Source organism: Aythya marila, assembly GCF_965140915.1.
Source record: "Aythya marila genome assembly, chromosome: 1".
Classification (NCBI taxonomy): Eukaryota; Metazoa; Chordata; class Aves; order Anseriformes; family Anatidae; genus Aythya; species Aythya marila.
The window spans coordinates 79,390,780-79,451,727 of NC_139042.1; the positions used below are offsets into that span (position 1 = coordinate 79,390,780).

At 40.4% G+C, this 60,948-nt stretch overlaps 2 protein-coding genes across 2 annotated transcripts; one reads left to right on the forward strand and one right to left on the reverse strand.

Moving 5' to 3' along the window:
- Positions 1-5,261: 5,261 nt before the first annotated feature.
- Positions 5,262-31,493, forward strand: BMX (BMX non-receptor tyrosine kinase; the record flags this gene model as incomplete). The annotated part of the gene is made up of 18 exons (XM_082784546.1): positions 5,262-5,399; positions 6,437-6,541; positions 8,713-8,794; positions 10,511-10,630; positions 12,451-12,512; positions 16,955-17,133; positions 19,189-19,251; positions 20,293-20,352; positions 20,910-20,964; positions 22,151-22,233; positions 22,721-22,848; positions 23,259-23,333; positions 24,099-24,270; positions 25,181-25,397; positions 26,967-27,031; positions 28,078-28,196; positions 29,682-29,839; positions 30,846-31,493. The coding sequence occupies 18 exons, from the start codon at positions 5,262-5,264 to the stop codon at positions 30,918-30,920; spliced, it is 1,956 nt and encodes a 651-aa protein (XP_082640672.1). The 3' UTR covers positions 30,921-31,493.
- A 3,244-nt stretch (positions 31,494-34,737) lies between these two features.
- ACE2 (angiotensin converting enzyme 2) lies at positions 34,738-59,621 on the reverse strand. Its single transcript, XM_082753604.1, has 18 exons — positions 59,323-59,621; positions 56,552-56,710; positions 54,617-54,710; positions 53,880-54,023; positions 52,713-52,825; positions 52,103-52,211; positions 51,296-51,393; positions 49,610-49,779; positions 48,356-48,582; positions 47,390-47,534; positions 45,674-45,772; positions 44,903-45,025; positions 44,277-44,449; positions 43,817-43,869; positions 39,718-39,815; positions 38,611-38,727; positions 37,176-37,370; positions 34,738-36,518 (listed from the first exon to the last, which is right to left on the reverse strand). The coding sequence occupies exons 1-18, from the start codon at positions 59,503-59,505 to the stop codon at positions 36,401-36,403; spliced, it is 2,418 nt and encodes an 805-aa protein (XP_082609730.1). The 5' UTR covers positions 59,506-59,621; the 3' UTR covers positions 34,738-36,400.
- Between the last annotated feature and the right edge of the window lie 1,327 nt (positions 59,622-60,948).

A 60,948-nucleotide genomic window follows, 5' to 3' on the forward strand; every position in this document is an offset into this window, starting at 1 on the left:
GCTTTGTTTGTATATCCTGCATACAAATTGTTCTGATCCTCAGTAATTTTCAACTACGCAGCAAAAGTATTCAGGGAACAAGAGGTCTCCTGGTTAGGGCAGATATGTTTGCTATATGTATTGAAATTAGACTGCTGCATAACATACAAAAAGTAAATATAATATTGGAAATATTTTACATGTCCTGTAACGTGAGGAAAAATACACAAGACCAAACAGTTCACTTTCACTGAAAAGTGAATGATACATGAAGGATAATAAAACTACCATATTAAATTAAATTTTAAAATTAAAAGACAAGAAAGCTTAAGACTCGGGGCTATTTTCCATATGCACTTCAGTTGTCTCCTTCACCAGTTTTCATTACACCAGGATAAGGAAACAGCTCCATCCCTTACCCTAAATATGACTTACTAAAATGAGTGCCTAGAGGATGCATCTTAAATATCTATATTTAAATAGCATCATGTGTTAATTGAATTCTGTTCTGTTTTTATGTTTACATTCTTATCTTAATAAAACTAAATTGCTTGTCTCACTATAGACAGCTTTTTATTCACTGTTTGTGTTAGACTCACCTTAATCATAAGTTGTCAACACCAAGGTAGTGTTTTTCAACCAGTTTAATTAACTAGAATGTATTTCAAGTGTGGTGGATTAGAAAAAGTTCAGTTTATCGAAATATGCAAATATAAGAACTTGATGTTTCCCTAGCAAAGCTGACACAATTCATAACTAACTAGAGATGATTGTTTTTGTATGTCTTCCCAACTCTTTAAAGTTTTAGAATTAGTAGTTTTAGTCCTTTACGTCTACTTTATTTGGAAGAAGGGAATAAATTTTGTATTATTCCAAGCCCTTGGTTGTTTACTTGCTCACTTTGAATGAACAGCTTACTGAGCTGAAGTAGTTAACTTGAAATGAAGGAAAGGACTCCCTCTGAACCTGCAGGATGGAACACCTGCAAAAGGTCCAGTATTTCTATGAAGTGGAGTCATGCTTTTCCACTTTTTGTGTAGTAAACCTGCAAAGCCTGCTGCCCCGTGGTGGGGATGAGGAGTGGCTGCACAAGAAGAGCTCATCATGTGCAGACACCAGGTTCCTTAGTGACCCAGCACTCCGTGCAGTGGCTGTTCGTGTTCACAGAATCACAGACTCACAGCAAGGCTGAGGCTGGCGAGGCCCTCTGGGATCACCTGCTCCAAGCCCTGCCCAAGCAGGGACACCCAGAGCAGGCTGCATGTCCAGGAGGCTTTTGGAGATCTCCCATGAGGAGACCCCCACAGCGTCTCTGGGCAGCCTGTGCCAGTTTTCTGTCCTATTCTGTCAGAGAAGATTGGAAACCAGAACCTGGGAAAAACACAGAATTACTTGACTATTAAGCTTTCAAGTAAGTCTGCTTACTTCATCCTGGGAAAAGGACACATTTCTACTTGGCTGGGAGTCAGGAACTCCACTTTGCCATCATTTCTGAGCCAGGAACCACACTTCCAACATGCCTGTTTCCCCAGCCAACGTAGCTTAGCCATTTTTTTCTTCAAACTTGTCCTGTCACAATTGCTATTCCTTTGCCTCTTAGTTTTGCAGCTGTTCACTCGTCTCTTCTGAAGTTAAAGAATACCAAGAAAAAGCAGCAGCAATGGATGAGCCTGAGTACTCTGTGGCTTGCATACTGCATTAAAGCCTACCATTAGAAAATGCTTGTCAGTGACCACCACTTCCAAAACACTTCACCAGGAAAGGAAACAGAAAAAAAAATGCTAGAGAACATCACTCCAGTATATCCTGGCCCCTTTTGCTTGATCGTTGCTGAGTCCAGTTCTTATAACATCTTATAATGTCTCAGGACAGCAGTCTTCTTTCTGAGAGAGTGTTGCTTCTAAGATTAAAAATACGTTGGTGAAACAAACCTGTTATGTTTGTCACCATGTAAAGCACAGAAAAGGCAAGTGCCCTCGTGCAAATGCAACTATCTTGAACTTAAACCACAAATTTCATCATGAAAAAAAAAAACAACAAAAACACACACACACACACAAGGATCCCCAAATCCATCTCTTCAAACCACAGAGAACAAAACTTTACATCTAATTCCATACAGCTTTTTTATCTTCTTCCACAGTGAAATCAGATTTCACAGTTGGAGGATATGAGCTCCATCCACCAAAGCAGGAGGATGCCACACCTTGCAGCTCTCCAGGTAAGCAGATGTTTGTACACAGCACTGACCCCTCTGGGCACTTTCTGCACTGAAGCATCCTCCTTCAGCATGACAGGGTGGTTAGTGCAAGCGAGTTCTAACTCAGCACAAAAGAGTCTGTTCACAGAGGGGGGGCAGCCTGGAAAGGGAAAAGGCAGCACAACATAAACAAATTTTATTTCTCCAGCCATACTCTTGTTTTAAAAAAAAATATATTGAATGTTTAATTTGGCATAATTTTAGCTATTGCAATTTGTCTTTGGTGAACATAAAGAAGAGCATTGTGCAGTGAATCTGGGCAAGAAGTTGTATAGCTGCCAAGACTTTCTGTTTAGAGCTTGAAATTGTTTTCTATTTCAAATTATAATGAGAAATCAGAATCTGGAAATATATATATATATATTATTATTGTTGTTATTATTATTATTATTATTTAAAAAGAGCCAATGCACTCCAATAAGGAAATGCCTTCCATATACTGCAATGTAAGGCTGAATACACACTGTTATTGTTTAGACAAACCAAGGGATATAATAACTTTATAGGCTTTTTCAGGTCTTACAAGTGTTTTGTTCAACATATACCTTTAAACTTTAATTGCATTCTTAGAACTATGTCATGGACTTGCTACAGGTCCACAGACAGCAAAGTGGAATTCATGGTATTGGATTACTAGGTGATCCATTGACTACGGGGACATATACAGAGCTACTGAATTCTTACATTTAACAGGTTGTTATTTTCAGGTAATTACTACAGAAATAAGGGTGCTTTTTCCCATATCAAGAAAACAAAAATATAACTATTGTAAATATTTTTGTTTAATCAATCTCTGTTTACTATTTATTTATTATATTTTATATATTTAATACATTATTTTTAACACTGCTTACAAATAAGTATAGCAAGGTACAGTTTACTGAACATAAATTTATAATATTTAAACCAAATTACATATGAGAAATCCTTTTGCTTCTTTTCATTTCTTGGTGTGCAGATATGGGACAGCTTTTTCAAAACCAGAGGTAGTTTTGTGTTTCATAGTAATATATTTTGTGAGGCACTGGAACAGGCTGCCCAGGGAAGTGGTGGAGTCACCATCCCTGGAAGTCTTCAAAAGACGTTTAGATGTAGAGCTTAGGGATATGGTTTAGTGGAGGGCTGTTAGCGTTAGGTTGGAGGTTGGACTCGATGACCTTGAGGTCTCTTCCAACCTAGGAAATTCTGTGATAGGTACTTAGGGTTTTTTTCTAAGCCACAGCAAGTCACTCCATGTGGCTACAGTTACCCTGTATAGTTTCAGGTGATAATCTTGGGGCTTTCAGTGGTCATAGTGTTAGAGCCAACCTGGGTTGGACTTGCCTTACATAAGCAATGTTATCAGTCCTCGTCGTTCAGGAAATTGTTCAGATTAATTCAAGTAGCAGTTACCTAAAAAATGTTGTAAAGACCACACAACAGCAATTCCAGAAAAAATAATCTGCGAATAGAGCTTTAAAAGAAAGTAGCTGAAATTGCATTTCACTGTTTTGTGGCCTCCAATATCCTGTGGCTCCCTGTGACTTCCATGAACTTCTGTGGGTCAGACTTGAATATCAGATATTTCCCAGCATAAGGAAACACGACCAACATTTCCCAGCATAAGGAAAGATGACCAACATAGTGTTACAAAAAGCAGGAGTTATTACTACTCCACAATAGGAATTACAAGATTTTTAAGTCAAACCTAATATTTTCATTGCAAAGAGCTTGTCTAAGCTATGTTGAACTAATTTCTAACTTTGAACTATTTAGTCATTCAGTCAGGATAAGTGCCTACACTTTAACACTGACAAAATCCCTAAAGTGGGGTGGATGCTCTCCCTCTCCCCTGCATCAGAGCAGACATTTCTATCAGATCTTTTCAATAGAAAGATTTCAGCCCCAACTCCTCCTTTATCTACCCCAGCTCATATCTCCTTCCGATGTCACACATCATGGCAAGATTGTCATTAAACTGACCTACCAGTAGCGCTAACATGCCCATCCAAAAGGGAATTGATGAAGGTATTTTTAGTCCTCCTCCCCACAGGGGGGTAGCCAGATATACAGAGCAATGTCTAGTGAAGCTCCCCTTTTCCTCCTCAGAACACTCCTGCTAGATATATGTTGCATTCTGGGCTCAGTTAGGATTCAGTGGAAATATGTGGGTGTGATGAATATCATGCAAATATTCTCTTTCTGCTGATCTCTCTGTGGTGAACAGGAACATAGCAAAGTGCGTAGCTTAGCAGAACACTTTCCTTTTGAGCTCCAGAACACAGAGGGCAAAGGACATTCTCTCTTTACATCTGGGTAAGATAAGCTGAATCCATACTAAACTTGTAGAAATATTGTGGACCTCATTCTTCTTAGCATTTGCTACTGTATGATCATCAGGGCTAAGAGAAAAGTACATTGATATATGTATTTATATGTGGTGCAAGAACATTTTTACTTTTTGATCTTCTATACATGCCATTGTTCCATAAATGTGTATTTGTTTCAGTTGAAAGAAAAATGGGAAATTTCCAGTTCAGGGAACACACTTGTTAACACTAGGTCTGTTTTTCTAGTCTGTAAATAGAGTTTTCTATTTTGCTGTTGTTGTTGTTCTCTTTGTTGCTGTAATGATTTCCATATTATGCTGCAGATGTGATACATTTGTGCATAAAGTAGACTGTGCTCTTTGCCAGAAAGTGTGCATGGCTTTAAAAGAAGAGATAGTCCGACAGTAAAGTCACAGAGGTGTCTTGTTTAGAACTACAGTAGATCTGTATCTTAATTTTTCTGTAATGTAATCTTTTTCCCTGAATAAGTTAATCAACCTTATTTGCTCATGCAATATTAAATGCACACTTTGTAACCATGTATTTCATAAAATTAAAAGAAAAAAAAATTAAAAAAAAAAAGCCATGAAATTTCAAAACATACAGAAGACAATGACTCAATATATTCGTGATTACAGTTTTTATAGTTGGTGTTGTTATGTTTGTTCACAATAATAATAAAAGTTATTGTGGTATTCTTTTAGGGAAACAAAATGGAGAATAAAACAATTCTAGAAGAACTTCTTCTGAAGAAGTCACAACAGAAGAAAAAAATATCACCAGTTAATTATAAGAAAAGATTGTTTGTTCTGACAAAAGCAAGCCTTTCATATTATGAATATGACAAAGAGGTAAAAACTCATTTTCTAAAGTTAACTGTTCTGAGATATTCTGGTACCACCTCATTCTTCTGGTTTTCTTCTGTGAAACTTGATTAGATGCTATGAATTAGAACAACAGGTGTACTTTGTTTTGAGTAGATAAAAAAATTACGGAGTATCAAATTTTATTTTCATTTTGGGAAAGCACTTAGCCACAGGCTTAATAGTGTATCTGTTCACAACATCTCTTACAGTCATGCTTGCCATTGAGCATCTGTTTTTGTCCTTCCAAAGACAACAAAACTTAAGCAAGTAATTAACAGTGGCATATGTTTACACATTGTCTTGAATAGGGATGTTTTCCTTGTTCAGGCCTCCCTCTGAACTGACGTAAATAACTGGCTTCAGAAATTACTTGTATGAGGCATAATTAGTTCACAATCTTATTCTTCAACTGCACAAAGCAGATGGTTAAGCCATCATTTTCTAAAGACTGACTGTGCGTCACACAAGGGTAGCTTTTCACTCAGAAGATCTCCTATTGGGAATGCAAATATAGGTCCCAGGCAACTTATTTCAAAGTTTTTGCTCCTTTGGACCCCTCCTGTGAGTTACATTCCATTAGGACCCTGCGTGGAAACTCAGTGTGAACAAGCTCCACCTCAATATGAATGCTGCAGCTGGGCTTCTGTTTTGCACTTAAGGTGTTGTTGTTTTTTCCCCTCTTAATTCCTCCTTCTTCTTTTCCTCCTCTCCCCGCCTACAGCTGCATCAGATGTTTTCTCAGATATAGGGCTGTGTCCTGTAGCTCTTGCAACTGACTTAAAAAGACATTTGATGGATAAATTGGATGTGGATAGGGCACTGGGGAGGGTTGTTGTTTTTTAATACCTTTCTTTTAAACTTTAACAAACACAAAGCAATGGCTTATAAAGCTTGAAACATGAAATTGTGCAGAATACTCAAACTGGAATAGTCCATACTGTATTAAAAATAGATTTCAATCTGCTGTGTTTTTTTTTTTGTTGTTGTTGTTTGTTTGTTTGTTTGTTTGTTTTATCTCTTAGAAAAGAGGAAGAAAAAAGGGGTCTATTGAGATTGAGAAAATCCGATGTGTTGAGACAGTGAATCTTGAGGAATTAACACCCGTTGCAAGACAATATCCTTTTCAGGTTAGTCACAAAATCAGGTTAATGCACATTTCATCAGTCATTCTAGAGTTACACTGATCATTCCTGTCTCAAGTGCTGATACCTGCTATTGCTAAGTGTTACAGATATTTGCAAAAAGTAGAAAATCAGTCCCTGTAACTGATGCTGTGACTTTGCTAAAATGTTTTTACCTGACTGGGATAAAATTTGGGTCAAGTCTTGATTCCTTTATGTTTAAATTTCTATCAGATATTTGCTTTAATAGGGTCTGAAATATATAGATTAGTATGCTTATGTGATTGTCACTTTTTAAACGCAGAATTAAACACTTAAAAATTCTTGTTTAAATTCTCAGTATTTCTTTCCACTTTTTTTCTTTTTTTTTTTTTCTTTTTTTTTCTTTTTTTTTTTTTTTTTCCTCAATACCAAGTTCAGAATTTGACCCCAGATTGCCCGATTACCATTCAAATGTGCCACAGTCAGGGAAACCAAGGCTATGCATACAGCTGCACAATGCACAACACATGTTCAGGAATTAAATGGGATGAGAGAAACATAACTTCAAATTTTCTGCCTTTCATCTTTTTCAGTTTCCCAGCTCAGGTTCCTCCCTGAGCCTCCATCAATCTCAATTCTATGAGTAGTGGGGCATGCAGGTCATAGATCCCCCTTGGAATGCCACCTCCAAACAGCATGGGCTGCTCAAGGAAGTGACTAACAGCTGCTGAACAGCGTGTTAATCCATGACCCTGTAATAATTGCCATGGCTGAGGGCAACCTTATGTTTAGTATTTCACCACCAGACTAATCCTAGGTGTCATTCCTGTCTTCCTTTCCCTTCTCCCTCCCCAGCTTTGTGGCATTGAATGGCATGTTTATGTTAAATAGTTGTGTTTATCTCAGGAGTTCATAACTCAGTTAAGTGGAAAAAAAGAATGTTTGCTGCAGTGCCATGAAGGGGGACTGTATTCTGGGAAACAGTACCTCTAAAAAGGGCTTTAGGATAATGATAGCTGATTCCCATCAATTCCAGTGTGATGCTATGGCCAAAGTTGCTAATGGCATCCTTGGACTTGGAAGCAGGCACACATTCAGTAAAATCAGGAAGGCTGTGTTTGTTTTGACACTACTGTGATCAGCAGGAGAATATTGTCTCTAGTTCTGGTGGCTATAATTCAAGAAAGATGTTGTAAACTGAAGAGAGGTCAGAGGAGAGACTTGAGAGTACCTAATAGATTGGATAACATGCCTTAAAGAGAAAAGCTCTCAGAGCTCCACCATTTGACTAAATAAAGAGATGAGAAGCAGATTGATCAGTCACGTATGCATACCAGTGGGAGTACACATTTAATAACAAGGGCTCTTCAGTGTAACAAACAAGGCAATAAAGTGATACTTGAAATTCATTGCAGATGACTGAAAAGCAATGTACACAAGGGAAACGAAACCCTGACTTAACACACACACACAGTCAGCCCAGTATTAAGCATGATCCAAAAAGCAAAGCAGATGTTAGTAATTATTAGGTAGGCATCAAATGAAGCTTGCAGAAGATTGGTTGAAAACAAGAAAAAGAAGCTTGTTCACAATGTTTAATTTAGCTAAGCTGTAGGACTACTGACTGCAGGATGTTGTAGATACTAGTTTCTTGCTTTAAAAGGCAGCTGAACTAATTTGCAGAAAAATATCTATCCAAGGTGATGAGGTAAGAATGCATCACCTTTGGATCAGGATTCCCTGGTCACAGTACAGCTCCCCTGAGCTTACACTCTGCCTCAATATTTGTTACTGAACATTGTTGTAGATGTGTTGTGGCCTGCATAACAACAGCAAAAAGCTGGAAGATGCATCTGGAAAAAAATGGAATGGAAAGAATGAGTTTACGTGTGGTCTATAAGGTCTTTTGTACCCAGAAGACAATTATATCTAGAAATATTCTATTCTGTCCTTTGTTTCTGCAACTGTTCTTTCAGACACAAACCACTGTGGTTAAGGTACTATATGCAAGGTTTGTTATAGACATCTTATATAACATGGCAGTGCTTACAGGTGACCTTGGCAAAACATTACTAAATTATAGGAGTTTGATGTCAGTAGGTCTGCAAAGCCTACTTTTTTCTAATTCCCAAGCTTTGGTATGAAACTTTTAGGCAGCACACTCTCACCATGCTGTCTTTCTCAACCTCTTCCAGATTGTGTACAAAGGTGGCCTACTTTATGTCTATGCAGATAATGAAGAGAGACGGAAGCAGTGGCTTGCAGCTTTGCATAAAGGTAACACTAGACCTTTGCCTTTCAATGTATTCAAATAACTTGAGGGGGGATAGGAAAATGCTCCTGCTCCCTCATTTTGTGCCATTCTTTGTCACTTGCTTTTAGTCTCACTCATACTTCATCTCTGACTGGTTGAAATGAATTTGAAAATGTAAAGGATGAAAAATGCGGTGAAAAATAAACCAGAATAAAACTTATTTTTCATGAGCATTTTCTAATCTTTGTCATATGTTCAGCCTTTACCAATGCAAGTTAATAGAGAACAATAATTTATGGTTCAGCTAGTGTAGCACTTACCTTCAAAAAGCTACTTTGGTAACCGATACTGCTAGCTTTTGTCCCTATTTCCCCCTCTCTCTCTCTCCCCACCCCCACCCCTACCCGCCCCCCCCCCCCCCCTTTTTTTTTTCCAATGAACTTTCTGTTTTTTTTTCAATGAAACAAATTCATAGATATGTAAATATTGAATTTTAGGCAGAAAATTTATTCTTCAGTGGAGGAAAAAAAAACTCGCATTGAATAGGGCAACTCTCACACATACTGGTCATTGTGGAAACAGTAGACAATCTATAGTTGGCTGTGAATAAACATCCTCTGCAATTTTACTTCTAAACCTGTGTATGAGATACCTCTCTGTTTGTGACTGTTCTCACATACAGAGTAAGAGTATGTCAATTACTTTAGCAGGGTTATGGAGAATGTTGACCAGGAGCAGAATAGGAAAGATTAACTGCATTGGATCTTTTAGAAAGAAAGATATTGTTATGAAATCATTAAGGAAAGATTTGGTATACTGCAAAATGACATTCGTGAATAAAAAGATTGCATTAATGATATAGTTTGTAATGGTAATCAGGTAAACAATAGCGCAAATATTCTAGCTGCCTACAAGCCTCTTAAAAAGTGTATAAAAGTACTGGTCGCCAAGGGGTGCACTGATCCTTTTGGCAGTCTCTTGCATGTTCAGGAGTCTTGGGCTTATAATGGGTCATCCCAGAAGGTCTGAAATCCTGTTCTGAAGGAGTCAGCTTTTAAAGTCTCACACTATGCATCCTACATTTCTTTTAGGTACTTTGTGAATCCAAAAGTGCTATTATGGTTTGCAGAACTAATATATCACTAGCACAGTAATAGTACTGGGACCACTCAAAGCAGTGCTTTGAGTACAAAATGTGTCTGTGATAGTGTTCCTCTTTGCTATGCTTAAATAACAAATTTATTTTAGTAGACAAACATTAGTTTGGATTTGCCATATGAGGTATTAGGTATCTGTTCTGATATTGAGTATGAATTATTACCGTTTTCTTGCAATATATAGTTGTAGGAAAATATTCAGCATATTTTGATATATAAAAATATTTTCTTTCAATTAGTTTCACTATTGCTTGTGAAATCTTTATAACATACATGATTTAAAATCATAACTGTTAGATTCCACTTTGTTTCTTGATTGATAGGACTGTACCGTGTCATTCTTGACACACAGTTTTCTTTCTCAAAGAAAGAGGTAACTGTTGGGTATGGAATTCAGACTTAGTTTGTATAGAGAAATAAAATATAGACAAAATGTTACCAAGATATTTGTCTAGATCTAGGAGTCAATAAACTATCTGGGGTTCCGCAGTTTATTGCAGCGACTATATCAATCATAAGGAACATTCCAGTTATGCAGTCTTTCATGTTCTTTTCTTTTTTCATATTTTTTTTTTTCCCTAGAAATTAAAGACAATAACGATTTACTAAGCAAGTATCATAGAAGATTCTTCACCAATGGGAGGTTTCTCTGTTGCAACCAGACTTGTAAAGCGGCCCCTGGATGTACAGTTTGGGAGAAATGTAATATCTTCTTTCACTTCTATTTGCTTAATCTCAGTGATGCTTTTCACAATATTACCAAATCCACATGGACGTTTAATCCACATGGACAGTGTAATAAATATACAACCTGATCTACTAATACCTTTCTATGTATGTGCTAAGCTCCTTCTAACATCATAGCTCCTATACATTGTACCTTATAATATAGTTGAGGAGAATAATACCCCAAAATGATACCTGTTGAGTTTGAGCTAAAAGGACAGTGACATTTTTGAAATATTTTTCTCTTTAGAGAAATATTAAGAATATGAAGAAATACGAATATAGAAAAAATATGCTTAAGAACTCTAGCTAAATTGTGGCATTGTGCTCTAAGACCTTTTTAGTGATGAGGTCCCAATAGTTGGACAGGTAGGAACAAGAGAAGTTCAGCACAAGAGTGTGTATGAATGAGTGTAAAATAATCCAGCTTCATAACTGAACAAAAGTAAAACTATTATATTAATACACAATTATGTACATATATGATGAATATTTTTCTAAACAATGTGATTTAATTTGCAACATATATATTTTTTTCTTTTAACATGCTTTTCATATGCATTTTTGTTGAACTTAGTTGTATTTCTTATTTTTCAATCTGTAAAGACTGAGAGAGGAAAATCTGTAAAATGGTACTCTCAGTTTTCACGTTTTCAGAAGGGAATTCCCTTATGTCTGTGTACACGCTTAAGAAATCCCACATTAAGGAAAGGGAATAGCAGATTAAGAGTATCTGGGTTTCTGCCTTTTAAAGCTTGATTATCAAGAAGTGTAGAGCACTGACAGAGATGTTAATTTCAATCATGATTGAAATTTGCTCTTGAGCATTTACTGTCACAGTCAAAAATCTAAGACCCCAAATTCAAAGACAAAATATGAAAAGTAGGTGTGAGTAGTTGGGAGCCTGATTTATATCTGTGACACTTATAACAATGAAGCATTTGCTTTTGATAACTGAAATTAATGACCTAGGCTTATCTGCTATTAATACAGGTTTCATGATTATAGAACACTGAATAATATAGAGAGTTGTCAACTGTTTTGTAACACTAATTTGAATAGCTTCATATAGCTTCACAACATAAGCCAGTAAGTCTGTGAAACCCCTGGTCATCTGCAAGGGCAAGGAAATACCTCATTGTCAGCCATGGATGACTTAGCCAAAAGAAGAACTGCAAAGAGAAATTTGGTATTTTGAATGCTTCATTTCTGCCTGATATAATAATGCATACATGCAAGATATTGTGCTTTGTCTACTCTACATTTGTTCCTAAACAAGTTCCTGAGGTTGCTAGTGGAGATACGTGGAGCACAGGGACACAGCCTGCATAGGGAAGACTCCAGACAGCCTCAGTCTTGTAGGCACTGGGTAATTGAAAACAGTATTTCTTAACTGATGCTCCATAGAGCATAAGTGTCCATAAAACTATAAAAAAAAAAAAAAAAAAGAATAAAAATAAGTTCTCAGTCTCCTTAGTATGCAATCAAATAATCTAAAACAATATGGAAAACTAAAGAGAAAAATACAACCTCAAATTTCCCTGAACTTTTATTTTGGCATAGATGAAGGCAGTGATTGAAGGACTTTTAAAATATATTGATATGGTGCTTGAATTAAGAGAAGGTTGGGAAATACAGAGATAAACAGGTCTATACCACAGTGAGGTAAAATGTCAGCTGTCACAAATATTTGTTTGCTATGCTGTCACTGCCACTGTATAGAACTGCAAGTGAGAAAGCCTCAAGAAACACATCCTTACTTAATTCATGGTATGTTTTTAATCCCTCTCTTCCAGATGTGACTCTGTGTTGCACAACCTGGTCCGTGAAACCACTGCCTCCAGTTCCTCAAACACTGGTAGGTCAAAATTTCAAGTATCATCCTACAAAGAAAGACCCAGCATCCAGGTGATGGGAAGTGCTGTAGGGTGGGAGAGAGAATTGCAAACAGCATCTCACTGGAGCTGGTCTCAGCCTCTCACATGCAGTCAGACTACAGCATCCTTCTGTCCAGCAGCATGGTGAAGGGAAGGACATAGCTCCATCTTCAGTGTGCTGTAAATGGCAAACTGGGAAAGTCTCAGCCACTTTCAGTTCACTTAACAGGCTGGTGACAGTAGAAGCTACAGTCCTTGCAGTGACATCTTTTACTTTACAGACATTTCCAGCAGGATCAGGGAATGACATCAAAACGAGCTCTAGTGTGTAGGAGGTCCCCATTCCTAGAGATGCCCAAAACTCCCCTCTACCACAGTCACCAGAGAAAATGGTGCTTGCAGTACTTGGAGAAGACATAGCAACTGAAGACACAAACAAATATGCCACTGTTTGGGTGAGAAGTGGTGGATGGACTACACTTTTCTCACTCAAATCTCAAGTTATGCTGGTCTGAGGTTGGGTCAGGAGTACAGATGCCTCACTAGGAATGTCTGTTTAGCCCGCCTCTACAGAGACAACCTCTAAGTTAATGAATTTGGAAGAGCTTCTGAGCACTCCTGCCTTTATCTTGACTTTATATCAGACAGAAACCCAGGAATGTGTTATCCCACCAGCACCTTCAGGGCCTTTCTCTCCATCTGAGAAAGCTAGGCATACAGACCCAAAGGGCAAACAGGACAACAGAACACCAAAAAAAAACCAAAACAAAACAAAACAAAACAAAACACCTGCTTGCAGCAGTTTATCAAGGTGCTTGATGAAAAAGGGCTTTGAATCATGGAATTTTAAAAACTGTTTTCTGCCTTATTTTCATTTGTCTTCTATATCTTTAGGATACACTTTGGGTCCATTTCCTTGCTTTTCTTTGTTAATCAGAAAGTAATTTTAAAAAAGAATGGAATTCTGATGTATGCAATTGACACAGACAACCAGGGCTTTAAGAAACACATAAGAGTATCAAGACACAGAAGATAAAAACACAAGCTGTAAAATTAAGCTCTATAATAATAACAAAAATAATAACAACAACAACAACAACAAAGCCTTGAAAATATACTTTATCAAAGAAGCTTTTGACTTTTTTTTTCTAATAATGAGATCTGAAAACAATGGCATTGTGAACATGCAGCCATGTAACTTGTTTTGAATACTGTGGTCTGCTTTGCCTGGCTTCCATCAAAAGATGCTTTGTTTATCTGGAGAGAACATCAGCCATGCAAATCTCTTGCTGAACAGACTGGCTTCAGCTAGGCCTTTATGATTTATTTTCATTGTCTGCTCAATTTCAGAGATGATATTTTGAAAAGAAAATTTAAAAAGCAGGATCGTGACAATATTTAGATTGATTCTTCCAAAACAATTTCAGTAAATGCAGATAAAATAACTACCAGATCTGGTTACAACTTGACTTAATTTTCCCAAAATGTATCATATAGATCAGATTAAGAAGCTGACTTCTCATGGCAAGGAACAGTCTATATTTAGTTCCAGAGCTACTTCTATAAGTTTTTAGCACATTTTTGCTTTGCTGTCTCATCAACACAATTTAGTCATTCAAGGTCCCACTTGAACTTCCAGCCTTCCTTCCATCTACCTCCCAGTTCATGTCCCTCACCTTTCCAACCCCTGCAAGTCTCGCTCCCTTGCTCTCACCTCAGTTGACCAGAGGCACTACTGTGTTTCCTTACATCTTTCACCTTTGATGTGTCTATCCCTTTCATCAGTTCAACATTGTACCACTAGTCTCCCACAGAGGAGCTGGTTCCTGAAGAGTGATGCCATTACAGAGAATAAAGGTCACAAACATGCCTTCATGGAGAGCACTGGGCACTTCCCCTGTGCTTTGATAACAGCAGGAGCTTCCTGTCTTAGAAATACTTTCATCTCTGTTCGCGCCTGGCAGCCACTCTCAGTGTAATGGCAAATTCTTCATGTAGGTCAGATAGAAATTCACTGAGTGCACACATGTATCTTCTCATGCTAATGCATTGGACAAGGTTTATGGAAGCTTAAATGATGCTGCACATGCCTCCAGTTGCACAGTGGCAGCACAGTTTTGCAGACAGCAGCCATACCTCTGTACCTGTCACACTTGAATCTCAGACTGTTACCTACAGCTTTCTCTAGATAGTGGTGGTGAAGTCCTCAATATGGAAATAACAATAATATCACAGACAGCATAAAGGAAATAACAGAGTCCATTCAGTTACTACTAGAATGTTACATGCCCTGGGTCTTTCAGCCAGTTCTGGAAATGGAAAGCTGTATATAAGGACACAAACCAAGACATTAATCTGTACCAGGTTCCAGATGAAGTCCATCCAGAACATTGCAACAGACAAGTACACATCCAGCAGCAAAAAACAAAAGGATGCAAATCTGATGTGCTCATCTTTGGCTGGCTCTGTCCCCTGGCTGGTTGGACAAAACAAAGCTCCTTGCTGTGATCATAACTCTGCCACTTACTCTAGCCAATGCCTTGCTCTTTCTTGTGCTCACACAGCAAGATGAAATCTCCATCAAAGCATGACACCCTGATCATTCCATAAGCAAAACAGAGGAAGTGAAGAAATAAAAAATTTAATTTCTAAAGGTTACCAAGTCCAAATCTCAGAGTTGCACATGAGTTTATAAGTACTTTTACTTGCTCTAAGCATCAGCTTGCTCTAACATCGCTACATGTTTTTATGGGGAAAACAAACAAACAAACAAGCAAACAAACAGTTAAATCTCTGTATTTTAAACTTATCCATCTTTCTGACAGCTGCAGGCAATTCTAGTTCTGTCATTTTCCACAAAACCTACAAGAAGTCTAAGATTTGAGTCCTGCCTAACACAGGCCCTCAAGCTATAATCTTTGTTCCACTGAAATCAGATATGACAAACAGAAGCCAGCTTTCCTGGGTTCAAGTAGTAGCACTTGATGAGTAACATATCTAAGTCTAGGCAAATGAGGAGGGTTCTTCTGTTAGTGATTCCTCTTTAAAAAAAAAAAAAAAAAAAAAAAAAAAAAAAAAAAAAGGATCATCTCCACAGGAACTTAGTGAGATCAGACTGAGGCTCCCTGTGTTTACAGGAAGAGATACTGTGTGTCTTCTTGCTTAGTGGACTCAGTCATGCATTCACTTGGCTCTTTGGTTTCTTCTTGCTTAAATAAAGAAATGTCAGTAAAGAGGAGACAAGCAAATATACAATGCCATGGTTTTTTTGGACTTAACTTCAAAGAATCACAGCCTGCTTCAAGACATTTGGCATTCTTCCCTAGTATTGTATTACAGAGCTTTTCAATTCTAAAATAATAATATAAAATAAATAGTTGGCATCTGGAGTCCCTTCTAACTCTTTGTTATTTTTCCCTATCCTTTTCTGTCAGTGTTCTGCATGTAGTTTTTCCTTCTCTTAAAGAGTTGTGATATCTGGATTTTCTCATTTATGACATTTCTCCGATCTCTAAATGCATTTCTGTACCTAAATTTTAGATGCCCCTTTGCCTATGGCTTTTTGATTGACATAACCTAACTTTAATGACAGACTTCAAATCCAAGTTATTTGTGTAGACCTCCTGATGATAGAGACTTCTGTAGGAAGACACATTTCACCTGAAGACCCAGGTCAAAGATGAATGAGTCCCAAAGTTACATACATACACTTGTTTAGTTTGCATAGGGAAAGTTAGCCACCAAGAACTGGAGTTCCTTATGTTGAGTGTGCTTAGCAGAGAAACATCCAAGCTAGTCAATAATGACAATAAGAAAAGGCAACAATTTATAATTCATATAGCTTTTTGTATTCATTGAGTGGTAGTAACAATTGACTAATGCTTGTTGTGCTTCATGCTAAGATTACTATTGATCAACAGACATTAAAAAAAAAAAAAAGTTGTTTTATAATACTATGATGGGATTTTCTGATTCAACAGGACATCATTTCACCTCGTTATAGGTAAACACAATTTAGTCACATGGTTCCTAGCACATGAACTGCAATTGTTCAATAAACATTATCAGCTTCAGGTAGGTGGTAAGTTTTTGGTAGAGTCCAGTCTATTATGTCATCATGTTAATTAGAGCTTTGTTAATTACAGCTGTGTCAGCTTCCACTTAATGTAATACTTCTGGTGACATGATGGAACTTGGCTATTTTCTCACCTGTCTCACAAATGTGGACAACAGTTTCTAAAATGTTCTTCTACACGAATGAAGGACAAGGTGCTTGCCTGTGCTGACATTATTAGCTTTGATTAATTTGCTTAATATCATTGTACATGTTGAAGATAGAAGTAATAGCGTACACGCTGTGTGGTATTTCTTACTGTACCCTGTGATGCATCTGCTTGTCATTGTATTTCCTCTGTCTTCAAAGTTGAGACGCAGAAGCCTGCCTCAGGTACTATCACCAAGTAAGTCAGACCTGAATATGGCTGTGGCCCAATGCAACTACGAACCCTTAGGAGATTCAGCTATCCGGCTTGTCAAATGCAATAAATATCAGGTATTGCAAGAGGAAGATTTTGCCTGGTGGAAAGTGAGAGATTTGGAAGGGTAAGTATGCACTGCAGAATACTTCTTTTTCATGATCGTGATATTCCACATACCTTATCTTCATTGGCAACACTTCAGGCAGTCCTGGTACCTTACAGGATCTTTAAAATTAGCCTTAGGTTTTAACTATGTTAGTAGCTATTAAACCTTTTTGGAGAAGCCTCATTTTCTCATGTGCAACTCCACTTTCATTAACATCCGTGGCTGCCAGACTGGGTGCAATTCACAGTAATCACTGCCTGTATACCAGCTAAAATAGTAGCCTTACTATACTGGCAGTAATTCTGATATGTGCCTGAAGAAGGGCTTGTGCACTCTGAAGCTGTCCATTTTAGTTTCAGTGAATAAAAGATAAAATCTCTGCTCACAACCTTTGCCTCTTGAGCATGCAGAAATCAACCTTAGACCAACACCGTCACTATTGTAATAGCAGTCAGAACACAGGAGACCAGTGGGAACTGCTGCAGCAGGAATAATTTCTCACTTCAGTCTCTCACAAGCTTTAGGAATACTTTCCCAAAGAGATAGAGCACCCCCATCCTGCAGAGGACAGAAGCATTAAATTATTCCCTTTGAGGTTCACAAGTGGAGGAATCCCCTTCAACTACTTAAAATAAGACATTTTTCATTAATATCCAGCTGGTATAGAAAAGAGAACCTCTTCCCAAGTCAATAAATAAGAAACAGCTTTCAGAGTACACTGGAGACAAAGGCAGTACAGAAAACAGAGGCTGCCTGGAAGAGATATGATTCCTTGTCTGTCTCATGATAGATACTAGCTGAGTTTGACTTTATGTACATGATAGAAATGTGGAAGAGAAGAATTTCTGAGCTAGGGGATTTCCAATCTGGTTTGGAAGAAAATGAAATGACTTGATCCACTCATAATTCATTGATTAAGTTTACATCTGCAAGTAAGCAAACAAATAAATCAACATTAAATTAAAATCACAGGACTGGCGTACTGCTCTGGGTGAAGAAAGCAGCACACAACTCTGGCAACTCTAAGGCAATAATAACTGAGTAATCTGAGACATGCTTTTAAAGGCCATCACTGGAATGGTGATGATGATGGCTATGTAAAAGTGTACAATACAGGCAGCTTTGCTTATGAAGGCTGAACAAAGTGTTCTGAGATGAGTGAAAGAGCAGAAAGAAATCAAGAGAAAGGAGGACATTTAAAGTTATAGACGTATATTTATAGACATACATTTTTCTTTGGCTTGAGAAACTGAGACTTTTGCAGTATTGATTCTGCAAGGACAAACCCTGTCCGTTTATATCATAATAAAACCTTAGAGTTCTGCTTGGAAATACTGACCATCTTGGTGTTTCAGATGTAGTAGAAACAAACAGATGGCAGTTACCTGTTTCAGATTCCATACCCTCTCAGATTTCTTCTTGTTCTATTGAGATCCATGGTAGAGAAACCCTTCTCTTCTGTCTCCATCCATATTCAAATGTATGTTAATTCCCCTTATTTATTTTCCTGATGGGTGCAGCATACAGTCCACCTTCTTACCACTCTGTGGATGACTACAGGTCCCCATAACTTAGTTCAACATGTCATGCTGCCTGCTGCTTTAAGTGGTAGCTCAGCTGTCCATATTCCCTTAGCTTAGCTTCTCAATTGCATCTGACATTGTGTGGGGAAGAGTTCTAAGCCTACCTATTGACTGTCTGTGTTTGACCTTGGATACTCTGATGGCACCCATTAGTCACTGGCATCTTTCATCACAGCAACCAAGATGGCATGTAATGATATTGTTGAACAGTTGCTTCAATCTTCCATATGATGAAGCCAATCACTGAGGAAGAAGCCTTTTCAGTGACTAGCAAAAAGAATAACTCATTGAAATGTAGCCTCCTAAAGCAAAATTACCTCTGCATTTTCCTCCATGTCATGTAAAAAGCATAAATGTTTTAACCATGAGCATTTCTGTTAGTGGCATTCTAGAAAGCGACTGTCTGATTAATCCCTTTTCCTATTTTAAGTGACCAATTTTAAGAAGCAATCATGTATGATAGCTGAACTGTGAACTGTTTATTTTGCAGGAATGAAGGTTTTGTACCGAGCACTTACCTGAGAAAGTTATCCCTGAATGATGACGAGCCAAGGTGAATCAATATGCAGCCATCCACTGCTTAAATGTTCTCCTCACCACTCTAGAAAAGATCAGGCAACATTTTTGGAATATTTTTCTTCTTAAGTAACTTTCTGAGTACTAACCATAACATTTACTTCAAGGTGTAGAATCAAGTACAATTTGTCTTCTTGACTCATAATGCAAAAAACATCAGTTGAAAATCCTGGTTTCATTTAAATCAGGAGGGTTTGGCCACTGTCTTCAATGTGCTGGGATTTCAGTCTTTGTAGTCTTATTTCAGCATTAAAATGTCACCCTTGCTAGCACTCTCATGCATCTCATGCAATAAGTGAGCATTCCAGTACAGGGTAAAGTGAGTCTTAGTCTGTCAAAGTGATATATCAGATCTGACTTTTTAGTAAGATTATATGACATTGTAAGTACTAAGTATATGCCAAAGTGTTTGAATGAAAATCTTACAGAAGCTTAGAAGATTTTCTCATAGTAAACCATACTGGATAAGATTCAAAGGTTTCCTACTTTTAAAACAAACAAACAACAACAACAACAAAATGCAATCACTATAATAGTAACATGTAAAAATCCAGAATTAATTAGAATCACTATTATTTTTGCACAAAAGATTATTTTAGAGGTATCTTTTTCTGTCACATGAACTCTATCTATTGTCTGTCATAGAATATTTATTTGGGAAGTATATCATTGTACAGGTTTGGAAATCTTCCATGTAAATTTTGAAACGGTAGATGCAATCTCTTCATGAGGTCGGTGAAGGCATATATAGTCTCATTGCCTGCTACAACACGCACAGAGCAGATTTGTCTTTCCAATACATTGCATAGTGGAGAGGAAAGGCCATGTAAGTGTTTGCCAAGTCAGGAAAAAAAAAAAAAAAAAAAAAAAGAATTAAATATGTCTCAACAGTTTAAATGTTCACTATAGGCCATGGTGTAATAGCAGCAATTGCTCAAAAAATATATAGTATGACCTGAGGAAAGCAATTTCCATAACTAGTTTTTCACAATTTCAGTATATTATTTTGTCTTTTTAGGGAAAACTCAAGTGTCGATGAGCACACATCATCAGAAGAGCAGAGTATTGCACAGCACGAGTGAGTATGTAGGATATGTCTTTGTGAGAACTGAAATATTCTTTGGGCCACTCCACTTTATTCCACAGCCATTCCACTTTATGCAACTTCCTAGAACAATGGAATTCTATACATTGATGTTATATTAATGGTAATAACTATATAACTTGTCAGCAGCTTAGAGGTCATCATCAGCATCACTACCCACAGGCTTCCAAAAGAAGGAATGTATTTGGTTTTGAAAAAAAAAAAAAAGCTTTTGACATTTAGACAAATCAGTCTCCTACACTAGTAAGGTGTTAGGAGTTATTCTCCAACCCTGTAAAAAGTTACTGTAAAAAGTTGAAGTCACAGAGTAGGCCCTGATATTTCAGAATGAAGAGACACGTCAGAAGCACATGGAAACTAGTGGTTTCCTTCTTATCATGGCCCAAAATCACAAATGCGTAACAAGTCTAATTTCTGGCTTTTCAAAGCAGTTTTGAAAATATTTACAATGTATGGCATTTTTCATGAATCTGTTGTGCCTTGTCTAGAAATCAGCCTATCAATAACAAACCCCATATTTCTCCTTGCAGTTGGTATGCTGATGGTATCTCCCGTGCCCAGTCTGAGCAGCTGCTCCGTCAGAAGGTCCTGCATATCTTTTATTGCTTGTATATGAATAACTGTGTAAATGTTTGTGTGCCAGTTGCCTTTGCTATACTGTGTAGCTAGAGGATGCTGATGCTCTTCAAATAGCTGTCGTATTGCACAGTGCTGGAAACTCTTGTGCTAATTTGGTACCGATAAACAGATCTCTAAAAATGTCCAGATGTGTTGATGGCTGTTACACAGACAAACAAATGATACACTTCAAAAATAGGCCTGGAGCAAAGCCATAACATGTACATTTCCCCCCATGGCTCTGCGTATTGGTTTTAGCTCTAAGCCTCTGTTTGCTCCAGTGTGGCTCTTCCTGCAGGTCAGTCTAGACGAGTTTTTTGTTAGTTTTATAACATGTGGATATGAAGTAAAACTTCACCCAGAAAAGCAGGGAAACTTGAGCAAAACAGTGCTATGCCTGCAGATTGAGAGCAAAGACTAGAACTGCGGGGTGGCTCAGGTGTACCAGCCATCACAAAAGACAACTGCAGAAGGATTTATCTGTGCACCTTTCTGCAGGAGATCTAGCCTCAGCTGTGCTTTCGGCTTAGGTGTCCAGTGTAAACAAGTTATTGTCTTTTCCCTTGGCAGCTGGCTGCTTTCTCACAGCTTCAATAATTGGCACTCAGCCACTAACTACTTTGAGAAAACCCAACTCTTTGTGAGCCTTGTCTCAATGTCCTTTCCCTTAGGCCTGTGCCATGGGTTCAGGAATGAAATTCAAGTGTGGCAAATCAGAAAAGGGTCTATGTCTCAGTCTGAACTTCACAACAATGAAGCTTGGCCTCTATATGAAGTTCTGGATGTCTTCTTTCATCCATGTACTAGCCATATCTAGCACATCAGAGGTGTAGCTGCTAAATCTCCCCTGCAATAAATCTGTATCTATGTACCACACAAAAATGGCACACTACTTGCTTCATGTCTGGACTGAGGCACAACTCACCTAGTTTTAAACATCTACAGTGGGATACCACAGCCAGTTACCTAGATACCCTTTTTAGTGAAGAGAAATGAGTATTTCTAAGACATAATTTATCTTGTCCTAATTTACTACTTAAAGGATGTCGTATGAGTCACGTCTCCTTCTCTCCTTTGATAGAAATCTAAAGTTCACTGGGGTGAATCCCAACTTCAGTGTTTCTTGTATTATTATTATTATTTTAATAATTAGGGAAAAGAAGGTGCTTTTTTGGTGCGGAAATCTTCTAGCCAGGCAGGAACATTTACTGTGTCTGTATTCAGCAAGTTTCAAGAGTGAGTATCCAAAGAATGTATATCATTTCTGTGAGCATGCTATGGACATGCTGCTTGGTGTGACTGGTCATGAACAAAATCTCTGCAGCAATGAAGGGAAGGGAAGGGAAGGGAAGGGAAGGGAAGGGAAGGGAAGGGAAGGGAAGGGAAGGGAAGGGAAGGGAAGGGAAGGGAAGGGAAGGGAAGGGAAGGGAAGGGAAGGGAAGGGAAGGGAAGGGAAGGGAAGGGAAGGGAAGGGAAGGGAAGGGAAGGGAAGGGAAGGGAAGGGAAGGGAAGGGAAGGGAAGGGAAGGGAAGGGAAGGGAAGGGAAGGGAAGGGAAGGGAAGGGAAGGGAAGGGAAGGGAAGGGAAGGGAAGGGAAGGGAAGGGAAGGGAAGGGAAGGGAAGGGAAGGGTGTTGCAGTTCATTCAGCAACTAACTATTCGTCCATGGTCTGGAAGGCACTTTGTAACACTCAAACATACACAGCACTTTGTTGTGTTTTCCAGAAGTAAAAAAGGAACAGTCAAACATTACCATGTGCACAAAACCCCTCAGAACAAGTATTACCTCGCTGAAAATTACTGTTTTGAATCAATTCCCAAACTTATACACTATCACCAGCACAATTCAGCAGGTAATCCCGTGTGTTTTTTCTACTTGATTGGTTTTGGCTTAGGCTTCTGGGCTTCTCAGAGTTATCATGAATCACTTTCGATACTGAATCTTCTAAATATCAAAATATCTTTTGGGGGAATTTAGGTGGAACTTGATCTACCATGTTCACAATCAAAATAGTTGCTTTGCTTTTCTGTAGAGTGCTTTTGGGTATTGTACTACCTTTTCTTGCAATACCTCTGCTGGAATAGCACTTAAGCACAGAAAACACTCAGTCTTGTGAAGTGATGCATCTGCTAAACGTTGTCCTCTGTCATTACCTGGATGGTTGTAATATGGTGTGTGCGTGTGTCTGTTAATTCCCCTGTATTTTCTTTGATTCAGAGAAGTCATTTATGTATTGTCAACTTTAAGAGGTTTTCTTTGTAGGTATCGTGACAAGGCTACGGCATGCAGTATCTATGCAAGTAAATAAAGTCCCAGACACAGCTTCACTGGGAAATGGTAGGAAGATAACTTTCATTTTTGAATCTGGTGTCAGTCTTGGCCACCAAGAAATGAATAACCAGAAAATTGTGACCCTTACTGTGTTCAGGCTTGTAAGAGGTTGCAGAATCCTTGAGCTCACTGTTTGGTGGCCCTTTCAGTTTGTCCATGCAGACAATGCAGAGCCTCCTACCCTGTGAGAATTTGGGAAAGATGATCTTTCAGTCATCCAGCCCCTTCCATAGCTTCCTGTTGTCCAGAACAGCATTGAGACTCTATGGTTCTATGAAATAGGGTATCCCTTCCTTCATGTGTGTCTTGTTTATGTCCAGGACTAGGTGAATGCAAAGGTATTTTATGTCAACTTTTATGTTATGCCTTTTTAAGGGACCCTAAGTCAAATTTTGTATCAACCGTGAAAGGCTTTGTGTGCTTTCTTCCCCAGCACATCTGAGTCAATGCCATTTCTTCCCTCTGCCACATTGCCTGGCACAGTAATACTTGTTTTCTAATCCCCTACATAAATATATATCGTCATTTGATACTTAAAACTTCCTCAAATCTGTTTATAAGGCAAAAATCCAGGTAGTAGCGAACAACACTTTCAGGAATTGTAGTGTCCTTCTATAACTCAAACACAAAGCTTAGATGAGAAAAAGGTATGTTGCCTCAGTGCAGGTTGTTCTGCAACCCTTCAGAGAAAACAAAGCCATTGCATGTGGTAGATGCCATGCCCTCATTTGCCCATTTTTTTGCTAAAGGGAATTTCTTTTGTCCCACTAGGAATATGGGAGCTGAAGCGAGAAGAAATTGTCCTGTTGAGAGAGCTAGGAAGTGGTCAGTTTGGAGAGGTGCATCTGGGAAAGTGGAAGGGACAATATGATGTGGCTGTAAAGATGGTTAAAGAGGGAGCAATGTCAGAAGATGAATTCACAGAAGAAGCTCAGACCATGATGTAAGCTGTGGCAGTGCTTAATTATTTGGAAGCAATGATCTCTCCATTCATTAATCAGTAATACATAGCAGACACAGGAAAAAATATTTTCCTCTTAAAAATATCATTAAATAGGGTTGGGTACATTAGGCACAGGCTAAATATGTAGCCATGTAATATTACCAAAAGAACAACACAGAGATTGATAGGGTCATCTACAAAAAAGTTTTCAATTAACATCTCTTCTACAAGTTAGAGGTTCCACATACATCACTTAAAACTATGCTTCATTAGCATTTTTACTGAAATGGTTAGAAAGATGTTCCTGCCATCCTGCAGGTAGGAATGAGATGAATAACAGGAAAATGCCATCAATATGAACATGTGACTTGCAGCTTTAGTCTGACTCCAAAGAGGCAATCATGTTAGAATGTCCAATGAAATTCCATGAAATGATAACCGAGGCACATGAATTCAAGAATATTTCTGTTATATTTTAAATGTATGTACTACATTTCAGGCAGTCAACTAGCTGATACAATCAGAATTCCAAGTCTGAAAATTTTGCAGCTTGATTTTAGTAGAAAATTTTAAGGTAAAAGACCCACCATACCTGCTCATTTCTATTTTCTTCCACTAATAAGGCTGCACATTTGCACTGCTTAATCTTATTTCAGATTTCGACTATGAAGTTGTCATTTCATCAATACTGAGTCTTTTTTTGGTTACCATCAATACTGAGTCTCCCAGTAATGAGCAGAAGCCATCTCAGTACTTCTTAAAAAGGAATAATTTACAGCCTGTGATAGGATTGTATCCAGTCTCACGAATGTCTCAGAGTATGCTACATTAATATTTGAAGGACAAAACTTACAGAAATGAAAAATCGTAGCTATTTATTCTTTAACTATTTTATTTTTATTTGTTTCAGGAAACTTAATCATCCCAAACTTGTTAGACTGTATGGTGTATGCTCAAAACTGTATCCCATCTATATAGTGATGGAATATATGTCAAACGGCAGTTTGCTTAGCTACTTGCATAGTCATGGGAAGGAGCTGCAACCCCTTCAGCTTCTGGAAATATGTTATGACGTTTGTGATGCTATGGCGTTTCTGGAGAGCTGTCAGTTCATACACAGAGACTTGGTAAGCTATCGCACAGGAGAACTGGAACAGGATAGGCAGAGGCAGTTCTGCCTTTAGGTTCAGTCACAGCTGCTCTGGCTCTGTAGGCCTTCACCCAAAAAAGCATCATAGTCTGCAGGTTAGAGACACACAGCTGGTGTACAAATCTGGCCTAGGGGCACTAAAGGCCCATGTAAACAAGCTGACTTGCTCTGTTTCAGAGCTGAGCTGGCAAGTCTACAGCACTGCATACCGTGCTGCCCACATTTGTGGGTGCTGGCCTCAGGGGTTTATGCACCACTTGGCAGCAGAGATATCCAATTATAATATTAATAAAGCAAAGAGGTCTGTCCAGTGATAATTTAGTCCTCCAGGAGAAAGAGGTGTAGCATTAAAGATGTGGGTCACATGTTAATGAGTTAAGGATTTGTTTAATTGGAAACTTTTTCTCTTATAAAATGAGTGTGACCACTACTAGGATAAATGGGAATTTACTCTGGTGCATTGCAAGCAGGAACAGAACCTAAAAGTCTGCAGTTGCCCTCTCCCTTAAATACATTTCTCTGCCACTGCCTTCAGTCAATTTTTTCAAGTTGCTGCAAAACTTAGCTATCAAGAATGGTAGTATAAGTCTTTGGAGAAATAAGTGGTTATTTTATGGGCCTGTTAAAAGTGAGCCTTCCCAAATTTCTGGTATATTGTGCTTCAGAGTCAATAGCAATGTTTTACATTTTAATCCAGACAAAAATATGTTGGAATATTTGTGACAATATTTGTTATAGTCTTGCTTAACTTTCCAGTAGGGATGCCATCTCCTCAGGTAGCATTTTAAATGTTGCATTGCTGATGTTTTCAAAGATTTGTGCCTATTTGTAAACCAAGTTGTTAAATCTATAGCTTACTAATTTTCACACCTGATTCAGAAATCAGGAATGTCAGACAGCTTAGGTAGCAGAACTCAAGTTATAAATACAAAATCAGATTCTGAAAACTGGCTTTACACCATGGGAAAACGGGAATAAATTTTGAGCTTGATTTCAGGTTGAGGACTGTAGATTCAAACTACATCACAAAAATTAATGAGCATGCAGGCAGAGAATACAGCCTCAGATAAGTGTTCTCTAGTGATCATTTGTAGAACTAGGTTCATGCTGAACTTTTCATAAAACAGACTGTTTATATCATCTTTTATTGTTCCACTCTGTTTATAATGCAATGTGAATAATCAAATCAATGTTTTCCTTCCTGCTTTTAATGCCTTGGTACATTCTGAGACTACACAAAAAGCCCCTGGAGGATGATGCAATTCTAAAGACAGGGTTTAGTTTCTAGCTCTGTTGCTGTCTTTCCAAGCAAATGTGGGTTTCTCATCCCCCAATATCATTATTACAGCTGAGATAATGATAAGAGCTACTTACCACTATCTTACAGTTCCCAACTTCATTGTTTCAATCAAAGAATATAATTATTTCTTGAAATGCTAGTGGACAGAAATGATGATACATCATAAATGATAGCAAACTACCAAGATGTTATTTGCTCCTCTTTGGTCTTCTTCTACTCATCTATTTTCTCACCTTTCTACTAAAGGCTGCTAGAAACTGTTTGGTTGACAGCAATCTTACGGTGAAAGTATCTGACTTCGGGATGACAAGGTAAGTAAAAGAATTGGGATCTTTGTGAAGCTATGATGTTAGGGTAGCTATAATTTACTGGCATTGTTTAGCTAGCTCCTGGCTATTGGCAAGGTTAAGCCACAACGTGTTACAGCTCTTTGTGTCTTCTATCCATTAATGACCATAAACCATCATGAGGTTAGAATAAAGATAGTTTGCTGTCTCAAAAAGTTATTGCTTAAAGCCCAGATGTAGCTGAGTGATTTCACAACTAATGCTTGTCAAGGAAATCTCATAGCTTGCTTTGTGTAGAGGATATGCAACTAATTTGGGGGCTAAACATCTCCATCAGTGGCCTCAGTGGAGAGAAGTGGGAGAGGATGAGCATCCTGGAGTACACGTTCTCTGAGGATAGCTGAGGGAGCATGGGCTGCTTAGTCTGGTGAAGAGGGGGAGGCTAAGAGGAAACCTGAAAGCTGCTTATGGCTACTTACAGTTATAAAACTGATGGTGCCAAATTTGTCTCAGCAGTGCCAGGTGATATAACCATGAACACTGGTCACATAACACAGCTCAGGAAGTTCAGGTTTGGACAACAAGAAGCTTTTCACAAGGAGGTAGTGCAACAGGCAACTTAGTTTAACTTTGTTAGTTGGGGACACTGTGGAATTGCCATTTCTGGAGGCTTTTAAGACTTGGCTACATAGAGCCATAGCTGACCTGATTTGGTGTTGGGAATAATCACATTTGAGCAGGAAAATGGACAAGATGGCCTGACCACATTCATCTTTGATTCTGCATTATTTATCTAATAAGTTGATAACAAGGACCTGGTCTATCAATTATAGATACCAGGTATCCTTTGGAAATTTGGAATTCTGTCCAGGCTGTTCCTAGGAACCCTCTGATATGCAAGGAAGAAAGAGTAAGCAGTATTTTACTGCAACTGAGAAGCCTGGTCTCACGGAAGGTGTCTCTGCCTATGGCAGGGGGTTGGAATTAGATGGTCTTTTCCAACCCGAACCATTCTGTGACTCTATGATTCTATAACTCAGTCACAACCAAGTTTGTTTCTTGCACTGTAGGTATGTTCTGGATGATCTGTATGTAAGCTCATTAGGAACCAAGTTTCCAGTGAAGTGGTCAGCACCAGAAGTTTTTAATTACACCAAATTTAGCAGCAAGTCAGATGTATGGGCCTTCGGTAAGTATGGAATTTAACATATAAATATGTATGCATATATGCAATCATGTTTGGCTTTCCTTAGCATACCACATGAAAATACTAGACATTTGCACACTGAAAGAATGTAAAAAGAAGTTACAGCTTGTTTATTAATTATATGCATCAAAGCCTGTACTCTGGATTTTTAGCCCGACTGTTTTTCTTATAGTCACATAGAAACCTTGTCCACTCCCCAGTTGCTTTGTATGTGTTTAATAGGATGCAACAAAGGGAACTGTTGGCAGTGGAGATCAAACAGTATCTTTGACTGTAGACCATAAATCTGCGCTGCCCAACTCAAAAGAGTTTTTCTATTAGTCACAGAGGTCAGAACAGACACTTTGCATGAGCCAGCTGTGGCAGAGAAACTGTGCTAATGGAGACTCTGCAAAGAATAAGATGCATTTGCAGACCACCTTCTACCCATGAATTTAAAACATTTGAACTTCTACTTCAGTGGTTCTCAAGCTATTATTTTAAAATCCCTGGAGCCTGTTCAGTGTTTCTAAAAGTCTTCAAAAGGTAGCAAAGAAAGGGCAGCCTCTTCTGAATAGACTTAAATTCCACTTACAGGGGTTTGCTCCTGCAGTAAGAAAATTTTAGCAGCTGTCAAATTGGTGAAAGATTGGCAACCCACTCTTCTTGACATTGAACAATGGTGAATAAAGCAGATGAAAGTGTTTCCAAATGCAGTGTTTCTTCTTATCTTTAACTTCAGCTAGTCTCCCAATATTGTTAATGACCTTTACAAGCTTTTTTATAACATATACATTTCAATCAGAAGTTGGATTTTCTGGTGATAAATTTTCTTTTTGTTCTGATTGATGAAATCCTGACTCCAGGCATTATTGTCATTAACTTCAATACCAGCATTAACTTCAATGGGAAACACTATTTTTCCTTAGAAGGTGTTTTCTCATTTTACCACTATCCATTGATGCAGTGGAAGCAAAGCCTGAATCCATTGGTTCTTGTTTAGTTGTTTTAAACTCATGTATCTTTGAAGGGCTAAAGAACTGAACATTTGGCATTCATATCCCAAAAGTAGATGTCTGAGAACAAATAATATTGGCTACTTAATGCTTTCATCAGGGAAAGCTGGAATTCAGATACAATTTTATTCTGATCTCACTGTGACACTACAATGCTTAAGTCGTCAAGCTGGAGAGAAGTTGAAAATCCAATAAATTTCTCAGTGGAAAAAAAAATCTTTACTGTCAGTCTTAATAATAAATATTGTGAATAAAATAAAAATTTTACTTTTTTTTTTTACTTTACTGTTTGTATCACATGTTTAGTTACAACAAAATAGTTCTAACAAAGCTGGCTGTTTTTATGAATTAATTTATGAATTAATTAATATGAATAAGTGGAGTAGGTTACACATTCCATGTGCGTCTTGTTCTGGGAAAGGATTCCCTTGCCTTTCATTTCTTGTCTTCCATTGCTGTGAATATTTCGCAGGTATCTTAATGTGGGAGGTGTTCACTTTGGGAAAGCAGCCCTACGAGCTGTATGATAACATGCAAGTGATTGAGAAAGTTTCTCAGGGATACAGACTTTATAGACCACAACTGGTTTCAGACATCACCTACCAGATAATGTACAACTGCTGGCATGAGGTATGTATAACTGCATATATTAACTGCAGAAAAAAAAGATTATTAGGAGTTACTGGGATTCACAGATGAATTAATGTTCAAAATGGTAAATTCTCTTATAAAAGCCTTGCTTTGTATGTAGTACATTGCATATAACAGTCTAATTCAGGACTTTGTTAACAATAAGAGGAGAAAGCACAAGAAATAGGACATAAAAGAAGATTCTCCTCAGAACCACAAATTTAAGTAAATAACATTAAAATATGCTTGATTGTCAACATAATATGCAGAGTGAGTTTATTTTCACCTAATTTTACTGTTCTAAAATTTGAGTCCTGATCCAAGGTAATTGTCTAAATCCTTTCCATGATTACAGGACCATTACTGCTATACCTCCCTATGGTCATTCGTCCTTTCTATCTTAGCCATTATAGAATTAACTTATCTCTATTCATATACATGTGCCTTAAATAATTTAGACAGATCTCTACATTTTTAGATCACTAAAGCTGTGCAACCCCACTGGGGTTATTTTTATGGGAAGGTTGTGTTATCCCATCTGTGATTCTTCTATGAGTTGTGAATCAAATGCTGAACACGCTCATATTATTTTTAAAGATTTGTGTCTGCTGTGCCAAGAATTAATCCTGATTTATTTTTCCTCCTCAACTAAATTTTAGTCTGTTCTGTATGAACCATGACTTGTTTATCACCAGCAAAAAAGGACCATTTGGCATATTGTTGGTGATACCACGAAATGACAGTGATGATAGTTTTTTAAATATAACTGACAGAAAAAAAAAAAAAGAAAAAAAAACTTACTGTAGGACATGTTAATGCAAAGGAAGAATATTAACTACCACAATATAAGGAAAATATACAAAGTAACTTTAATTTTCTTTACCCTTTAAACATCATTGTCTCTCTGTTTTCTTCATGCTAAAGTCAAGGGAAAAAAAATGCAGACTGCAGTTCCTGAATGATTTCAAAAGTAAATAACTGTATCTATCATCTTTGCTTCATTCAGCTACCAGAAAAACGTCCTGCCTTTTTTCAGCTTCTATCATTTTTTGAGGCACTGAGAGAAGACAGCAGGGCTTGAAAAAGAAGATTCATAGACTGATGACTGTGCATACTGGTTTCATATCACCTGTCTTCTGTGAGAGAATTAAATATGAACTCTTCCTGACATTAACCATCTCTATTATTCTGTATATTAGTCTTTTTCTGACTTAATCAGGGAGCTGACCAAGAAGTGTATGGAGAAAGCTTTTATGATATGCTGCAGGTGATAGAATCTGGGAGGATGCTGTGGAAGAATATAATTCATTCTGTTAGCATTGTCTCAAAGGACTTCGCAGACACTGAGGCATACAGCAACTGTGTATACACCTTCCTTGCTTCCAAGCTGTCATTGTTTGGCCTTACTGGAAATGTAAATAGGGAAATTCATGCTTGTTAGGTTTTCTGATTATCATAACTCATCTGAATGTATTTTTTTCTTTGCAATCCCTTGAAGCTGATGCCTGAGGTCAAATTTAGAACTGCTGCAAGTAACAGTAACATAAGAAGTTATAGCCTCGCTTTCAATTACTTAGAAATTTCTATTATATCCGTTTGTTTACTAGTAGTATTGATTTTAATTTTGGCCTTCTGGGTATGTGTTTGATTTGGAATTTATTCTAAACTATGTATCTAAGATATCTGCAACTTAGCTACATATGAGGAGTTTTTTTGGAGTGTTATTGCTTTCTGCTGCACTTAGAAAATGGAAAAAAAAAAAAGTTTTTGCAGAATTTTGTAGCCATTACAATAGTAGGTGGTAAATTATGCTAATCTCTATAAAACCTGAGAAGCCAAAATTTTAGAAGAACTGAAAATGTTATTAATATAATTGCTTAGCCAGATATTTTACTAGTGATGAGATGAAATTTGGTTCCTAATGTTAACACTGAGTTCTTAAATAAGAACTCCCAACTTTCAATTGCTCATAGCACTATGCTAATTAACACTAACTTCATTCTGTCTAGAGATACCAAATACGTCTGAAGTTACTTAACCATAACAGAGTAGTCTAAACTTAGACACTGACATTTGTAAAATGCTGATCTAATGTATATGAAAAGAAGGGGTTATAAAATAAAGCAATTTCTGGAAGAAAAAAAAAATAATAATAAAATAAAATATATATACATATATATCATCTCCTCTCTCCTTAGAGTTGAGCTAAGTCTTTGTGAGTCCCCTCTAGGAGCCGAAGTGATTGCTGCATACCAGCTGCCCTGGTGGAGCTGTCCCAGCCTTAATGGGGACACCTCTGCAGCTCACGTCTGAGCTGGGGCCAGCACCTGTCCAGAGGTGCTGAGCCTAAACTGAGCCTAAGGAGTAAGAAATGCAGGGTGCAGACATGTGAGGAGAGGGGAGAAAGAAATGAAGACCCGGGGCCAATCTGGGGCTCTGGTGCCTGTGCTTCTTGTTGTTGCCCAGTCCCTCCACTGGAAGCTCCCTTGCAGAGCACATGCCTGTCTACAATGGGAGCAGTGTGTCTTTCCGGGGAAATAGCATCTGGGACCATGAAAATAATTATGTGTGTGACTACACACAGCCTGGGGGGGGGGGGGGGGAGGGCATGGGAGGCTTGTATGGTCTGAGAGAGAGGCTGGGCATGGAATGACGTTGCCTGTGCCTCAAGGAAGAGGTGCAGACCCATTTAAAGGACAGCATATGAGTGAAGGGTGGGCCCCAAGGACAGGCAGGGTGAGGAAATGACATTGGGGCTGATGTATGGGGATGGTTTTTTAATATAAACGTCGTCTTTTTATTTCTGTCCTTCCAACATCCTGCTATATTTTTTAGTGGTTTTATATATTAACAATTCTGAATTGTGGTCTTTTGATTTATAGCACAGCTTTTAAGATTAATTGCTTTGAAATGAAAGCTTTGTCTTAATGGAAATGTTAATCTTAACAACAGATCCGAAGATGGCTGGCATGTCTAATTACATTATTTAATTTTTTTCAGATTTGTCATTCCCCATTTCTGTTGCTGCACTGTAAGTGAGAAAACTACATATAGTTGAATTATTTATCTTAAAGTCCAGCTAAACTACTAAGGTTTAGGGATATTATGGCAATGAGATATGTGGTATAGACAACTCAAAGAAAAAAAAAAATGTTTCCATTCCTTTACATTCCTGTGTAGTTTGCAGCTAACCAGTATCATTTGTCTACCATTTTGAATTGTCTTTAGTTGGTTCTTGTCTCTTAGATCAGTAGAGACCTACAAGGGACAGAATCGTGGAAATGTTGGCTGAAGGGACCTCTAGAGGTCATCCACCGAACTTCACACACAGACCGGGACTTTCCCAAGGACTGTGCCAACATATCTTTATCTACCTGAACCCTGAACGCTTTCCAGGAAGGCGATCCCACAGGCTTTCATAGCGTGGGATAGGCGACCTGTCCCAGCGCTGTACTACCTTCCTCATGAACAGCTTTTCCTTTCCAGGTGCATACTGAACATCCTAAGCCTCAGCCTGCTGTCTCGTTAATACATATACACCCTGAGTCTACAGAGGACTGAGCAAACAAGTAGCTGTAGGCAGTTACGAGGTTTCTCTGTAGCTTCTTCTTTGCCTTACTCAGCAAGGCCTGACACCTCAGCCTCTCTTCATCGGACATGTACTGTAGGCCCTTTATCCGTGGGAGCTCTCTATAAAAGCTCTCTGGTTTCTCCACATCCCTCTTGAACCAGGAGCCACCAAAAAGTTATTGCAGAGTTGTCTCACTGGTGGAAAACAAAGCGTCCTGGTTTCAGTTAGGACAAAGCTAATTTTCTTCCTAGTAGCTGGTAGAATGCTATGTTTTGGCTTAGGATGAGAAGAGTGCTGATAACACCCCGATGTTTTAATTGTTGCAGAGCAGTGCTTACACCAAACCAAGGATGCCTCAGCTTTTCACTCTGTCCTGCCAACAGGCAGGCTGGGGGTGCAGCAGAAGCTGGGAGGGGACAGACCCAGGACAGGTAACCCAAACTGGCCAAAGGGGTATTCCATCCCATCTGGTGTCATGCTAAACAATATATAGGGGTGGTTAGCTGGGGTGGGGGGGCCGGACTGCTCGGGGTTAGGCTGGGCATCAGTCAGCAGGTGGTGAGCAATTGCATTGTGCATCACTTGTTTGTACACATTATTAGTAGTAGTACTATTATCATCATCATTGTTGTTATTATTATTATTGTTATTATCATTTTTCCTGTCTTAATAAACTGTCTTATCTCAACCCACGGGCTTTACTTTCCCGTTTCTCTCCCCCATCCCAGAGAGGGAGGAGGGAGGGTGAGTGAACGGCTGTGTGGTGTTTAGCTGCCGGCTGGGTTAAACCACTACACGGAGGAAAATAACAACTTCCCTTGACAAGCTGGTCATGCTCCTTCTAATGAATTCCAGTCTGCGATTTCCTTCATTCACAGCAGCCACGCGCTGTTGGCTCATGTTCAACCTGGTGTAGTTCACAGCTCTCGGATCCTTTTTGGTAGGGCTGCTACTCAGTCACTCAGTTCCCAGCCTGCATCAATACATAGGGTTATTCCACAACAAGTGCAGAACTTTGCACTTCCACTTCTTCATTTTCATGAGCTTTCTGCTGGCCCAGTCACCGAGTGTATTCATATCCCTCTAGACAGAAGCTCTGCCACTTGTCGTATCAACACACCTACTCCTTCTGCTGCCACTGTTCCAAGGGTGGCTGGATACAAGGCAGTTTACCTTAGAGCATCTAAAGTGGTACTAGCCATCTATCCCCAGGTTTCTAAACTCCACCCAGGTTTCCACTGAAAGTGCATAGCAGAGGAGGGAAGAATGGGTAGACTTTTTTTTCAGGATCTCACCACATAACAGAAAAAGAGTCTGTATATAGGTTCTCAGAATTTTATGGTGTCATTTAATGTTGTACCTAGCTTTTCCACAATTTGGAGCTTTTATATTTAATGCTAATAACATTTATTTTATGTATGATTGCAGAGAGGTGTTGAGATTGCCTGTTTGCAATCTGCTGGTATTTAAAGTCACCACATTGTTTTGTGAAGTACATGCTACATGTCTAAGATTCTGAATAAAATATATCAGCTGATGAAAGTGAAGTCTAGAGACAGATACAGGACAACAGTACTGGGTACAAAGATATCAAAAGGAGAATCTAGGGCAACTGACAAGGTCATGATACACCACTTGATAAAATATTACAGGGGATTAATCTTATCAAGCTTTAAGCATACAGAAAACAGGGATTTTCCAAGTTCCCTATATAGTTAATAATGGCAAGGAGAAGATGTCCTATTTTATTGTTTTTTGTTATACATTTTGAGAGCTCTGAGCCTTGTAACAGTGGAAACTGCTGAAATGTAGAAACTCTTCCATGAAATGAAGTTCTTATCTTCTGCACAGCTCCTGGCCTGGTTTCTGTTACTTTCATACATGTTTACATACATGAATGCATGCCTGCAAATGCACACACACAGAGGTTTAAGAAAATAAACTCCCAAAACTATGAAATAAAATTATGTCAGAAATGGACCTGCAAACTGCAATTTATACACCCATGCATATGCAGTGTAAATTCTTCTTGTGAGCTTAAGACCATATCTGTGAGATAATTATTTGTAATAACAATTACACAATGGTATGAATAATAGTATATTATAGAATATAATAAATATAGCATGCTTACTATAGTAAGTAATATTATTTAGGTAATAGTGCAATTTGTATTTGTAATATGCAGTATTTGCAACAGTGGAGGCAATGGCTGAAGTACTGAACATTTAGTATTAATGAAATGTATTTCATGTTCAGATGACAACATAACATGGATTTTTTATTTTTATTTTTTGTTTGTTTGTTTTTGAGGGGTCACATGCTAATTGTTCTCTACAATACATCCAACAACCAGTTAGAAAAATAACTTATCTTACAGCTTTCTAAGTTCCAGTGCGTGTTAGTTTTCATTCTGTAACCATTTTATAATGATACAGATTTCCTGTAGGTGCAAAAATTGCATTTATTTCATATCAAATTGAGTACTTCATCACAAACATTCTTGTGGTGGACAGTTGTTTTTTCTCATTGTCTATCAGATAGACTTTTGAGTTCTCCATCTGGAAAGATCAGGATGTTTCTTATGGGCATCACAAGAATATGAATTATTCTTGTCTGCCTTGTTCTGTATACAGCTCTATACTTCCAAGAGTTTATATCTCTTTAGAGAGGAAACAAAGACAAATTGGATGCAGCACACCTATGAAAAGCAGCAGAGACAGTGTGTAATATGATGCACACAATTTGTAGAAAAGCCACAGGACATACACATCTTGCATTTTTGCATATTTTTTTAGTTACCACATATATGGCAGAATTAGTTACTGTTGTCTAGGAACCAGTACATTCAGGGTGTACCAGAAGTCATGGTGTCTGATGACATCCATAGCATTTTGGTCCTTGCTAGGCATCACTGCTACAAGTGAAGAAAAAAGACACCAACCAAACTAACCAAACGAAAAACAGAAACCCTTATTGTGCCATGTCATCTAAAATGATGTTTGTGTCTCTTCAGATAGTTCAAATCCCTTGTTGCTTTTTCCATCATCATCATAAGGGTTCGCTTCACAGTTTGATTCTGCTTCTCTCTCTCTTCCTTTCGCCTTCCTGTAATAGAAATTATTTTTATATTACAAGCCCCTGCTCTGTTCAAGTCCTTCTGGATCCTCAGAATAAGCAATTGCAAATAATATTGTTCTCAACTGGGAAAATTCGTGCCAGAAAGAATTTTTCATTGGCTTTAAAGGGAACAGCAGCAAGCCCACTACATTCTCAGAAATCCCATTATCGGAGAGACTTACGAGAACAACCTAACCATATTGGTGAAAATGCAATAATATTTAAGAGAAATGGCATTCCTGGACAACCCCCAACAAGACCACTGAAGACTGCAGGTGCTGATGAGTGCAGGCAAATTCTGCTGCTGAAGAAGGCAGCACGCAACACACAGGCTGCTCCACCAGCCCTGCTGCAGGGCTGGCAGAAGCCTGGCCGTGCCACAGCTCTTTGCAGCCACAGCACATCCAGCTGCCTTGGCTAAACTGCTGATGAAAATGAACATTCACTACACTGCCAAAGCTGCCATGCACTGAAAGGCAGGGAGCTGAACCGTTAGCCACTACTGTTGAAGGGAGGGAGATGATAAGCAGTAATTCCCTGATATGCTTCAGTTAGATTTGGTGGCCAATCTGTAAGCACCCTGATGAGTCAACCATTGGGACTTCTCCCACTAGTCATGATTACTGTGTCAAAAATACTACTTACTTTTTCCGATCTCTCTGTCCACTGATGATCAAGACAATAACTCCAATGACAACCAGGCTAATGACCACTCCAAATATAATTAACCAGATGGTGACTGGTGGTTCATAAGGTGCGGCCAGGGTTGGAACGATGCCCACAAACTCCAGCGTGTTATCATCCAGCCTGAAAGCCTCATTGATTCGTCCTCGAGACATGCTGCCATCAGGAGGAAATTAGAAGTTTCACATGTTTATTGGAAAGAAAGAAACATTTCTCAGTTGCTTTATATCTCTCCAGTAGGCCAAGTTCCCACTGAACTGTTCAGTTGAACAGGCTGCACAGGAAGTACTGCTAAACTTATATTCCGTCTTCCTTCAGTCACAGGGTGGCAGGTAACAAACATGATAACTTAAGCCCTTAACATGTTGCAGCTTAAATAACATGTTCAGACACTGACTAAGCTCTTAAACCCAGTCTTAAAAGCTTATCAAAATGCAGCAAGCAGCCTTATGATCTCATTCTCTATTTGTGCTTTGCCTCTTATTCTCTTTATCCATAATTTTCTTGGTTATATGACAGAAAACTTCAGCTTTGCCTTATTCTCTTTCCCTCCTACAGCCTTCCACTACCTTGATTTGTGCTCTTTACTGCCCTGAAAATACTTTCCCTGTTGTCTTTTCTGTGTCTTGTTTTCCCTGAACCTCTGCTTCTGTCAGTTTGATCTGGACAACAATTTTCATAGTCATACCTCTCCCTTGGTTCACTGCTTTCTCTAACTGCTTTCTCAGCCCCATCTTGTGTTGCTGCTACTTTTAGATTTGTGCCGTCTTCTTTTCCCAGTGTACATTATCCGTGACCATCTGCAGACTTGCAGTTTTACTTACCATTTTTACAGTAATAACTGACAGTGGTTTCATACTGTGCTATAAAAGAGCTGTTCATTGACCCATAAGTGGGAATTAGCTCCTGCTCTGACTCCTTTTCTCTACAGTCAAATACAACTGGCTTTCTTTCTAATGCATCATTCTGCAGTTGTCACTAACAATAATTCTCACACTGAATTTTCTCTAATGAGAGAAAGAAAACACATGTGCTCTTGTGCATGTACACACCATTACCGTGCCTCATATTTCAGAATATAGAATAGTTCCCGTTAAAGTTGAAGCAATGATATTTCCTGGCAAAGTATGATGCAATTAGGTGTGTTATGACAGTTTTACAAGCCCCCTGAAGCATTTTACATTGGCTGCTGTCCAAGACACCATCAGATAGATGGACTGTTTTCTTTCTATCCTAACCGTTTCTCTCCTAGTATTTCCATTTTAACTGCAGAACTGACTTTCTTATTACCCTTCCTGTTTTAGCACGCTTAACCTCTGCTTTTCCTTTCATCCTTTCATATACTGTTTTGTTTTTTTTTTGTTAATTTGTTTTTTCCCAGAAAGCAAAATCTCACCTGATGGCACTTTCCACGTCAGCTTTGGGCACAATATTGCTGACATTACCTGGCATGCTGACAGTAATGTAGAAGGAGACCCTTTGCGTCTCTTCCCAAACATGCACGTCTGTAGCCCTGATCAAGAAACAGAAGAGAAAGTTTTTGTGGTTGTTGAGATGACATTAGCTTTAAATTCAAGTAAGAGAATGGTTGCATTGAATAGGTAATGCTAGTTTTTGCCAAGTGAAAGCTTCCTAGTGACCTCAACTTGGAAGTTAAACTTATCCTGTTAGAAATTCTGTTTGCAAGTGCTAAGGAATAACCTCAGATGGAGAAAGTCGATTCTATACCTGGGACAATCCGAATTTTCCAAAGCACATAATCAGCACACAGAACAAAGACTGCTCAGGCCCTCTAAGGTGTGTTTAGGGCAGGTCTCATGAGGGAAGTGATACATGAAATACCAAGTGGGAAAAAAAAAATCCTTCTTATGCTCTGCAGAGAACAGGTCCTAGACATCACATGACTGATGTTCTATGAAGTAATATCAAATAGTTAAAATAGATAGCTTCTCAATTTTTTCCAAGAGACCTTAAAAAACTGTGTTTCTTCTTAGCAAAATCAATCTCAAATGATAGATTCTGTTTGTAAGTAAACCCAGAGAAGATTAGTAAGTCTATATGGAATCTAAGTGCATTATTATGAACAAGTTTATCTTTCCTGGGCTCAAAACCTCTTGGATATTCAGTATCGTACATGTATACAATTGGAAATTTTTATTTCTAACCAATGTGTCTTCTCTGATATTTTCATGGGGCAAAAAAATTCTCTGCTATTTTCACTGGGCAAAAATTCTCAAGGCTCACTTTCATCACCGATGGGCAGTGGGAGACAAAGCCTCTGCAGCCACTGAAGTTACCTATCTTAGCACACAACTCCTGAACTTCATGCTTCTTGGGGAAGAGAAAGAACTGCATGCAATGAAGCTGGCACCTCGCTTTTTACAACCAGCTGATGTTTAACATTGTTATCACCACAGAAATCACAATTAATTCCACCAACCCATACCACTAGTGAGCCAGAATCAATACAGGCATAGCCAGCATAGTTAGGCAAGCCACTCACTCGAAGTCAATGAGTTGCTGCTTTTCTGCGAAGTATTTCCTCATGGCATAGGCGATGGATGACTTGAACAAGAAGAGCTCACTTTTATCCCACTCATACTGCAAAAACAGCACAAGAGAGATTCATCAGAGGTGACAGTTGTATGGCAAGTTAGCTGACACTAAGAAATCATTCTAAAAAGACATAGTAATTGTAATTCTTGGCGTGCATTTCTGCTTTATTTATTTGCACCTTGATAGCACTTTGGGAACCTACTCAAACATTTTATCCCTGTTAATCTGAGCATTCTGCAGAAGAACAACCAAGCAGGCATCCCTACTGCCAAACAACTCTTCGTGCTATCCCTCTGCAATCATGTGGGGCTGCTGAAGATGTTGCAGTCCTGCCTTGCAGGAAGCAAAGGCAGCAGAAGCAACATGTGCTCTGTCCCAGTTACTGGAATTCATAGTCTGTGCTTTAGAGAGAGGATAATAAAGTGACCATAATGATGACAGCACTTCATGATTCAGATCAGCAGGTTAAGCTAGTAGTAGCACCTGCCAGGGCCAAAAGGGCTGAGCTGGTGATGCTGATGCTTGTGGTACAGAAATACAGCCGGAGTGGGAGTTTCAAAAGCCCATGCTAGTTCCTGTGCCCACAGAGACGAAAAGCTCTTTGCATCAGCATTTCTACTGTTCTTCTTCCCTTAAGAACAAACAGGCAATATAAAAAATTCCTTGCCTGTGTGCAGGCTCCTCCCAGCCTGCCTTATGAGTCCAAAGTTATCCTGGGGCACAGAAGTCAAAAACAGCTTCTCTGGAGCAGGAACCGGGAGCTTCACAGAGGGCAAAAACCTCCTCAAGAGCTGACAACGCACCCCAGCCTGTTGTGCAATGCCATGTGTGCACAAAGGGAAAATTCCTTTCAGAACTATTCAGTATTGAAGTATCTAACCCCTGAAGGCTTGGATTTGATTGCATTGCAGGAATGCCTATAAATGCTGTCAGTAGTAGTTTTACACCATTCCTGACTTTCTCAAGCATCATTCGGGAAGGTGCGGTAGAAGACAGCTCTGTTGTAACAGGACGTTATAAAATCTAGCTGCATTCTTCTACTCTGTCCTCCTGTCACCACTGGCAAAAAAATAAAGACAAACACACTGGAGAAGGGAACAGCAGGAGCCCACACAGACGCTGGTCCGTGCTGCATCATGCCCCAAGAAAGGCACTGGTGACCCAGGAAGAGCAGCCCCCGTTTCCCCCCCATGCCAGGCTGGTTTCTCCTGCCAGCAAGAGCAGGGGCTGTTGTCTGCCCCTGCCCTGGCAAGGCAATGGTGTTCTGCTCACCAGGAGCTCACCAGGAGCCAGGCAAAGCCCTGCCCTGGAGCGCTTCCCACTCTTTATCTCAGGCAGCTGGCAGCATTCACCATCACAGCTTGCAGGCTGTTGGGGGGGGGGGAGGGGAAGGAGGGTTCCTCTTATTTTTGTTTAGCCCAATATCTTTAGGCTCCATAGGGATTTTTGATTTATTTATTTTTTTTAACCAGGAGCTAATTGAGCTTGTTTCCTCTACTGCTGCTTTCTGTACTTAGCACCTTTGCTTTTTAAACATTTTTTTTTTCTGTAGCATTTTGTCTTTTATGTCTAATGTACTTTAATTGCCAGTGTGCCTCTCAAGTGCCTTTATAAATAACATTACTGGCTGGGTGGAGGGAAGCACCTGGCTGGCTTCTGGTCTGTGTGTGAGCAATGACTGCCTGCACGCTGTCCCTAGGCACCTCAGAGATCTAGCCTGGTGCCTGCTGCTCGCCACAGGGGCTGCTTGGCTTTCAGAGTGAAATGAATGTCCCGTGTTCCCTGCAAGACCCCCACGTGTAGCTTGAAAGTCAGTGCCTCTAATTCAAAAAGGCTTTTCCGTGATAAAATACACGTAAATGCCTGCAGGATGACTGCTTTCCATTTCCAAACACCACCTTTGTGCCCGCCTTTTACAACTCGACCACAGGAGTGACAGTCACCCAGTGGGGAATTCTGAATTGATGTTTGAAGGAAGGTTTATTTTCAAATGGTGGTCGGGGGATTCCCATTCAAGGGACTTTTAACAGTTTCCCTTGATAGGGCGCTTGCTTAATGCCCCAGCTGGAACAAAGCTGTGGGTGTTTCAGCCTCAGCAGCTACACTGGTGATGCTGTGGCTGCAGCTTTAATCTCATCAGCCTGAGAACAGTTAGCAGGGTAATTTCAGCCAAACACACACTGGCATAGCTGGCACGGGCCCATCTGTGAGCCTGGGTGCTTAATTTGCTATCACTTTGTGCTATTGAAACTTCCCTGCTGGTAGCATCCAGGGTAGGTAGCTGAGAGCTACAATATTGCCTGTACTGCCCCCAGTGCCCCCATCCCCCAGTAACACTCTCCATCCCCCTGCAGAAGAGCAGGGGATTCCTCCTTTTGCATTCTAGCCGATGCTAAGGAGCAGAAATGCAAATAGATTTGCTGGTGTACTGAGAATGCCTTCTGCTGTCCTAATGGAGCAATGCACCTCCAAATCCATCTTAAACACTTGCTCCGCATTCCCGGCTTCTGTGTGCCGTGAGCTGCATAAAGCAGCCGAAACATATTGCTCTGTGCAGTGACAGTCCTTGTGTGTGCCATTGCCTGCTTCTCTGCACGCTAGTGCCTAGAGACACATCCCCAGGAGCCCCACAGGAGTGAAAATTGGGGCAAAGTATAAAGCTGCCGAATGGAGAAGGTTTCTTGCAAGTTGGTGACGTGGACTGGTTGTGAGAGGAAAATGCACGACTTGCTCTTCAGAGCATAGGAACCTACTGTCCATACAATAATTCAAATTAAGTAATCTGTATGAGATTGTTTTACAGCTGCTCAATTGCACAACAAAAGGCTGTGATGGCAAAAGGCAAGCATAAAAATGGTATTAAGCTAAACATTAACCATAATGACTAATAAATGTGTTGTAATAGGGAGCCTTTTCATGCTGCTGATATGAGTTTTGAATTGTATCTAACTCGACTCAGCGGTCTAGGAAGCAATAAAATTCCAGTGGGGCCTGCATGTGAGACAGTGATAGAAGCAAGAGCATCAATTCATATGAAAAATGAGCCAAAGGTACTGCGTCCTTGCTAGTCCAATAGGCTCCGGCGTGCATGTCTAAATGGCCTGCCTGATGACATGCTCCTTCTCGGAAAATTACTAACGCTCTGCAAGGTGAAAACAGAGATTAACAGGTGCAAAGTGTCTGCCCTGAAACCTTCTAGGACGCCTCCATGAGACTGGCATGAAGAGACAGAGTGAGAATAAGGAGCAAATTTTTAGCCAGGTGTCTGGGTTAAACAGATGGGCCAAGCCAATGCTCTGCTTAAAATCTTGAAGAGTCCTCTTTTGCTTTGATGAGTTTTGTCAGTTGCTGTAATACATTTTATTGGGCCAGCTGGTGTAATCAGGGAGAGCAGACACTCTTGGGAAGGAAAGCCCTTCTCCTTCCCTGAAACACAGCAGCTGCACTGCCCTTCTCAGTCTTTATAATAAAGCTTGTGACTGCACAGGGGCAGCAGAATACCTCAGGGCTACAGCAAACAGGCAAACAAGGATCTACAAAAGGGCAGTAACAGGAGAGCTGCAGCGTGAAACCATTTGAGAATACAGGGTGGGATTTAACCCCTCTGTTTTAGCTTCATATTTAAACGTGAAGTAGCTACTCTGATAACTTCTGACTGCAGTCATGATGATGGAAATTAGGAAAAAATGTCGGTAGAGGCTTTTGTCTTTTACTTAGCCACAGCAGCATAGCAGGGCAAAATATTGCAGTTTTTAGGTACACAGGTCCTCCTATGCTAGCCCTCCAGGTAAAAAAATGATTGGTAACTCCATGGTATAACTTAGCTCATCTAGCTCAGCTGTCTTTTTTACCATGGGTGAGACCACTCCCAGGAGAGGTCCCACTGCTGACTGTAGAGGCAGTCTTGACCACAAACTCAGATGAGACATCTATGGGATAACCCTCCATCTCAGCTGATGCCACTTGTCAGATACTTCCTGAGTGACCAGCACAGCATTCCTGTTGCCCACGCGACACATAGAGCATCCCAGTGCAAGCACACTTACCGTCTGGCCTGCTGCTTTCAGGCTGATGCGTACTTTGATGGCATTTTCAGAATCTGATTGAAAAAGAAACAAGACCTGGGTCAGAGCTGCAGTGACGTAAAGGTAGTCACTGGGAAATGCTGGGACAGCTACAGTATTCTTGCAGGTTCACCTGCTTTCCCTGGCCAGCTTGGTGGGATTTATCTTGTTTCCCTTCAGCCATCTCTACCGCCAACATCTGCATCTGAGCTGTAAGCCACCCAAGCCTTGTTTTGTTTAGATAGAAAGAAGGAGCACGTCTAGAGGACAGTCCTCCGGCCTTCTTTAGACATCTCCCAAAGGAAACATGTCTTTCCCTCCACGGAGAATAGGCAGCTCAGAAGCAGGAATTGGTGTTTGATGAGGTGAATCTCACTACCAGAGACAGGCACAGCACTGTACATGTAAGAGTTAATAGAATCAATGCGCAATCAATACATACATGGAGTCCAGTCTGTATTCCAGCCAATGTATCTGACAGAATTGTTTTTTTGCAGCCAGTTAAATAAAGGTTCGAAGTAATGGAGTAGAGGTGTTGCATTCATGTACTTCTCTCCTGTTAAGCTTTCCAGTGCTTGAGTCCAGGGCTTAGATCTGCCTAATTCAAGCAATCCTCTGTGTATGTGGAAGGAGAGACAATGCATGTTATTGACATGTTCCGTCTAGGCATCCAGCAAAACAATCTGCAGTCAATATCAAAGTTTTCTGCTTTTTTTTTTTTGTTTTGTTTTGTTTTGGTTTGGTTTGGTTTGTGTTTTTTTTTTTTGTTTGTTTGGTTGGTTGGTTTTTTGTGTTGTTTTTTTTTATTATTTTTTTGGCTTCTGAATCCACTCCTCACTCCCATCATTCTTATTAACAAAAATAAATTATTTTTCATTAACAGGAGATTAAATCTTTGAGGTTTGCTTCCTCAGCTGATATAAATTTAGCCAAATTGTCAAGATGAACTGACAAGATAAATGCTAAATTTTCAAGCTAAGTTCATTCTTGGTGTAACCTCAATGATTCTGGAATGATTCTGCTTTGCTATGCTGTGACTTGCTACTTATGAGAAATTGTCCTTGTTACCTCAGACTCTCACCAGCTGCTGTGGAATTGGTGATGTCGCACTTGTGAAGAGGGCCGGTGTGGTTGGCCGCTTTGCAAAGTGCCTCATGGAACTGGAACTGGTAAATGGTCCGGGTGTAATACCTAAAGAAAAGGCAGGGAGAAGGAAAGCACACATTTTGTTAGTTGTCTGTCAAGAAAATCCCAAGTCCTTGGACTTTGGGAGGCTCCGCAGCATCAGCTCTCTTTCCTGCTTGGAATAAGCACTGCAGCAATGGGAGGCCAGCCGGTATTTATAGCCTGTGCTAACTCTGACTTAACAAAATGCCAAAATCAAAGGCAGCAGAAATGCCCCAAATCTGTTTGCTGCCACATAGCTCAAGGTTTTTCCTTTCCCGGGTCTCTGCTCCAGCTGAGCCTCTAGGATGAGGTGGCTGGGACACGGAGGGACCAGAGATAGTTTCTTCAGGGCTGCATGTGCATGGCCCAGGTGACAGTGGCACAAGGCATGCCTCCCCATGAGGCAGGCACATCATATCGACATAATCCCACCAGTCTGATAGCAGCACAAAGCTGCTCCGCTTGGCAACACACCCGGCCATTCAGAGACTGCTACAGAGAATCTCCTGATGTCCACTGAAAACCCCCCACTGAAATCAGTTGCCTTCAATCAGGATGTAAAACAAAATAAGATGGTGTCATAAAAATCTCCAGTATGTTTTAGGTAATCAGAGCTTGTTCTGCACCCAAAACGTAAATCATGAATTAAACATTGAGCAAGGCTGGAGTTACCTTATGAATGAATAATCATTGGCCACATGGAACAGTGCAGCAGGGTCGCAGTACGTCTCATCATGAGGGACTGGTTCAACAACACCAACTATGTCTCTCCTGCAGGTGGAGGAAAAGAAAAACCATGGTATTTTCATTAATAGTTAATAAGAAAGAAAGAAAGAGAAAAAAAAAAAAAAAAAAAAAAGATTCTTTTCCTCTGTATTGTCAGATACCTATGGGTAGCTCTCTCCCTTCCAAACACGAGAGGTATATACAGCTCTCCATAACCCCAAAAGAATACTGCTCCACAGCTGAAGACCACAAAGAAGCTGCTTTGAACCTGATGGTACAAAGAAAGGATTTGCAGGTGTGCAGGGAGTAGTTGGTGGTATGAAATATCTTAGAAGATGTGCTTCACATACACCTCATGCCCTGCGACACCCCAAGTTTTGTGCTGGGTAAGTGCATGCAGAGACTGGGTGGCCCAAAAGGTGAACGACCTGCTGTGTCCCACTGGGATGGAGGTGATTTTTTTTTTTCTTTTTTTTTTTTTTCCTCCCCTGAGAGCATGCTTCCTGATCAGTACTACGGAAACAAGCCCATACCCTAATTTTTGAGAATGCTAATAAACTTACACAGAAATATTTTATCTGCAAACCTGGATGACAAGGTCTTGTTTCAGCACAAAGCTTTGCAGTGTCATTACAACAGATGTGATAAGCTTCCCTGAACAATTTGTCACTCTCCATTCCTCTGACATCTCTGCTACTTTTGAATAAATCGAAGCTGACTGATTTTTTATGGTGGGTCAGGAGGCTTGCTGACATCAAGTTTTGTTACAGATTTTGTTTGTTGATGAAGGCTCACTGCTTGTGTTCCTGTTAGAGTGTAGACTCAATTTCAGTGTGGGGATTGCCTGGTTTCTTTGCATTTTTCTGCCCCCATGTAACCACCCTGGGAAATGATGGACTCCAGCCTGAATCAAGCCTCTTTTTAATCTTGAACTCCAGGGAGGTGAAATGGATTGGCTGGTGGGGATAATCTTTGAGGCACCTCTGGCTGCTTCTTACCAAGGGAAGTGTATTTTCTTGATTGAGAAAAGTGGTAGTTAGCAGAAATATCAATACATAGGAGAGGAAAGCAGTCTGGAGATTTTTGAACAGCTTACATCCAAACCCACTGTTAAGTGGGAAGGAAAAGCTACAGAGAAAAGCATGCAGAGATGTTGGTTTGGACTGATATCTCTATGCCTCTCAGGTTGGCACGTGTGATGAACCTCACCTTCCTCTTGTCCTTGGGGAGGTGGGGAGCAAACAGGAGCATGTGGCCAGTGAGATTCAGGGAAGAGAGATGTACTTAAGCTAAGTGATGTCCTGAGGTATGTATCATGGGGAACAGCAATGCTGAGCCTGGGATCTGGAACATCCCATGTAAAGGCCACAGGCTGTCTTTATCAGAGAAGCTGACATTAGAAACGAGGAGAAAGTCTGCTGAAAGGTAGGGGAGCTACCCGAAGCTGAACACAGTGTTCATGGGGATAGACTGCTTGTGAGACCTTGACCACGTTTTCACCACATTGGGTGTTTCTACATGGCACTCTGCTGGGCTTCGTAGAAACATCCTGAGAAACAGATCTTGCACAGGGGGGCACAGGCATCTCAGTTATGTTGAATAACTATGAAGGAATGGTTTTGCAGAGTCAATTGCAGAAAAATACTCATTTCTCAAACTTACTTCATCTCCCACCACTGCTTCATCCATTCCTGCTTTGTAATCTCGCCCCTAAAAACCATCCACCTCCACTTCTCCAGCATGTAAGTAAAAGGCATTGTTCCAACAATCGTTAGTGCTTGTTTGAGCAGAAAGTTGATTTCAGTTTCTGAAGAGAGAAGTAGTTAAGGTAACGGTTATGTTAGCAGTTAGTATCCAATTAAGCAACTAAAGTTGCTTCCTATTACAGCTAATGCTTACAGATGTCTGAGTTAGAGGCTTTACTAAGAAAAAAGTGGAAGGAAGGATACTAATGAAAAAAAAAAATTACACGAGGAAAGATCACTTAAATAATGTATACCATTCTGTATCTATTTGTCCACCACCACCACCTCTTAAATAATTTAACACCTTGGTATTTACATGCCATTCTCCAATGGGGAATTTTAAGTTGAAGATTTTAGTACACCTCCATCCTTATAATGCAATGCTCCAAGAAGGCAAACAAACTGCATTGCAATGAGGGCTTACCTCACCTATGTTGTCCATTCAATATGCACATAAAAGAGGGATGTAAATCTCAAGGCTTCAGTTTCATTTTAACTGCTAAGTGCATACCTCTGAAAGAAAGGTATGGCTTTATGTAATCAAGAATTTTTTCAAGAAAATAGTCTTCAAGAAATTGAAAAGACTATTGCAGTCTCATCTAGGTGAGCTATGAAGATTTTGCAATGAACTATTCAGTAATGAAGAGCTAGCTATTTGTTTCTAAATTATGTAGCTGCATTATGAAGTCGTGTTCCTCGCTTCGTGACGCAATTTGGGGAGAAAAATAGGATTGCTGATAAGTTTCTGGGGCAGAATTTGCAGAAGCCTCTGAGTCGCTCACTCATCTTGCAGACAAAATACTCTGCTACAAGAAAAAAAAAAAAAAAAAGAAGGCCTGTGAGTGTTCTCAGTTAAATATATAGTATTTATGTATTTATTTACCTTCATCCTCTTGGAAAGCTGGCTCTAGGAGGTCGAGAGATTTCAGGTGCTGTGGCGTAGCTGCAGAAAGTGACATAATTTCACCTACTGCTTCATGGAAGCCCTCGTTGGCCCCGTCCCGCAGCAGGAAGGGCTGCACAGAGTATGCCATGTCGTACTCGATGTGGCCCATCTCATGGTGCGCCGTCAGGAAGTCATCCATGGTCACTTTGGTGCACATCTTGATCCTGCATGCCAGGGCAAAGCATTTGTGGTTAGAGATATGGTGGCTGGGCCACTGCTGTGGGGCAAAGCAGCCTCCAGAGCCAGCGAGCACCCCACACCTCGAGCAATTCTAGCATGTCATGAGGTTATCTTGCAAGGGTGAGGACTGGAGGGGAACTCAGCAAAACACTTCCATCCATCCACCTAGTGCACCAGGAGTATGGGAAAATGTCTGCTTTGTAAGAAGCAGGTGCTTCCTAAAACTTGGCAATAAGTTTGCTGTGCATGTTGGAGTGAGCATCCGTCGTCAAATTTAAGCAGATGGCAGTGTTAAAAAAACTGTGTTGGTCACTCCTGCTTTCATCCTCATGTGGGTACCATTTAATAAAGGAAATTATTTCTTCCAAATGCGATTTCCTTTCTCCTTCCTGAGAGTGCTGAGGATGGAGGCTGGCAGCTTTTATTACAGCTCTGTTGGGGACCAGCCTCTTTCACCAGGGAGCTGCAAGAGGGGATGGATTTTGCCCCAGGACACTTCACTGTGTGGGAACTTGCAGTCTCTCTCCTTACCGGAATATGAAATAAACTGATGTTTTTCATGAAACTCTGGAAGTCTGCCTACCAGTTCTGACACATCAACTAAAGGTAGCAGGTGGTGTCTCAGGAGGTTTTCATTTGCTGCCCAGGGACCTGTGCCATTGCTGCAGAATGTGTAGGTGACCAGAAATCCCAATGATACCAACAAGCACCTGCATTTGTGTTTATTCTTTAAGCCCTGGAACAGTCATTATTTTTCTAATTCAAGTAGATAATAGTCACTTCCCTGCTTAAATTTGACAGTAGTCCTTAGATCTTCACAGGAAAAGCTACACAGTAAGTCTTACAATCCTGCAGGCTCCCTGCTCCCTTGTTTTCCTTTCCTCTCTTATCAGACAGAATAAAAATAATGAATAAGGAACAATTAAATCTTAAAACAGCATGGTGCACCTTCAGTGAAAATATGAATGCTCTAGGAAATGGTATGAGAAAGGTTTATAATAGCTGCAGTACCTGTAGTCATTTTTGCCCATATCCCATGCTGTAGGATGGCAGACAACCTTCCTGTTGTCAGTCGGCTCTGTGAGCATGGAGTTTTTCCAGAAGCCCTCAGTCATGTTGTAGAGGCCAATGGAGCTGAAGAAGGCCTCAGCAGCTTTGAATATTTTCACTGCATCCCAGTTCTGAAAAAAACAATGACACCATTGACCATTTCTTCTGCATGGAGCCCGTTCCCAACAGTCAACTTAAAACAGAGCAGCTGAATTCACGCTGGTCTATCAGGGATTTCAGGTCAGCACCTGGCTTACTGAAAGTCAGGAGACAGTGTCCATCATTGGCACTTTCGTAAATGCTGCTGGGAATTGGACTTAAGTGTTTTCCCCACAAACATATAGGCTTCTGCACTCACGAGAGTCAGCAGATAGCACCTGACTCAGACCAGAGAAGCCTTTAGTAAAAGATAAGGTGGTGGAGATAAAAAAGGTCAGAAACACGACAGATCTGGGATCCATTTCTTCAGCCACTTCAGTCAGGAACAATTGTTTGGGGGAGTGGAGCTGCGCTTGTAGCAAATGTGTGTGAGAGGGGGTCTTGGCTGGAACCATAAAACCTGGCAAATGTATCTATGGGAGTTGTCTATCAGATTGTAACTGCACATTAATGTCCAGAATATTTCCAAATGCCACTCGGCAGTTTTATTACTCTAAATAGCAGGTCTGCATTGGCTGGGCTGGGTTTTTGCAGAGATTTACGTGGCAGATGGCTAATTTGGACAACAGTCCTAAATTAGGCATGAACAAGAACGAGTCCAGCCTTCATCCCTGAGTTTCTGTAAGCAATGCTTCTTTTCCTCATGGTGGTGTTTTGGTATAAGTAATTTAAGACTACGGGGGGGGGGGTCAGTTCTGTAAAATATGAGTGAGATTCATACACACTAATGCAAGCTGCTTATGAATCAAATGTAGCTATTCCTTCTCTTGCCAGTATAGCATTTAAATGGAGCACTGCCTCTGTGAGGAGGGTAGAATTCAGGTAAATAATCACAGTTCAAAAACTTTCATTTAATACCTTATTTTTCTATAAAAGGAGCATGATTTAGGCAAGCATACAGAGAGTTTTCTTCATCCACATTGTCAGTCTGGCAAAGGTGTCATGGTTGCTAACACTGTAGATCTCAAATACAGACCTTATGGTGCTATGCAGTTATCAAAAGATAACAGGCAGAATTGCAGTTTCCTAGCTGTACCCAAATAAACAAGAATGGCAAAAAAAAAAAAAAAGGAAAAAAAAAAAAAAAGAACTGCAACATACAAACTATTTGATTATTGTAATGGCTGGCAAAGGTCATATTTGATAACAGCCAGTTCCATGAGTCCTGAAATATTTATATCAACAAAATATATCTCTTAATGGACAGGTGTCTCCGAGGAATACAGACTTGGAGCCAAGATTAAGCCAGTCAAAGAGGGTGGGGAAGAAAGAGAGGAGAACAACTAAGGGAAAGAAAAAGTACAGTGGAAAATGAATGAACATATTAAGGTGAAGAGCAAAAAAGGATGCAGAAAGCAATTCTTTGCTGGCGGCATGGCTACCTTTGGACAGCTATAGTTTTATAGACACTGGCTGACATGTGCAATTTTTATGCTATCTAAATTCATTACATAATGCATATTGCATAAAGAATTTATCATGTCTTACCTTTTGAACCATTGCATCAGTTACATCAATGTTTGGTTTGGCTGGATAGGGAACAGTCAAGGGATACAGATTTGTCCAAAATCTACCCCACATATCACCTTCAGAAGAGAAAGAAACATAGAAATACTTTAAATGGTTGACTATGTGTTGTTTAAATTGTTAAAGACGGTTCTATAAATTGTGTGATATCATAAGAAGGGACTCCTATGTGCCTACACAGGTCAGATCCAGATGTGGAGAGAAGCAGTTCTGGGAAGCCATGAATAAGTTAAAGTCAGATCCTTTTATTTCCCAAAACTAGCTGTACAGTATAGTTTCAGGACTGATCACCTTCCAAAGGTCTGCTTAAAACTGAATGCCCATATTGTTAGCCCATGAGATTGCTGCCTGTTGTGCTCATGCACATTAAATTACAGCAGCTTGATGCTGCACACTTTGAAGGCAAAGTCATGAAATACCACCACTAAGGGCAAGATTTGAAAGGGAAAGAATATAGATCCCTCCAAAATCTAATTTCAGAGGAAGACAAGTGCCACTAAGGGGAGAAAAATGTCGCTGTGCTATGCTGGAGTTTTGAGCTGGGTGCCCATGGCTCCAGCAGGCAGGATGCTTGCCTTCCCCACCTGCCTCTGCTGCTAAGCACCTCTGCCATCTCTGCCAGGGACTTCTTGTTTCTCCTCTCCCCTTCTCTTATTTGTACCCTGTTTGTTAATATTAAACAGGCAGATTACTCTGTTCCCATGTGCCTTGAAGGTGGTCGTCCTGTGTACAAGGCCAGGCTCACGCGACACGGCCGCGTTGTCGTACCCAGCAAATGAGCGGGGAGGCATCCTGTGGAGCTGATGAACTGGGAGCCGTAGGCCTGCTCCAGACGGTGCCTCACATAGGCATGTAGCTGCTGGTACAGCGGTTTTATCTGGAGGCAGAGAAAGAGAAGGAAGCACATTAATTTCTCCTGTCTCCACCCCACTCGTCCCTCCTGAGCAGAGAGCCTCGAAGGTGTCTCTGACAAAATTCTTCCCTCATGAACCTGAAGCCTTTGGCATGGAGCAGCAAAAGGGACCAAGCTGCACCGTCCCTATGTGGTATGTTTGTTTGGGGACGGTGGAAATGGGTGCCAGGCCCTAGTAGAGGCTGGCTGCAAAGTTTTTGCAACAAAAGGATCATGGGGAGAAGGACACTCCAGAAATTCATACAAGGCTATGTGCTCTCTGCGCCTTTCTTTTGAGCTTGTCCTGGCATTGCTGCAGAGGTAAAAATTGTCACCTATGACCCCCAACAGCTGCTAACCTCATGTGCACTGAGATTGGGCCATCTACAGCAGGTCTAGTCTTCTTCCTTCACAACATCAAAACATGAGCCTACCCTCACAAAACACAATCCGCTGTACTTGGTAAAGGCATTTTTCTGCCCCTACCTGCTCAAATGTCTTCTCCACATCTTGAACAAGCTGGTCACGGCTGTATTTATACTCTTCTGGGTAATCTGCTTCATAATTTGCCCTCCAGTAATCTCCATAGTCAGCATAACCTGTAAAGCAGGGAGGTGTTACCCCATGACAAAGCACATGGTGTGGCTCAGCCAGCAGGAGCAGTGCAGCTCCCTGCTGACCCTGTGCAGGGCCACAGACTTTCCCCAAAACCAAAGCCAACACCAGGAGTGAAATTCAGCTTCCAGTGGCACTACATCTTCCAGTCCACTGAGCTCCATCGAGCCTGGAGACAAAATGGTTCATAGCTGAGGTCTTTTCCCTAGTGATTTAGAGGAAGGTGATGCCTGTGCTTGATTAAAATTTTCAATCTTTTTTTTCTTTTTTTTTTTTTTCCCCTGTCCAACTCTTTGGAGTATAATGTCTCATGGCTGATCTCTAGCTCTAGATTGGTAGTTTTCAAGAAACAAGGTTTATAGGAAAGTAGGTGATCCAGCAGCAGTTTTACCAAGAGGCAGATAATGTAACTGCTTCAGCAGCTATTTTAGAAGTCCTGCAAAGAAAAATAATAGCAGCCTGCCATTGCTCCTTGAAAAGACAATACCCTGTGATTTGTGGAGAGATCTCTGACTGAAAGCATATTTCCCTTAGTGCAAAATCCTTTTAAAGCACCTGGCTGTGTCTGCTGCCCCAGACCTGCACAACCTGATCATTCCAATTGGGGCAGAAGTAACACTGCTTGTGGCTGGTGCAGGAAGGCCGAGAGGAAAGAAGAAACCTCACCAGGGACATACAGCAGCACTCAAAAGCTTTTTAAACTGAGTGTGTTTGCCCTCAAGTCACAAACAGTGCAGTTCTGGGAAAGGCAGTCTGTGTCTAGTGAAGGGCACTAATACATTATGGCATTTGGGAAAGTGCCACTAAAGATACCCCATTTTTGTTCCAGGCTAGTGACATAATTCTGATCTGGTCCTTGGCACCTGTCTGCACTACCTTTTATTTGGCGTCATGCACACTCAGAGCAAAATACATACAAAATGTTGATCATCAACGTGCAAAACAGTCTGGGCTGTGAATTCTGGGAAAAGTGTGCAAGACTGAGGTATACTTCTTAATTTCTGGAAGCCAGAAAAAAAAAAAAAATAGGCAACTTACCATTAAGCTTTGCAGCCTCATTTTTAAGTTCAACATACTCTTCATATAATGGTCTCATCATCCTGCCAACATCAGCTCTCCAGCCTTCCCATGCCCACAGTCTTTCATGGTAATCTATGCTGTTGGCCATAATAGAATCCAGACCTGTCAGAACAACAAATATATATATAAGTACTAGGCCTTGAAAAAGCAGAATCTCTTTATTTTCTTTTACAGCAGGCAAATGAGCCAAAGCCAAAGAAATTTCATGAGCTAAGAAGATAACACTTTGTGTTTGATATACTAAAAAATCCCATTATTTTATTGCACCCTTTTTTGATTTAAGATTTTCCCCTTCTTATCTTTAAGAGACACAGAGCAGATCATGAGTCACTCAAATTAACCATGCTCTCTCCCTGCATCAGCTTCCCTTGCCTTGACCGTGTTCTTGAGACTGGCCTCAGTGCAATGTCGAACCCAGCAAGACTTGGATGCCAGGGGGGAAAATTATAGACTTTCTACGGTGTGGGCAAGCCCCGGGTGACAGGCAGGCTGCCACATAAACTGAGCAGCCCTCTCCTGCTGCGGGCCTGCTGCAGGTCCCTGGACTCCAAGGTACAGTGAAATTAAGACTAAGCTTTAGATAGCAGGATATATCTATGGGAACTACAGCCTGTTTTCTCACAGTCATGGGTTTCCTTCCTCTTTTTGAACCCTTGATATGAAGGGCACCATATGGGCAGCTGTTAATACCATACCTGGCTCCAGCACCATGCAGTCGAATGGTGCGGTGGTTTTGCAGACAGTCCCAGTGCTGTAGATGGTACTCATTGTATTTAGCACGGTGTTCAGCTACAAATTAGATGTGAGATAGCCCATTAGAAACACGCTATGTGCACAATAATAGCCAGTTATGGTAATTCCTTAAAAGCTCAATTTGATGCCTCACCCACCAGCTTAACATTTAAGCTTATGTCTAAGCTCAGCAGAGATTAATGAAAGAATTTGCCCGAATGCATTACTGAACCAGGACCTAGCTGGAAAAGACAGATAATCTCTCGAATATATGATGTAATCTACAGGTCCTTAATATCCAGTCAGCAGATCTCTGCATTCGATGAACACGAACTGTCAATATACAGCAGCAATAAAGCAATAAAGTTTATCAGCACGCTCCCATGAATGTGGACCCACCTAAAGCCTCCCAGTAGCTCGTGTTTTAGAGCAAGAGCAAGAAGGGCCCCATCTGCAGAGGCTGTCAGGCTGACTGCTGCTTGCCAGCATGACATTATATCGCACCAATGCTTAACCTCCACCGCAGAGAAGCTACTGCTCGTGTCTTGGGTCAGCTGAAGGCCAAGTGCATCTGAAATCACCCAGCTCAGAAGCTATGATACACAGCTGCATCTTTGTATCTTTTTTTTTTATGTTTTCAAGTTTTCATACCTCAAGAAAAGCACGCAGCACTTTTAGCTTTTCCTTTAGGACTAGGCTTTTCCGCATTTAAAGCTTTAAACCAGAACCACTTAGAGCTGTCAGTGGGAGGGGTTGTTGATGACTAGCTCTAACTTTATCTCTGTCAGCTTTAAAATGAGTGGGGACCCTGGGAAATTTTTGTGTCAGTGAAAAATATTTAAATATTTCTGTGGAATCCCATCAGACTGGAAAAAGTCACTTTTCAAGTGAAAATCAATCATTTCAGCCCCAAAGGCCATTTATCTAGGAACCTGCAAGTGTCTAAATGTGGACAATACTGAAGAAAATACCTCCTCAACAGCGATAGCATTACCATCAGTGCACTGCTGTGCTCAAAAATAAATACATATTTGTATGATCCTCCAGCATTCCCAACAAGGCAATCTGTCTTTCCAGAGAGACATCTCATTTAGACCAAACTGGATGTCCAGCCAGCCTGCTGCATTTTGTGTGAGGTGGTTAACATTGCTGATCCTAGCTGAAAAATCGCAGGATCCTTCCATAATCAGGACTGAAGGATCCCCTATCTGGGCAGTATGTTTCAATTTGAACTCCAACAATAAGAAACCAATTCAACGCTCAAGCGCTGGGCTATAGATCCCTTTTGAGTCTTCAGAGATGCTCAGCCCAACTCCTCATATGCTCATTATCCATACACATGAGTTTTATGTGAACTTTACAGTGGAAATGTCAAACCTCATTCTGAATCTTGCTTAATGCTGGCCTTCAGCAGTTTGCTGTGGAAAGGGGCCATTGACCTTCACCACTTTCAAGCATCCCAGGGCACCTGCTGCATAGAAGCATCCCCTCTCCTTCACAGTCTGACAATGCAGTGTGTGCAGGGAAAGAAATGTTGCCTCTGCCTCCGCCTGTCTGGCTCACTGAACATCCTTTCACGCATCTCCTGCTTATTGCCCTCGCTCTGGACTTGGCCATGCACTTGACACAGGTCCTCCTTTCCCTGTATGACTAACCTGGTCATTTGTGCAAGGGCAACCCTGAGGCGGGTGCGAGTTTGCAATTTATGGCACGGATTACACAGCAAGGTGATGACCTGAGAGGGAAGCAGTTTCCTGAGCCAGACGCCCCTCATATTGCTGAGGTCACCTAGCACAGGTACGTGCTCCTGTAAAAAGCATGATCCTCAGCCAAGCAGGGTGGTGACAGCACCATGCCCTTGCTCACCTGGCACAAATAAGCTGTGCTCAGCAACTTACCCTGCTGTATTTTTCTGGTGACAGCACGGAGGATCCCTTGTCCTGGAGAGACTGGATCTGGAGCCTGAGGAGAGGATCCTGGATGTCGGATAGTGGGAAGTTGCTGGCATTCCTGGAGGCCTCCTCGTAAAATGCAGACCACTTGGCACCCGCCTCGTTCTGCAAGAGGGTCACACAAGCCCTGGGTTACTTCCCTGAAAGAGGGCAGCAGCCTGATGTACTCAACAAGCAAAAGTATTTCTTCTGGGGAAGAGCTTCATTTGCGGAGTCCACATGTGGACTGTAGGTTTAGCACTTGCACTGTGCAGCTGGAGAACTTTCTGACTTCACTTTCCAAATAAACATTTTTCTTTGGTGATAGCAAAAAGCAGGACTGTCTCCTCACAACATATTTGTTATAATTGATCCAGCATCATCTAGCTGTGTTTCCTGATAGTTTAAATCACCATAAATTCTTCTTTTAGTGCTTCCTTTGGCTCACCTGGGCCTAACAAAGCACAGGTACAAGCCAGGGCCCAGGAGGGCTGTGACCCTGATGTCATTCCTCATTTCTGCTTCAGTAGCAGTAATAAGCAGCAGCCAAGATATTGATATCGAGTCTTCTCATGCAAATATCACTTTCTCCTGAAGTTTTAATTAATAAAAGATTATACATGGGCATGGAAGACTCTAAACAGGTGCCTAGATCAGGCATGCAAAACTTGAGAACATGAAAGCTACATGAAATTACTTTTTTCACTGTTGCAATTACATACATGTGAAACTCCCAAATTTCAGTGCATGAAGCAACACCATAAGAACATCGTTTGAACTTGAGACCATCTTTAAAAGGTCCATCTTATTCTTTTCATCTTTCTTTGTATATGTTTGTACATAGATTAGCACATCATCACCTGTCCAAAATGGCAAAAAGAGTAGTGCTAATTCACCTGGGCCCTTGGGATAATGTTATTAATTGTGCACATGACGATTTTTTGGGCTGTGAAGAGGGCACCTGCAATGCCTGTCCCACCCTGCTAAGACATCAGGATGCAACAAATGCACGGTGAGGCCAACCCTTTTTCCAGGGCTGTGCCCACGTTGTCCAGCACTGTGCAGGATGGACCAAGCTTCAGGCTCTGCTGGACAGAGACAGCAACAGGCATAACATGCCCATTCAGACCCCAGAATGCTTTCCAAACACTCAGCCTTTTCAGGAGCAAAGCAAACAGATCCGCCCATTGCTCAGCAGCTTGCAAAACTCACTGGGCAAGAGTTTAATAAGCACCCAGAGGAAGAGCAGCACTGTGCAAATCTGCATTTGAATTGCTTGTCCTGACCAGGGAAGAAGAGGAGCTCTAGGAGCAGTGGGGCAGGAGAGGGGGCTCTTTAGTTACAAAAGCTGGGGGAAAACAGTTTGCTGTCTGTTTTTTCCCTAATTAGAGAGACTGGTTGATAAGTCAGAGGAATAGTTATGAGGTTTGTGGCCCAATTTACAAGGAAAATGGATGGGAAGGAGCCAAAAGGGACAGTAGTCATTAACTCTGCTCCTCCAGCAGAAAGGGAGGAGGGGAAGCAGTGGGTTTATTACCAGCGCTACAAAAGAGATCAAGCAAGAGAAAACGTCCTCTCTGAGCACTGGACTAATTGGTTCTTATTGCTGGTATCTCCTCACGTATTATATTATCATCTCATTAATGCTGAAAGTGCTGTATGGGGCTTTCATTTTACGTGTTTGGAAACATTATAGTTTAAGTACCTGGTGCATTGGAAAACATTCCAGATTGACAATGATTAGTCATTAGGATTTCTTCCAGCAACCAGTCTCCTTGCTTTAATTAAGAAATACTATAATTAAACCATGTTTTAATTAAGCTATAAGACAAAGTGGAAGACTTGTACTGTTACACAAAAGTAGATGTAGGATGTTCAGCTTCATTTTTATGCTCTGAATTGTTTTTCTCTAAAACTTGACTTAACTTTAAAATGCAAGTAGCTACAAAACTCAAGGTGGTTTTTGTTTTTGTTTTTTTTCTTCTTCATTTTAAAGGTTCCAAGGTTATGAGATGCCAGGCTGCAGCACGGCTGTATTAGCAGGCAGTCAGATCATGGCTGAGCGCTCTGAACAAACACAGTACTTGCCAAGAGACCCAGTTGACTGGGACAGCAAGATATTGGTGTTGGAAAGCAGGGCAAACTGTGCTGCAAGGTGCTTCAAGTAAAAATGTTCTATTCCTTACTTCAGGTAGATATTTACTTCCAAAGCAATGTTCTAGACCACCATGGTGCAAACTCCAGTGGTGGCTTTTCTAAATCTGTAATCTCACTTCATTTTTTTTCCAGTTTAATACCCGCAGTCAGTCTACTAACAGCCAGGGCTATGAGATGAATGTGGTCAGTAGGTCTTCCCCTCTATAAAGAATGGGATCCCCTATACAAGACAGGGATAAGCTCAGGACATCAGTGAATATAGAGGCAGGTGCCCCTCTCCATCCAGCTGATTTTGGGTCCAAATGTTCCTCCTTCACCTTTTCCCCCAACTTACTGGGGTGACTCAGGGTCATAGTTGAGGGCAAGTCCAGCCTCTGGCCATGTCAATGCAGTGTGAGGACAGCCCTGTCACCAGCCCTAGGCTTCAGATGTTGCTAATGGCCCAGGCACCTCCAGTGAGTTAAAGCAAGCTCCCAAAGCAGCACACAAATTTCTGTCAACCATGGTGGAACCAAAACAAACTGGAAAGTAACTATCAGATTCCTAAAACACTATTAAAACCCATAGAATAGAGCACTTACCATCTTTGTGGCGGTCTCCTCAGTAATGTTGGTGTTGTAGTCCCATGAGGCAAGGGAGTTTTCATAGTTGATGTCTTCTGCCCTCACATTGAACTCTGCCAGAAACATTTTGGCTTGATTTGTGACATCCTGTGGGATCACAACAGCGCTCAGACCACAGAGAAGCAAGACGTGAGCCAACATGTTCGTGTCCAGGCTGAGAACCTCCCAATGAAGTAGTTTTCCTCAGATGAGCTTCTCTACCTTCTTCTCATCAGCATTTATGCATGGCTAATGTGAACTAAAGAGGCTGAATCCAATTTTCCAGGCCTTTTATAGGTTTTATCCATTGAGGAGAGAAAGGAAAAAGTTTTTTATAAAAAGTCAAATAAACAGAAGTCAATGATTAACTTTGGAAAAACATAATTACTCCTACCATTTTATGGCCTTCTTATAAAAGGCTTTTACTTTTGGTTAATGTTTCCCAAATGCGCTGTCAATGATACAGCTGGTCACTTTATCTATAGCCTGCCAGTGTCTTTGGTAGCTCAGAATCTGTGAATCCTTTAACAGGTTGGTGATAAGCTGTAAAAATATTTAGAAACTTCACTGAAACACCAAGCCATGACCTTATTTCCCAGGCAGAAAGAAAATCCACTTAGCCCAACATAGGGTATGTGGTTAGATGTTCAGGACCATGTTTTAAAAGTCTTTGCAAAGCCTGAGTAATTTGGAGACTCTTCCTCATTTTCAAAATGACTGGGGCATATAAAACCAGATTTTAAAGGTGTTTATGAACTATCAAAAAGGAGCAAGAGAAACAGTGGAATCACAGCAGCTTGTGCAGTGACCTAACTTTAACTATAAATCAATTTGATTTAAGTACTAAGATAACTAAGACTACTAAGATGATTTCAGTTAAATATCTAAATACGTTTGCTAATCCAGTTAGGGACTGAGTTCTTACTGCAAATCAATGAGAAAATCAATGCGTGAATTAGCTCTGGAAATGCAGCTTGGGTTGAGTGTTATTGATCAGACAATACCTTAGTACTTTTTAAATTAGCCTATTTCTGCTTCAGGATCACTTGGACTGGGAGATGTGACTGTGCAGAAACATCCATGGGGTTGATTTCCAGTTCCTAGAGGAGCTGCTCAGAAATCTTTACGAGCCTGCCTACACAGGGGCAGCAGCAATCAGCCCTTCCATTGCCAAATCATGAGAGAGAAGCTGCAGCCCTCTTGTTTGTGAAGGGCAGAGCACAGCATGGCCTCAGCAGGGCCACCACCAACAAGCAGCAGCTTGAAGGCCTCGAGAAGGCCTTGAGAAGACACCTCACCCAGGTGTTTGCTGGGAAGCAGCACTCATTACTCCTGTACTCTCCTTCCAGGATGTTAGCTTAACCTGCTCTCACAGGCCTACGCAAAGAGGAACTCATAGCCTCTCTTGGGACGTGATCCTACATTCATGCAACCCTTCCTCAGAGGTCACATTCTCTAAATGGCATGTTATTCTCGCTGATGCCGTCCAGACTCTCCACAATTTGTGCTTCTTCAAAGATGATGTCTAAAACTGATCATAACTGACACTTTATCAATTATCAGTAACACAGTCACTGTATCTGACACACTGTGGTCCCTTCTGGT

Excerpts from the sequence above, each read along its gene's own strand:
- ACE2 (XM_082753604.1), bottom strand. The coding sequence starts at position 59,505 with ATGTTGGCTCACGTCTTGCTTCTCTGTGGTCTGAGCGCTGTTGTGATC. Across the intron at positions 56,711-59,322 it reads AGGAGACCGCCACAAAGATG|AACGAGGCGGGTGCCAAGTG; the intron begins GTAAGTGCTCTA and ends ACCCTCTTGCAG. Across the intron at positions 48,583-49,609 it reads ATGGGCAAAAATGACTACAG|GATCAAGATGTGCACCAAAG; the intron begins GTACTGCAGCTA and ends CCTGGCATGCAG.